The sequence below is a fragment of the Microtus oregoni genome, unplaced genomic scaffold, assembly GCF_018167655.1.
Source record: "Microtus oregoni isolate MIOR12 unplaced genomic scaffold, Mior012 000027F_ref0000203, whole genome shotgun sequence".
Classification (NCBI taxonomy): Eukaryota; Metazoa; Chordata; class Mammalia; order Rodentia; family Cricetidae; genus Microtus; species Microtus oregoni.
In genome coordinates this window covers 27827657-27899745 of record NW_024543086.1, presented here as the reverse complement: position 1 = coordinate 27899745, position 72089 = coordinate 27827657, and the positions used below count along the sequence as shown (strand labels likewise).

The following is a 72089-nucleotide window of genomic DNA, read 5'->3' as shown; positions in this document are numbered from 1 at the left end:
TGGCCCCCATTTTCTTTAGGAGGTTGGTGTCCTCTTGACTTTAGGGCAGTGGACATCAGAACAGCCTTGTATTTTCTGAATCAGTCAGAGTGAAGGCTCAGGAGGTGCTGATTGTTTTTAGGGCAGCCTCTTTGGCGGCAGCATCCGCCAATCGATTTTCTTTTGCCTCTGGGCTGTGGCCCTTTTGGTGGCCAGGACAGTCCATAATGCTCAGTTTTTGGGGCAGAAATAGGGCTTTGAGTAGTGCCAAGATTTTAGTCTTATTTTTAATTTAATTTTTTTTTCTGAGGTCAGGAGCCCTCGCCTTCAGTAAATTTCCCCATGTATATGGGCAGTGGCAAAGGCGTATAGACTGTCCATATAGACATTAAGTTTCTTACCTTCTGCCATCTGGAGCATCTGGAGTGTCTGGGTCAATGCGATGAGTTCTGCTCTTTGGGATGAGGTGCTTGCTGGGAGGGCCTCAGCCCAAATTACCTCAGTTTCCGTGGTTACTGTTGCCACCGCTCTCTGTTCCCCATTTTTCAGGAAGCTGCTACCATCGGTGTGCCAGGTGTAGTCAGCGTCCTGAAGAGGGTGATCCGTCAGGTCCGGTCTGGTCCCGTGCATTTCCGCAAGGATCTGGAGGCAATCATGCTGCTCTGCCTCCTCCAGCAAGGGGAGCAAGGTTGCGGGGTTGAGAGTGACCACAGGTCCAAATTGCACCCGGTCCGCATCCAGGAGCATGGCTTGGTAATGAGTCATGTGGGCATTGGAAAGTCAGCAGTCTGGAGGCTGTTTGACCAAGGCCTCCATTGCATGGGGTGCCAGGATGGTCAATGGTTGGCCTAGAGTCAATTTACCTGCGTCCTTAGTAAGGACTGCAATAACTGCTACCATCCGTAGACAGGGCGGCCATCCGGATGTGACCGGGTCGAGTTTCTTGGACAGATAGGCCACAGGACGCCTCCAGGGGCCCAGTCTCTGGGTCAGGACCCCCTTGGCATATCCCCGCTTTTCATCTATAAACAGTTCAAAGGACTTGGTAACGTCTAGAAGGCCCAATGCGGATGAGGTTAGTAAAGCCTTTTTGATATTGTCCTCAAAAGCCTTTTGCTATTTCTTTTCCCATCTGAACATTGCCCCCTGCTTGGTTAGGGGGTACAGGGGTGCAGCTATCTCTGCAAACCCTGGGATCCAGAGGCGGCAGAACCCCGCTGTTCCCAGAAACTCCAGCAGCTGGCAGGGGTTCTGGGGGGCAGGAATGTTAGTGATGGTCTGTTTGCGCGCCTCGGTCAGCCATCTCTGTCCATCTCTCAATTGATAACCTAGGTAAATGACTTGTTTCTGACATATCTGAGACTTTTTGGCTGATGCCCGATATCCTAATTGTCCCAATGTCTGTAGGAGGGCTTTTGTGCCCTCCTGACATTCTTTTTCCAAGGCGGCAGCCAGAAGGAGGTCATCAACATATTGGAGCAATATCAGGGCGGGGTACTGAACCCGAAAGTCTGCCAAATCCTAGTGTAAGGCCTCATCAAAGAGGGTCAGGCTATTCTTAAATCCCTGGGGGAGCCTGGTCCAGGTCAATTGACCTGAAAGTCCAAGATCTGGGTCCTTCCATTCAAAGGCAAAAAGGGACTGGCTCTCAGGATGTAACCGCAAGCAGAAGAAAGCATCCTTTAAATCCAATATGGTGTACCAAACGTGGGATGGTGGCAGAGTACTCAAATAGATTGTAAGGGTTGGGGACCGTGGGGTGTATGTCCTCCACCCTTTTGTTAACCTCTCTCAGATCCTGCATTGGCCAATAGTCCCCAGTCCCCGGTTTTTTTTTTTTTTATTGGCAGGAGGGGGGTGTTTCATGGCAATCGGCAGGGAGTGAGAATGCCCTGATCCAGCAGCCTCGTTCCTTGCAGTAGGCACATTGGTCAATATCCATTTTGGCCCCCTTCCGTTCTCCCAGCCTACCTCCCTGTTTATCTTGTCCTTGAACTACAGTGGCCAGCAGCCTGCTTAATTCTTTATTCTTTTTATGTCTTTTTCCTCCTGATTCTTTTTTATTCTCTGCCATAATCTCTCTTTCTTTTCCTCCGGAGTTTTCCTTTTGTTAAAATTTTTTTCTGCTTCCTTCAGTAAATCCTGTAAGGTATATCCCTGCAGACCCTCCAATCTCTGCAACTTGCTTCGGATATCTGGGCTGGACTGCCAAATGAAAGACATCGAAATGCTAGTGGCCTGTCCAGGCTCCTCAAGGTCATAAGGGGTATACATTCTATATGCTTTCTTAGGCCTTTTAAAAATGCTGAGGGTGTCTCCTCATTCCCTTGTATCACTTGCTTTACCTGAGCCAAATTAGTGGGGTGGTGTGCTGCCCCTTGGAGACCCGCTATGAGTAACTCGCGGTAAAGACATAGGTGTCCCCTACCTGCGTCCATGGTAAAGTCCCAATTAGGGCGGGTCAAGGGAAAAGCCGCATCAATCTCGTTCGGCAGCTGGGTCGGGCGTCCATTGTGGCCAGGGACATTCTTCCATGCCTCCAAAAAAAAAAAAAAAGACTCTTTGTTTTTCCTCCAAGGTCAACAGAGCCTGCAAGAGCTACTGGCAGTTGTCCCAGGTTGGCTGGTGTGTAACTAGGATAGATTCTATCAAGTTAGTTGCTTCCAGTTGTAAAGATCAGAAGCTGAGAATGGCCAGTGCTGTTGCTGGCCATTCGGACCCTCTCGGAGGGGAAGGGCGTGGGAGGTGGAATCAGGCGGAGGCCCGTGTCTGCCCCTCAGTCGGCCAGCCATAGGTGAGGGGGTTGGGGATTTTATGTCGAACATCTGCTCCTTCACCTAGGATATGATATCAAGGTTAAAAGTGCCATCCTGCGGCTATGAATGTGGGCCATTCAGACGAACAGACAGTCACCCATTTTTTTCTTTCGCACTTCAACCGATTGATTGTTTGCTCGGTCCCGGACATCAGGCCAGTGATCTAAAGTGAGACTTAAAGGTGTTGTTAACAATTGTCCCATGGTACCAGATTTAGACTCGAGTACAAACAGATATACCAAAAACAAAGGACATAAAAACAAGGAAACAAAAAAACCAAAACCAAACTCAAAATCAGAAGCTGCGCAGCATTACGGATTCAGATGGAGGCCTCCTGGGAACTAGAGGAGTGACCTGGTCACTCTTAGCCCCTACGGATACTGGAGTGTCCTCCAGTTACGGATTGAGCCCCAAAGGCTCCAGACACCCTTAGAACGTCTTCTAGGGCTGCGGGGGGAAGTCTGAACTCGTCAGCTCCTTCCCTGGCCTGCCAAATACTGATAGACCTGATCGAATCTTACTGAATGACAGAACGACAAAAGACTCAGACAGACACAAACACAGACACAGACAGGGCACTGGCCAGCTTACCTCCCGGTGGTGGGTCGGTGGTCCCTGGGTGGGGGTCTCCAAATCCGGGACAAGCCCCCAAATGAAAGACCCTCCAAGAGTGTCTTTCCTCTGGGGAGACCCTTCCCAAGGAACAGCAAGACCACTTGTACGGATGCAAACAGCAAGAGGTTTATTCAGATACACAGGTACCTGGGGCGACAAAGTCTCTCAGAGGACTTGTGCGCCTCCAGGTCGGGGTAATGGGTTTATATATGTTTTGGGGAGCAAAAAGTGTGGTACAGAAGCGAGAAGCGTAGTTACAGGGTTTTTATTGGTTAGTTTGAATGTGGCCGAGTTCAGGTCGGGACAAGGTCCCTAGTCCCCGAGAATTCAGATATGGGCTGCCTTGGCTCTTATCTAGGGCAGACAGAGTGTCTTCTCCCCGCCTGGGGCAGACGACACCCAGCTACATTCTCGGTATTCCTCGCTCCTCCCCCGGCCCAGCCACAGGTGTCTCTATCTCGTTTTGGCAGCTTCTAAACTGCCCTTTGTTCAAACCCTGAATATTCAGTACAAGCCTTGTAAAATGGCGTTACTGGTGCTAAGTTGTTTAACAAGCTGGGCGGGGGGTCTTTCATCTGGTGCTAAGCTGCTTAGCAAGCTGGACCGGGGGGGGGGGGGGGGGGGGGGTCTTTCAATAGAATAGCTTAGGTTGAGTTGTGCATATGTGTGCGCGTGTTTCTGTGTATATGGGTGTGTGTGTGTGTGTCTGTGTGTGCCAGACCCCTTATCAGGTCATAACTCTTTCAGCTCAGGCTGGCAAGAGAGCTCAGTTGGTAAAGGTGTCTGCTGCTAAGATGGGCAACCTGAGTTTGATTCCTGGGACTCACACAAGGCAAAAACTGAGTTCTGCAAGTTGTCTGCTGACTTCCATTTGGTACCGAACTACTCATATGCATGCACACTAAATCAGTCAACCAATCAGTGTAAAAATCATTTAAAATCTAATTCTCTCTCTGTGAGTTTGAGGCCAGCCTGGTCTACAAGAGCTAGTTCCAGGACAGGAAACAAAAACTATGGAGAAACCCTGTCTCAAAAAATCAAAAAAAAAAAAAATATCTAATTCTCTCAGTTCAACTGCTAATCTATCTTTTACTTGGGGCTAGAATCCAACGTGCCAAGAGACATCTGGGCCAGTTTGGTTATGCATGCCTTTGTACCCTTAGCCTCCTGGCTGCAGCACCTTGTATTCTCTCTCCTCTCCATTCTCCTTCCCCAACTCCTCACATGACCCAGCTCAGTCTGGTCATGTCCACTCTGGACTCTCCCGGGTGTCCCTGCCTCCCTTTTATCTATAATAAACTTTCTCCTCTACCAAACATAGGAACAGTCATGTCCTTTCCTTTTTTTTTTATTTATTTTTCATTCATCTGGTGCACACAACCAAGGGAGTAGCGTAAAGGAGCTCCCTTCTGAGGGCCTCGGCCACTCCCAGCCAAGCTGCCTCCCTGAGTATCCTAAGGTATGTAGGAATCATTAGTCTCTGCTGCCTTTTGCCAAGCATCCATCTCTCCTCACCTGCTCACTAGGTGTCCCCTCTCCCTGCTGTGCTCCTCAGGGCCCCACATGCAGGCACCTCTACTTGCTGAGACACTAGCATCTCTCCAGCTGTCTGCTCCTCCCTTGCCTTCTATTGCGTGTCACTCTGGAGCTCCCTGCTCTGTCTACCTTTCCTATGAAGACCACACCTGTGGGCCAGGAAGCCCCTCTCACCCTATCAGGTCCCCACCATGTGGGAAGGGACACTTTAGGACATTCCTTTCTGACAAGTCTCTCCATCTTCTTAGGGACAGCCAGGATTAAAATTCTGGTTTCCACAGCACTTACTCGCTCTGCTCCCTCAGGCTCCTTCTTTCCTGAACTTCCTCAGCTCTCCCTGGGAGCTGCCTACTAAATTCCACAGGTCTGTGACCCCTTCCTTTCTCTCTTCCGCTTGGAGCATTTGCTCTAATCTCACAAAGTAGGCATGGGGAGCTGCAGTGTGTCATGCAGTCTACCATTTTGTCCAATCAGCCCCACCCTTAAGATGTCCACTGCAATGAGTCTGACTCAGGCTCTCTGCACAGCATCACCACTGGACCCTTACCTAGACTCTTCTTGGATATCCTGCTATTGCCCGGGTCAAGGAGATTTTGTGATTATTGTTCCACAGGATCAGTCCCTTCACCCTCTAGTAGGTCACAGATGGGGTAGATGTTAGGGTGGACTAACCCAAGGCCCACAGTGTGGGTCTAGGTGGTAGCTGAACTGGTCAGTCTGGGCCACTGGAACCACCCTTCTCAGGTAAGGAGCAGAGTTGGCTCTCCTAGGCCCAGGCCATCTGGGCCAATTCTCCCATGTCGTGGTGAGGGGTGGGGCTATCTCTTTGGAGTGCGGGGATGGAGTCAGATCTCCCATGGGGGGGGGGGGGGGCAGAGACAGCTCTCTTGTTATGGTGTCCATTGAGGGATAGGGTCAGCTATCCCCGGGGCCAGTGATAGGGAGGGCCAGCTCAGCATGACCCTTGGAGTTTCAACACACATGGTTCCTATGAGGCCCTGACATCATCACAGACCCCAGCTAAATCAGAAACATGGGTCCAGATATGCCCTTGACAGCAGCTTGGGCCCAGATGGCACCTTAGCCCTGGTGGCAGCACAAGCCACCCAGATCAGTACGGCCCCAGCAGCAGCCTGGGCCTCGGTGACACTGTGGTCCCATGTGGCAACACAGATCACCCAGATCGGCATGGCCCTTGGTGGTGGTACAGACCTCAGATACCAACATGGTCATAGGCTGCCACTCTGGGCATCCATGTCGCCTTTGGTACCATGAACCACAGACATCAACACAGAGCCAGGCTGTGGTAGGACCACAGACCCAGACACAGTAGCCTGGGCTTCGATGTCACCGTGGCAACTTGTGTTAGTGCAAGACACTCATATCTGTATGACCCCAGCTTCAGCATGACCCTTAGATCCCTACGTGGCCTCAGGTGACAGCCCAGACCCTGGGTATTTTCAAGATTTTTGCTGGTATCAGGAGCCATGTATATCAACCCAGATTCTAGATGCAGTAGAGCCATGGATTCTGACATGGTCCTTGCCACAGCCTGGGCTCAGATGTCACAGGCCATCCAGATTAGCAGGGCCTTGGCAGCAGTGTGCCCTCAGACACCAACATGGACTCAAGTGTCTGACAAAAACCCCAGACATCCTCATAGCCTTCAGTGATTACTGAAGCCACGGATATCAACAGACCCTGGCTGTTACTGGGCCACGGACCTAGACATAGCCTATGACGGCAGCTCAGGCCTGGATGTCATCATGTTCCCCCAATGGCACCACCCAGACCCTGGGCATCCCCTTGGCCTTGGTGGTGACAAGGGTCATGGAAGTCAATATGGACCTTAGCTGCAATAGGACCATGGACCCAGACACGGCCCGGGCTTGGATGTCATCCTGGTCCTGGTCCACTCCTCATCATCCTCACGTCTTCAGAACTGTCCTTTACCACAACACATGAACCATTCTGCCTCTTTCCCTACCGTTCCCCCCACCTCATACACTTGCTTATCATGATGGCGGGCCTGTGGATGCTTCAGGCAGGCCAGACTGCAAGGGCCCACGCACCCATGTGGGTGTTTTTCACCTGCCTGAGCCACATGGCATTAGGAGGGCCTGTGGATGCTTCCAGAGTTTTTTTTGCTTTTCTTTCTTTTTATCTTTTTTCTCCTTTCTTTCTTTCTTTTTTTGTTTTTTGAGACAAGGTTTCTCTGTAGCTTTGGTGCCTGTCCCGGAACTAGCTCTTGTAGTCCAGGCTGGCCTCAAACTCACAGAGATCCACCTGCCTCTGCCTCCCGAGTGCTGGGATTAGAGTTTCTTAAAGCCATGTTGCCTTCCTGGAAAAGGCTGGCTCCAGCACAACCTGATGGCCGAAGGACACACTTCAGTTCCAAATTCTTGCAGAGTGAAAAAAAAATGTCACCGCACGAGTTAATGATCCCAAAGTCTCTTAATCTCTAAGATTTTACAACTTTCTACTCTTAAATCTTTTATCTCTATTTTTATGAATTTTGCTCTCAAGAAATATTTTAAGCTGGGCGGTGGTGGCACACACCCTTAATCCCAGCATTCGGGAGGCAGAGGCAGGTGGATCTCTGTGAGTTCGAGACCAGCCTGGTCTACAGAGCTAGTTCCAGGACAGGCTCCAAAAACCACAGAGAAACCCTGACTCAAAAAACCAAAAAAAAAAAAAAAGAAAGAAAGAAATATTTTAAGTCTTTATCTCAGGATTTGTAAATTCATTGGGTGTGCTTAAAGAACCTGTAACTAAATTTGGTTTTAAACTTATAACAAAGGCTTATAATGAAAACCTATCCATAGGAATTTTAACTTGCTACAACATCCTATATATGTGATTCAACTATGGTTAATAATATATAACTTGGATTCAGTTCTTTTTAAAAAGTAGATCGACTGGAAAACATGTTTTAAACACAGCCATGTGGCTTGCCTCCATCTTAGCTGATGACCTCATTAAGATGGAAGCAACCACATGACTGGCAGTCATTTTTACTAAGGTTAAGAGTACATGCCACATGACTCACCATCTTAAGATTACCACGTGGCATAAAGCAACATCTATAAAACTTCTCAGTCTTACTGAGCCCTTAATTTACCATTTTGTCTCTTTTTAGACTAAAGAAGCAATAAGTCTCCAAAATGTTTTGTATTGGCATGGATTTTTGTAGGATAAAAATTAAGGTTATAGTTGCTACAGCATACTATATATGTGATTCAACTCTGGTTTAGAAAGAAGCAACGTTTGTTTAATTTTAGATATACTTAATAGATAGGTGGTCCTCAAACTATTCAGAGATCTGCCAACCACGACATTTAAAATGTTTAGTATAAAAGCTTCCCATGATAGAGAGGAAGTGCCAGCTCCTGGCAGCAGCCCTAAGATCTCCTACAAAGAAGATGGCAGGGCACAGAACTCCACCAGGAGCCTGCTTTAAATGTGGCAAAGCAGGCCACTGAGTGAAAATCTGTCCTTCATCTCACCTGGTGTCAGGACCCTGTCCAAACTGTGGACAAGCAGGACACTGGAGAGTTGATTGTCCCACTTTGCCTAGACAAGGCAGGCCAATCCCTCAAGTTCCTCCCTCACAGGAAAGTCTCTTGGACTTTCAGGTCTAATAGCCAAAGACTCACACTGCCCTGGAACCTTTGCCTGCAATGATCATGGAGGAACCTAGGTGACTGTCCAGGTAGCTGGAAAGTCTCTGCCGTTTTTAATGGATTCAGAAGCTGCTTTGTCTGTACTTCCTGTTTACTCAGGTAAAATTTATTCTTCTCAGATCTCTGATGGTGTTGATGACTAGGCTGGTGACAGCTTTGCCAGTTTAATAGCAGCAATTTAACAGTTTAACTGAGCTGCCTGCTCAGTTCTCTTCATATGTAAAAATAAGGCTTTATGCCTCACTTTCCTAGGTCTCCAGCTGAGACAGTTTACTTTGCTACCAGTCTCTGAAAAGAGATAAAGTCACCAGGCAAGGTGGTGGTGGTATACGCCTTTAATCCCAGCACTTGTGTGTTGTGGAATAATCTATCTGTACACTGTCAATATGTATTACTCTCATTGATTAAAAAAAGCTGACAGGCCAGGAGCCAGGCTGGAAGTTAGGTGGGAAAGCCAAACTGAGAGTGATGAGAAGAAGGAGGGCAGAGACAGAGAGGGTCACCAGCCAGACACAGGAGTCAGATACACAAAATTGGGGTAGCACATAAATTACTAGAAATGGGCTAAGTTGTATGAGTTAGTTAATAATAAGCCTGAGCTATTGACCAAGCATTTTTAAAAAATATTTATTTATTTATTTATTATGTATACAATATTCTGTCTGTGTGTATGCCTGTAGGCCAGAAGAGGGCACCAGACCTCATTACAGATGATTGTGAGCCACCATGTGGTTGCTGGGAATTGAACTCAGGACCTTTGGAAGAGCAGGCAATGCTCTTAACCTCTGAGCCATCTCTCCAGCCCCTTGACCAAGCATTTATTATTAATTATACTAATATTGTTAATAATTAATTAAGCCTCTGTGTGTTTATTTGGAAGCTGCTGATGTTTATTTGGAAACTCTGCCAACACTTGGGAGGCAGAAGAGGGAAGATTCTGTGAGTTTGAGGCCAGCCTGTTGTATAGAGAGAGGTCCAGGACAGCCAGAGCTACACAGAGAAATTCTGTCTTGAAAAAACAAACAAAAAAAAAGGAACTTTTTACTATTCCTTTATTTAAGGAAACCTGTTTATAATTACTGCTGTCAGTAATCAACTACCTGTGTCTCATGGTAAATGACTGGGAAAATTTTAAAGTTTATGTAAGTGTTCTAGCTATAGTATGAACAATAAAAACCCAGAGACAGATATTGGGGTTCAACCTGAAGATCAGAAAAAGCAAAGCAGCCAAGCCACCTCTACCTCAAACTAAAATGCCAATCCTGTCTCCACAAGTCCTCAGAACAAGACTGAGGCTGAAACCTGTTTTCTCCCATCACATATCCCTCTCTAGTGCTGGGATTAAAGGCACGCGCCACCACCGCCCGGCTTCTAGTGCTGGGATTAAAGGCATGCCCTACTAGCACCAGGCTTCTATGGCTAACTAGTGTAGCTACAGGGATTAAAGGTGTGTGCCAACATTGCCTGGTCTGTAAGGCTGACCAGTGTGACTATTTTACTCTCTGATCTTCAGGCAAGCTTTATTTATTAAAATACAAATGAAATATCACTACATTTCTCCTTTTTGTCTAAAAATAAAAAAGGCTATAACTAATATAAGAGAAACTATATGCAATATAGTACAATGACTATATACGATATATAAGGCAATAAATACATCAACAATGTCTAGTCCATTTGCATTTGACAAATTCAGAGAAAATACTCCATATCTATCCTATCTTGGTGAGTCCAAAGTCTTGTACCTAATTTATTTTCTATTATAACTTGCTTTCTGTATCAGGTAAACAAGAAAAACTATAACAATCTAGTCTTCAGCTCCCTCAGAGACCCAAGAAGAAAATAATGTTAACTGATTAAGCAGGAAGTGCAAGCAAGTGACTTCCAAAAAAATGTGAGGAACAGCAGGCTGCCTGGACAGTCACGCAAAGTTCCTCTACAAAGTCGGGGCATCCATCTCTGGCCTACAGGCCTAGCATATCTGACAGACTTTTCTGTGAAGCAGAATATTCTGATGGACTGTTCCTCCATGTCTTGACAATGTTTGGCAATCACTTCCTTTTTTTGTCCTGCTTGTCTAATTAGGACAGCATACTGTCAGCAGTAGAGGCAAAGGAATTTTCTTGCCTGATGGCTTACTTTTGCCACCAAGAAAGTAAACTCTATGTGGAGTTTCTTCAATGCCCATTATCATCTCTGAAGTGGATTGGTGCTGCCAGGAGCAGACATGTCTCATTGTCATAAAAAAGAAAAAAAAAAGAACCTGTTATAAAAGCTACAGAGAAATCTTGTCTCAAAAAACCAAAAAACCAAAAAAAAAACCCCTTATATTCCATATACTGTAGAGCTCTGAAGTGTTTGAAGATCTACCTAAAATATCTTTGTTTGACTTTGAAAACATACCTAATATAACTACAAGTTCAATTGTAATAGGTGACTAATTACTAACCTGCATTTTCTTATTATCCTAAACAGTTGGTAATAATAACTTTCAAGGGCTAAAAATTTGCTCATTGTTTAAATGAGCTGTATAGGAACAATACCTTGAACAAGATTAGAAATATATGTATAGTATGTTTTAACAAAATTAAACTCATATTTATCTCAATATACAAAATTTGTATACAATATACAAAAGTCCAATCCAATGTAAAACATTTAAAACTAGCAGTTTCTTTTTAAAAGTAGACACAATAATCTACCTTTTTATTTTATCATGTCTACATCCTCCCTTATTTCTTTCCAGAGTAGATTCAATATTCTACCCTTTTATCCTATCATATTTATATCCCTTTTTTTCTTTTCAAAACAAGAACTCTGAATCTAATTTTCTTTGTTCAACTTTCCCCCTGACTGTAACTAATAACAACTTGTAACCAATCTCCATAAACAATGACAATATCCATAACCTATCAAATGACCAAAAGCAACCCACTCCACCTCTTGGGAATGTGGGTGTTGTATTCTTAAATTTTACTTCTTGCTGTCTGGGGGCAACAGTATCTTTAGGGGATCTTGAAAAGAAAAACTTGGGTTGTCAAGTCCTGAAAGAGGTAGCTGTATCATTTGTTGTCCAGTTTCTGTGTAATGGGAAAGTGCAGGGCTTGTCTCAAGTCATTGCTAGAGTAGTCTGTTAGGCTGGATCATCTCAGCTAGCCACCTCAAAATTCTTCTGAGAAGTTTGTAGTCCAAAGCTGATCTTTAGGTAGTGTTTTTCAGTTTAATAGTGTTATTATGATCTTGGAGAAATCATTACTGTGGGGCCCTATCCTAAGGTCATTGTTAGTCATGCTCATGATTCACTGCAGAAAACTGATAGAGACTCAAACCTGAAATCATGTAGTACTTAAATTTTTGTTTTTCTACTGTTCCATATCAGGTGGCTCTTCTGACATGAGACAGAAATTTTGAATTTTCCTTTAACAAGCATGCTTGGGTTTAGAGAAAGAACCACACTCCAACTCCAAAGCCAGCTTTTTTTATTTAGACCAGGACTACAAAAAAACTATTTGTCTGTAGAGAACAGCAGAAACAAACATTGGGGAAGATTTATGAAATTTTATCAAGTTGGAAATGTGGTAAATAGGCCAATTTACTCTCGACACAGTTTTGTTCTGGATGATTTTTCCTTTTTCTTAAGATGTCTCATTTGTCCAGTGGTCTTCAGATTCCTTAGCTGGCTACATTTATTCTCCTGAAAAGACAGGAACAAAAAAACTTTCCCAACCCTAATTTTGATGAGTTCTTTGGCAAGTTATATCTGATCAAATGAAAAGTGTTTGTTAGTGTTATAGGTTAGTTTAGAGCAAACAGCCATGGTGCTTAATGAACTATCATCTCTTCCAATTAAGAGGTATCTCTTGCTCGAATAGAATTTTTATCAATTTTGATGGTATCCATAGCTTTTCTTCTCCTTGTGGAAACAAAAACAAAACCCCTTCCCCAATGTAACACATGTCCTGGTTTCTTTTCTGAGATCAACACATTTTGAAAATATATTGACTGATTAAATTCTATAGTCTTTTTCTACTATTCAATGTCTCTCTGCAGCTGTTGTTCTTTTTGTTGGACCCTGAAGTCCAATTACCAAGGAGGAGTTGCCCCAAGAGACCACTCTCACACTGCAGTTGATGTAAAAGCAAGAGGATTTAATCAATTCTGTTGCAGCAGGGTCCTTCAGCATTCGAGAGGCCAAAAGACCCTGAATGACTGTCACAAGCTATTTCTAAAGTAAAAAGCCATAGAAACAAGGTGGGGGGAACTCCGGGGTTCTTTAACTATTAGGATTGGCTTATTCAAAAGGCTATTAACAATAATTGATTTGAGCCAGGGATGGAGGGCTGTTGCCAGATCAGGCGAGGTAAGAGGAAACATCTGAGGGTTACTTTGGCCCCTTTCCCAGACTGAGTCAAAACATCTGTGGACATCTGTGGGTTATCTTGTCCTAATCCCAGGAGTGGAGCTATTATTTGGAGAACATCCAGGAGGACACAGGGAGATAGAGAGTCTCCAACTTTCCAGTACGTGCATGTGTAGTTGTTATGCCCCAGGGGAGGGGGGAAAGCACTAAGGCTGACAGGCCTCAGAAATGGCCTGAGTTGTCAGAAATGGCTTCAGAGTTATCCTAGAGTTTTACATTTTTCTCATTAGAAGTTAAAAAATTCAAAATTAATAAAGCATTACACAATTTATTTTGGGGGTTATTTATTATCCCTTTCTGTTTACTTAACATATCCCTTAGAGTTTGATTTGATCTTTCTATAACTGCCTGCCCTGTAGGATTGTGTGGTATACCTATAATATGCTTTATATTATAGTAAGCAAAAACTGTTTCATTTTCTTAGAGACACATGCTGGAGCATTGTCTGTCTTTATTTGTACAGGTGTACCCATGATGTTCATAGCTTCTAGTAAATGTGTGATTACCAAATCAGTCTTTTAAGAACTCAAAGCTGTAGGGCTCTGGTCTCCCTTATTCCTGGAGTGCATTCTCGGGGATAGTTTATGATCAACTAATTAAGCTTCCTGTGTGTTTCTGTGCTATCCCTGCCCCGCCTGGTGGTTAGCTGCAGGGCATTTACTCCATTGTTAATATGGTAATTTCCCACCTGCCTGGGCAGAGATCCTTGTGTTGCAGTTAGGTAGATAAGGACTCCCCCAATGCTGAATAAACTGGCATTCAGCTGATCTCCTTTTGAATGACCCTGGTCTCTCTGTGTGTTCTTTTCAATCTCCAGGCCCTCGCTCGACTCGCGTTCAGTACAGGGTACAGGGGCATGCGAACTGTGCCAAGGGTGTAACACAAAATCGGGTGTTACAAAAGCAGTTGCCTACTGAAAACCTGAACATGTATCAATGGTGTGGTATACATATTTTAGTTATCCAAATTCTACAAAATGGAACACATCTATCTGCCAGATTTCATTCTTTTGAGTACCCTTTGGGTTACTTCCTGAAGGTAGTGATATTTGGTTATATACAGAACAAGTAGGACATTTCCTTATACTTTCCTTGGCTTTCCGTCATGTGACAGAAGTCTTTTTTTGAAACCTTTGCTATTAACATGTTTTTTATAAAATTCGGAGTCCTCAAGCACATTTTCAATCAATAATTGATTGATTTCTGCATTACCTTGTGGTAGAGGATCTCACAGACCCCCATGGGATCAGATATGTATTATGTATATGGGGTAATGCTTATTCCAGATTGTATTTTATAACTGAATAAATAATGAAGTCAAATCTGTATCATCTGGTATAAATTCAGCAGTTTCAATATGCAAAACAATTCTCTGCATATTGCACAGTGGTACTATGTTGAGTCTTTAAAATTCTTTAGTATCATGAGAATAGCATACAATTCTGACATTTAGACAGAATTATAAGGACTTTGATCCACTATACTTAAAATTTCTCATTTGTAACCTGCCTTTTCTGATTTATTTGCATCAGTATAGAATGTAGCAGCTCCAGTTATTGGTGTTTCCCATACAATGTGAGCAATAATTCAGTTAGTTCTCTTTATAAGTTGAATTTTCTTGTTTTTTGGATAGTGCCTTCTGTAATTTCTCTTCAATCAAAGTCAATTCTCTCTCGGCTTCAGCTGATAATTCTCTGGGACTATTTAAGTCCTTGTCACCATCTAAGATTTTGTTTAAATCAATCAGGTCATCAGGACCTATCCCAATAGTGGGCCATATATGGGAAATATCTCCTAGAAAACATTGAAAGTCATTAAGAATCTGCAAATAAAAGCCGGGCGGTGGTGGCGCACTCCTTTAATCCCAGCACGTGGGAGGCAGAGGCAGGCAGATCTCTGTGAGTTCGAGACCAGCCTGGTCTACAAGAGCTAGTTCCAAAACAGGCTCCAAAACCACAGAGAAACCCTGTCTCGAAAAAGAAAAAAAAAAAAAAGAATCTGCAAATAATCTCTCCTAATTTGCACCTTTTTGGGCCTAATTATTTGTAAACCTATTTTATGACATAAATAATTAATAGAATTAATTCTTGGTATTTTTTCAGTAGCAATTTGTAATCCCCAACAAGTCAAAATTTTCTTTATGTCTTCAAACATTCTTTCTAAAGTAATACATTTGAATCAGATAGCAAAATGTCATCCATGTAATGGTAAATTATAGATTCAGGAAATTGCTTAAGTATCATTTCCAATGGCTGACTTACAAAATACTGGCACAGGGTAGAGCTATTTAACATTTCCTGTAGGAGAACCTTCCATTGATATCTTTTAGTAGGCTGAGTAGACACTGTGAAGGCAAAATTTTCTGTCTTTTTTTTTATAAAGGTATAGTGAAGAAATGGTCTTTGAAATCTATAACTATAAAGGCCATTCTTTAGGCAATAGAGAAGGCAAAGAAATACCAGACTGTAGAGTGCCCATTTGGTGTAGGTCCTTCTATATTTGTGCTGCTTTTATTGGTTGAATAAAGAAACTGCCTTGGCCTTTTGATAGGGCAGCAGCTTAGGTAGGCGGGGAGACAGAACTGAATGCTGGGAAGAAGAGTCAGAGATTGCCACCAGGTCAGACATGCTGAATCTTTCCCAGTAAACCATGACCTCATGGTGAAATACAGATTATTAGAAATGGGTTAAATCAAGATGTGAGAGTTAGTCAATAAGAGGCTAGAGCTAATGGTCAGGCAGTGATTTAAATGAATATAGTTTCTGTGTGGTTATTTTGGGGGTTAAGCTAGCCGGGAGGCAGGACACAGCCTACTGCTCCTTCTACAACCCCATTGAATGAATCACCTTATTAACAGCTCTTAGGTCTGTTACCATTCTCTATTTTCCAGATTTTTTTTAAACAACAAATCCAGGATGATTTCAAGGGCTGGTTGATGCTTTAATGTGCTGAGCATCTAGTTGGTCCTGTACCAGCTCTTCTAAAGACTGCAGTTTTTCTATTGTTAAAGGCCATTGCTTAACCCATAGAGGTTTGTCAGTCAATCATTTTAAATATAGGGCTGTTGGTGCCTTTGAAAGATCAGCAGTTTTTGTGCTCTAGGCCATTGCTTAACCCATAGAGGTTTGTCAGTCAATCATTTTAAATATAGGGCTGTTGGTGCCTTTGAAAGATCAGCAGTTTTTGTGCTCTGTTCTTGTGCAACCTGAATGATCAGTGACTGTACTTTATAATACCTTCTAATAGTTTTCTCAGAAACATACATTAGTTCATACTTTGTTTCTAAGATTGAGGAGAATGTTAATCTGAGTATTCCATTGCTGTAGCAAATCAAATTCCCACAAATTCATTGCTATATTAGCCACATATGGCTTTAATTTTTCTCTTTATCCTTCTGGCCCTATACATTTGACCCATTTTGCACTCTGCTTTACATGAGATAAAATTCCAATCCCTAAAAGATAAACATCTACCATCTGAAAAGGCCAATTTGGACATCAGGATTCTGTTGCAATTATTGTTATATTCACACCTATGTCTACAAGACCTTCAATGACAATATCATTTGTTCCTATTTTTAATTTTGGTCTTTGTCCATTTATAGAAGTTTGCCAAATACTTGTTTTATGGTTTCATCTGAACTTTTCTGTCTCCTATGGTTGTTCTATCATCCAGGGCAGTATGGTTTCTTACAATAGGCATTAAGTTCTTTAATTGCTCTGGGAAGGAGTTTCCTCTATAATGGTGGAACAACTGAACCGGATTTGGCATAAGGGCCTGATAGGCTCCTTATGGAGTTTCACAATGGTAAAGGATTACCATGACTATTCAACACTGACCTACATTCAATAGTCTAATGCCTGGCTTTGCCACACCTTCTGCATAATCCAGAAAGAAGCAATGTTCTGAATGTTCTTAGAAAAAAACATTGTTTCTAAGAATTCCCTGTCTACAATCCCTTTTGATGTGACCTTGTTTGCCACAATTATAACATTTGACATTTTGATTTTTCCTCAAACCTCTGGAAATCACCTCCCCTATCCATGTACCATCATGGTTATGAGTTTCAATATTAAATTGTATCTCAGATCCATTCCTCCAAAGACATTGCATTTAACGGTCAAATTATCCTTATGAATGCAGAATTGACATTTTCAAAAGCCAGAAATTCAATTATTATTTGTCTAGTTTCTAAATTTGGGATCATTGTATTTACTACTGAAGTCAATCGTTTTAAGAAATCATAATGGCTTCCTTTGGGCCCTGTATAACTTTAGTAAATGACTGAATTTTCTTTCCTATTTCTCCAATTCTGTCCCAAACATTCAAAGATGTTACGTGGCATAAATCCAGGATGTGGTCATCATATACAACCTGTATTATTTCTACAGTAGCACATTCTCCTTCTCCGAGAATTTGATCTTGGGTGACTTCCCTACCTCTAGCTGTACTCCATTGTACAATAATCGTAGCCTCTTCTCTGAATCAGATACTTCATTGTAATTGTGGACCAGGCCCTAAAACACCTTTGACCAAATCTATCTAGTTGTTAGGGATAATTCTATTATAAACAGACCATGAGTTTAACATTTGCTTCACAAAAGGTGAATGCATGCTATATGAGACTATTGCTTCCTTGCTCCTTAAATTTAACATCGGAATAGGAGTTCAGTTAGGTGTAACAGAGCCCACACCATTTGGAAATTCTTGTAAGGAAACTAGACATATTAAAATTAGTTGTCTGAAAACTTTAGGCTGTTCCTCTCTATTCTTATAATGCAATGCTGAAATTGGTTCTCCATTAAATTCTTCTGTCTGGATTTGAATATCTCTGTGATCTGTTTTATTAGGTTTTTCTGAGGCCTGTATTTTTTTTTTTTTTGAGATAGGATTTCTCTGTAGCTTTGGAGCCTGTCCTAGAACTAGTTCTTATAGACTAGGCTGCCCTTGAACTCACAGAGATCCCCCTGTCTCTGCCTCGCGAGTGTTAGGATTAAAGGCATATACCACCACCACCTAGTTCCTAAGGCCTGTATTTTAGCACTCAGATTAACCAACTATTTTAGTGATAAGACAAAAATAATAATGCTGATATTTATAATTGACATCACATAAATACCATCTAAATTAGATATCATCTCATGTAATCATCCCATTTTCAAACTGTCTAACATATACATATATACATACACACACATATATACATAGACATATGTACAGAGACTCAAATACCTCCATTGTAATGGTGTTTCTCATTTTTTAAATGCGTGTGGGGAAACCTCCCTTTTAACTAATTCCTCCTTTAAGAATTCCCAATTGTCTTACCAAATCTACTGATGATGTTGTTGATGAAGATGTGAGGCCTTATTGCTGCTGTATAGAACAGTAAAAGCCTGACAGGATTTCAAGATAGCTACCTAGTTTGGCAGCAAGCCCCCCCCCCCCCCCCAAAAGGGGCTCAGGGTGAGCCTACAACCCACAGTAGAAAGATAGATAGATAGATAGATAGATAGATAGATAGATAGATAGGGCTGTCTGAAAAAAGCACGTGTGTTGTGGGCTGCCTGAAGGCTACAATAGAAAAAACCCCAAACTCACTCAGAGGCTTGGGGAAAAAAGAAAAGAAAGTCTAGCTGGGTGAGGTCTGAGCACCATATGCAGCTCTGGCCTATGCTGGTAGGTTTTTCATGAAGTCATACCCCAAATGTTGGGAGCCAAATGTTGCACAAATAAAAACCCAGAGACAGATATTGGGGTTCGACTTGAAGATCAGAAAAACAAAGCAGACAGTCACTGGCTCTTACCTCTACTGCAGACTGAAATGGTGACATGAGTCCTTGGAATGAGACTGAGAGCTATTTCCTCTCATCTTATATTCCTCTCTAGTGCTGGGATTAAAGGCATGCACTGTCCACTTTCTATAGAGAACTAGTGTGGCTACTGGGATTAAAGGTGCGTGCCAACATTGCCTGGTCTGTAAGCCTGACCAGTGGGGCTGTTATACTAAGGCAAGCTTTATTTATTAAAATACAAATGAAGTATCACTACCCTAAGGTATCTAAATGCCAAGTTATAAAGGTCTAAGGATGTGAAAGCTTAAGTTATAAGGATTTAAGAACGTGTTTTAAGGTGTGTAAATGTAATTTATAAAAAAAAAATAAAGAAAAAATGTTTCAGATTACTCTTACTATGCTATTGTTACATGAAAACTTCAAAAGTTCAGGCTCTACCAATCAACAGAGTTCTGATAAGCTATTAATCTAGCTCTGGAAAGTACTGACTACTATTATCATAGCCACAAACTCAAGATTTTAAATTTCCTTTGGTTGTCTTCTAAGCATAGACTGAAAGAGCGCTTCTCGCTGTGCTAAAAACATCTCTGTCCAACCTACATCCTGCCCTCTGAAAAGAGGTTTCATGCTTTTAACCCCAAACCATTTTTGGTCCCCAAGCTTCTATGATTCAAAGGCATGAGTTTACTGCCTTTTCTACAGTGTGGATTTCAGTACAGATTACAAACAGTGGGAATACTAACACAGCTAAAACTGTCATCTCTTTTTACAAACTTAAAAATTTCTTGTAAGCTTCAGGGGATTGACTTGAATGCAGGTAGCTGGTCAAATAGACTCCCGATAAGTACTGCCCATCGAATCGCCTGTTTCACCAACCTGCCTATTCCTGAGGATGCACTCTTCCTCTCTCATGGTCTTGGGATTCTCCTCCCACAACTGCCAGGAAGATTCAAATGTACATATAAGAAAAAAAGTGCCACTAAACTTCTTATCTTCTATCCTTAATACATACCTGTTTCAGCAGATTTCCAATCAACTAAAGACTGAAATTTGCTCCAACTGCTACCTACACCCCAGAAGATCCTGCAGAGCCTGGACAGTGAGTGAGACAGCCTGGTCTTCCCAGACTTAGCAAGCATTCCAACCTTTTTTGGTCTCCAACAATAATACCCCAATGGCAGCAGGAAGAAGTCATAGAAGATTACATCATCCCTTATCAAGTATTATCAACAAAATGACTGGAATGTTAAGTTTCAAACCCAGGACTACTACAGACCAAAGTATTACACAGAAGTCAAACCACCAGAGATGCCTATCTTATGGAGACAGATCTTAGAAAGGCGATGAGGAATACTGTCAGCAAAGATGCACATTTGATGGACCTTATTTAGTAGGGTGAAAAGGTATATGCCTTTTGAATGTGTTAACTGTCCTCATTGCATTTTTTTTTTTTTGTGTGTGTGTGTGTGAAGAGCTCTTACCTTCACATTACAGCACTACAGTGTGTTAATTGTTTACTGGGCACAATTTTCCCTAAGCATTGGTATATTTGATGACTTTTCCCAGCAATGTGTGATTTTGGTTTGAAACTAATCACAGTCAATATCCTTACTCTTTCAACCTGGTCTTCGTATAAACTTAGAAGCCTGCCCCCTGCAGTTATCCTCGTTGGCAGATAGTTGGTCAATATTAGTATCCAGGCCAAAGAAACCTCTACTGAGACATTCGCAGATGTCCACAAACAAGAATTATGGCATGTCTGAAGTTGTTGAGCCATAGCTCTTGGAGAGATAGAGAACAAGAGTGTCCTGAATTCACCCTGTCAAGAAGAGAGGGAAGTGCTGTTCCAAGCTAACCTCACATTAACCTTAAAGCAAATTCTTAACTCTGTGTACTTATTTTTACCTTGGTCTATTGAAGCAAGAAATTTACTGCTTGTATACTGCTTGTATTTTACCCTGAGAGATAGCATAGGGTGTAATCCTTAGAGCCAAAAGGTTCCTTCCGGTCAGCTAACGGTTGGTGAAAGTGCTAACATGAAACAAATGTCACATGCTTCCCATTTTTTTACGTGTTGTCTAGTTACCCAAACACTCCATCTGATGGAAAAACATGGCATGCTGAGAAAAGGATGGTTCTTTTCTTGCTCCTGATTTTTACTATTATAACTTTTAGCTTACTTACCCAGTCGTTTAGGAAAAGCACTTAGTTCCATCTTAGATTTCAATAATGATTTAATCTCTCTCTCTCTCTCTCTCTCTCTCTCTCTCTCTCTCTCTCTTAACCCTCTTTCCCTTTAAATTCTTGATTTTACCACTCCCACTTTGAGCCATAAAGAAAGGCTAACAGCTACCACTTTTTGTGAAACTTTTATCTGTTTCTATGACCCTGAACAACTCTAGCCTTGCACCTGGCTAGAGCCAGAGAATTGCTGATGCTAACTGCACATAAGCTAGAAACCTTTGCAGTGAAGAACAATAAAGAAACTGATGTGGAAAAGCACCTAACAGATATTTTTCAGTTAGTTCCCTTGCCGGCGTGGCATCTTAGCTGGATCCTGAAGCAGTCTAAGGGACTAGTACCAGGACTCCAATATAGGACAAATAGCCCAGGTGCCTATTTAACATATCAAAGTGGACCTGGCCACCACTGTTGGCCTCCCAGAATTTCAGTGTTGGATGGCCTGCTTGTTTGTCCTGACTGCCTGGTTAGCTTAGCCCCAAAATAACCACACAGAAACTATTAATAAAATCACTGCTTGGCCCATTAGCTCTAGTTTCTTACTGGCTAATTCTTACATCTTAATTTAACCCATTTCTATTGATCTGTGTATCGCCATGTGGCAGGGGCTAACCAGGTAAAATTCCCAGCGTCTGTCTCTGGCGGATCCATGGCATCTCTCTGCCTCTGTTTTCTTCCTCCCAGAATTCAGTTCTGTCTTCTCCGCCTACCTAAGTTCTGCCCTATCAGGCCAAAGCAGTTTCTTTATTCATTAACCAATACAAGCAACACACAGAGGGGACTCCCATATCACCACAGTCCCTTCTTGTTACAGGGTATGGCTGGGATACCCCATCTTCTACCCTGAACTCTCCAGCCAGGAGTTGAGCTGCCCTTACCCCAAAGGCTCTTCCCTATTTAATCCATTTTGATTACCTGCCCCTTTTGTACCTCTGGCTGCTGTACCTCGTTCTCCTCTCTCTTCCCCTCTCCTCACATGGCTCAGGGACATGAGCACTCTGGACTCCCCCAGATGTCTGCCTCTATCTATGTTCTCACTTTTATCTATAATAAACTTTTTCCTCCACCATACCTAGGAACAGTTATGTCCTTTCCTTTTTTCCATTCAGGAAGCAGTGCAAATAAAAGACTCTAATGACCCCTTGTTTTCTTCTAGGGACTGAAACAAGCTTTAGGTTTAAATGGGACTGGGGTATAGGGTAAGAGGTGTGCATAACTCAGTAGTCCAGGTCTTCAGCTTCAGCTCTCAGCCTGCAAGGTAGTCTGAAGAAGCCCTTATTGCTTGAGAGGATAAGGTTGCTGGGAGTAAGGGATATTATTCCTGCTCCAGGGTGCTGTCTCCTCCTCATCAATATGTGCCTGGTCTACAGTGTGGACCATTCTGTGATGTTTTGTACTTCCCAGAATCCAAGATGACTAGGCTTAGAACAATGACTTACCTTTGTGCCTTCAAGAGAGATGGGTAGACTCGAAGTGAAGGAGTGAAGGCAGGCCTTTACCCTGCATTTAGTTTCCCGTATTGGGCCAAATTGAAGAGTCTATGCTTTTTAGCAAAACACCTTCAAAGTGCCAGTTTCAATTCTCCCCTTGTGTTTGAAAACATCTCAATATTGAGGAAAGTTGGGTGTTGGCTCATCACGTTTTGCAGACTATCTGACCTAATGATAAACTAGTACACAAGAAGGCACAGACAGTAATGACAGAAGCATGTAAGTAGAAAGTCAGCTGTTTAAGCCTGAAAGCAGAAGTAACACTCTAGAGCAGAATATAATAAGCCAAGGTCAGAAGGCATGCAATTAAAGAAATTCCATGGGAGCCATCTTTTCCTTCAGAGAGCACTGAGTTCTAGTGAGAGGGACTGGGTATCAGGTACACATAAGAACCTCTTCTTCTCTTGGCTTTAGTTACTTTTGGAAATCTAACACAAGTGACTTCATGTTCTGTTGCTGCCTTTGAGAAAGGGTCTCACTGTGTGGCCTAGGCTGTCCTCAAATTCATGATTCTTCAGTTTTGACCTCTCATATATTGAGGTCACAAGTGTGTATCACCACACCCAGCATGGCTTCACCTTGATTCTGACTACTACTTTCCCTCTGACTGAACACCCCTAGTTAACTATCTAGTAGCTAGGTCCAGACTGTCCCCTATCACCAAGATGGCTATTCTGGCCGGTCTTTTTCTGAACTCACTTTGTAGGATATGTGGGGAGGGGAGCAAAGTGGGAAAAGTAGCAGATGCCAAGGAATCATTCTTAATCAACCTTCTTTGGGAAGGGCAAAATTCAAGTAGCTAAATGATATGAAAGGAATGGCCCTTAGGCCTTGCTTCCCTGGGGTCCAATCCCAAGTTTCATTTTGTTTGTTCTGTAGGTGATATTTAGAATCTTTAGAATACTGTTCACATGCCGGGTGATGGTGGCACATGCCTTTAATCTCAGCACTCAGGAGCAGGCAGATCTCAGTGAGTTTGAGGCCAGCTTGGTCTACAAAGCGAGTTCCAAGATAGTCAGGACTGTTACACAGATAAACCCTGTCTCGAAAAACCAAAAATTAAAATAAACAAATAAAATAAAAAAAATACTATTCACAGGGTTTGGGAAATGGTTCAGCAGCTTAGTGCTTTTTCTGCTCTTGCAGAGAATCTGAGTTCAGTTCCCAGCACATACATGGTGGCTAACAGCCATCTGTGTCTCAAATTCCAGGAGATCTGTCACCCTTCTGGCCTTCCCAAATAACACACATACATGTGCATTTACACTAAGGCAAAACATTCGTACATATAAAATACAAAATTTTAAATTCTATTCAGATTATATCTGTTAGAAGGTATACTGTGAGAACAGACATTTAAAGAGCTAGTTGGAAAAATAGTCATTAGAGCCAAATTTTCATGAATTTAATTGTAAAAAATAAATCAAAACTACAGACGACAAAGACTTAAGATAACCATGGCAAGCTAGTCTTTCAGAAATTTTAGCAGCCGGAAAACAGTTATTTCCATTACATTCAGCACTTGAAGAAAATAATTATGATTGACAGCATTATGAACCAAGTAGTTCTCATTTTCTTCCCAGGCATACATTCACATTCTTGTTTCAGGTTAAAGGATGACATAATCTGTCAATAACATTTTAAATCTCCATTTAATTTTGTTTTCTAAGAATAAGCAAAAATGTGATCACTTTGCACATATCCAACTTATTCATAGTCCTTTAACTCAACTTTTGTATAATATTTAGGTTTAGACATACAACTCTACACATTTCTAGCCATAGCTACACAGGAGATACATTGTACTAGAATCATGGTAGAATATTTTATTATGAAGTGGTCTTTCAAAGGCTTTGACATGGACATACAGAGTTATGACCATACCTGGTCAAGGTATGGTCTGGATGTGACTCTGCAAGGTAGGCATGAAATCTTTACTGTTGTCATTGCTTGAGGAACTCAGTCTAGTTCTTGAAAGATCTCACTTCTGTACCCAGCAGCAGCCTGATCCTCCTCTTCTAGGGAATGGTCTGTACCCGAAGGTTTTCCTTTTCCTGGAATTCAAAGCAACTACAGGCTTAGAACAATGACTTTTCTCTATACCTTCACTCAATATATAGGAGACAGATATATAAAATGAAGGCGGAGATGCCATGGTTTTATCCAGTGTTTAGTCACCCCAAATGGTCCCCAATGAGAAGTCAATACTTCTCAGTAAAAATAGCTTCTAAGTTCTGTTTTAACTGTTCTAACTCTACAGACCATACGGTAAGAGAGTATAAACTTCCTCTACTCTTAGGTCTTCTGACTGGAGCCTATTAGTGCAAGATAACCTGTAGCTGAAGTCATAGCCTCAGTCACTAATGTGTGTGTGTGTGTGTGTGTGTGTGTGTGTGTGTGTGTGTGTATGGAAATAAATGTGGTGGTTTGAATGGGCATACCCTTCATAGGCTCATATATGTGAATGCTTAGTCGTTAAAAGTGGAACTGTTTGAGAATGGTTAGAAGGTGTGGCTTTGTTGGAGTAGGTGTGGTCTTGCTGGAGGAAGTCACTGGGGGTGGGTGGGCTTTGAGGATTCAAAAGCCCATTCCAGGGCTGGAGAGATGGCTCAGTGGTTAAGAGCACTGGCTGCTATACCAGAGGTTGTGAGTTCAATTCCCACATGGTGGCTCACAACCATCTATAATGAGATCTGGTGTCCTCTTCTGGCATGTGGGCATACATGGAGGCAGAATGTTGTACACATAATAAATAAATAAATCTTTTAAAACAAAACAAAAGCCCATGCCAGGCCCAGTTTTTTTTTTCTCTCTCCCTCCCCCTCCGCTCCTCCCTCTCTGCTTTCTGCTTGTGGGTCAGGATGTAAGGCTCTGTTACTACTATAGGGCCATACCTATTTTCTTCCTGTTATGATAATCATGGACTAACCCTCTTAAACTCTAAGCAAGACCCCAATTTAATAGTATTCTTTAATAAGAATTGTCTTGGTCATGGTGTCTCTTCAGAGCAATAGAGCAGTAACTAAGACAGTCATAATTTAGACTTTTCTTAGAACACTATAGGTACAAAACTCCTGATAAGTCATATATCTGGGGTAGAGAAATTGCAGTTAAGGCACAATAAGAGTCTTTTCTTGTTTGGAAGTATGACAAAGAGAAAAGTCTTAGACTGTTGGAAATAATATTATGAATAAAATGTCACAATTTTATAAAAAAGGTGATTTTGTGGCTGATGGTGGATGAGGAGTCACCTAGGATTTAGAAGAAATAAGGTAGGCATGTGGAAGGAGTAAGGGTTAGAGTAGGCTGGTCTTGAATTTCTGAGCCTCCCACTTCCACCACAAGTATGCTGGGATTACACACTTATTTTATGTAGTGCTAGTGATCAAACCATGGGCCTAGTACATGCTAGGCAAGCACTGTATTCAGTGAGCTGCACCCTAAACCTGAAATCATTTAAAGGAGTGGTGGATGTCATAATATTGAACTTTGACTGGTCTTGATTATTCAAGCTCAGAAGCTGCAAGAGTTTAAAAGAAAATTTATTTGGGTCTGCAAACAGGCTGACCAAGTGCTCAACAATGACCTGGGTTGTATGGCACTTTTAAAGAAAAGAAATAGAAGACAGAGGCGACTCCACAAGTTACAAGAAAAGGAAGGTGATGGGCACAATAAAGTTACCTTGAAACTTGGCTAGACTTGATGAATTGCTAGGATTCTAGATGCCAAATTTGTTCTCAGCAGTTATATCTCTAATAAAATGGCTTCATGAACAATACAACATTTCATACAGAGATAAAAAGTTGTCTTTGAACAGTTGCAGCTACATCCTTCAAACTTGTTAAGTTTGTGGCCTTTGCAAACTCTCTAGGCCTGCCAAACTGTACAACAATCCTCACAACTTAAAAACTCACATTCCCATACCCTGGCTCAACAATTTACATGATCAGGCTGTGGCTTAAGCTGTGCATAATTCCTGAACCGCGAGGATTCCTGGTTCTACTCTGAAATGCTCAGTAAATGTTGTCTTTCAATATAATTTCCTTCTGGTGTGGGAAGTTCTTCTATATGTGTTGCTTTTATCTGTTAATGAAGAAAGCTGCTTTGTCCTACAGCAGGGCAGAATAGGTGAGAATTCCAAGCAGATAGAGGAAGAAAAAAGGCAGAGTTGGAGAGACACCATGTAGCTGCCGAAGGATAAAGATGCAAGCTGCCAGCCAGAAACTTGCAGGTATACCATGAGTCTTGTGGTAAAATATGAAATAATAGAAATGGGTTCATTTAAGATGTAAGAGTTAGTAAGAAGGCTGAGCTAATTGGCCAAGCAGTGTTGTAATTAATACAGTTTCTGTGTGATTATTTTGGGTCTGGGAAGCCAGGGAATGAACATGCAGTCTCCATCTACAAATTGGTGCCAATGTGGGCAACTATATCAACATAAAACCTCAGAAAGCTTGGAAAGTAATTCTAGATACAAAAGAAAAGAGTTAAGCACAACTTCTTGGCATTTTTTTTTCAGATGGGCTCTGTTACTGGTGGCAAGCCACAGCTTCTTTAAGAGAGGGCTTCCTGACTCAGCACTGGCAGCAAATTAAGTATGGCTTCTTTAGGGAAGGGTTTACTGGTTTGTGCGTGTTGCATGAACAGCTCTGACTCTTTTAGGAGACCAAGCACTTAAATGGGGTCTGTGAACAGTGTGCTACAAATTGCTTAATGGTGACACAGACCCATTTTAAGAAGTGGTCCTAATCAGAAAAGGATGACAGATAAACAATAAAGACAGATTCAGATGAAAAAGATCTCTAAATGGGTCACAGTGTTGGATAAATGTACGTAGGCTTGGGAGAGAGAGAGAGAAGACAGTTATAAAAAGAAGTAAATGTTTTTTTTTAAGTAAAACAAAGTCTTTAAAGGACAGAGTACAGATACTCAGAGACTAAAGGAGTAAAGAAAAATAAGCCACTTAAAGATGGAATATACACAGAGAGTCTGGATTATGTATACTATTGTGTTTTCTTTGAATTTTCTGCCTGTGAATGAGCTAAGTACACAGAGACATTTCATTGTACAGGCTAATAAACTAAACAAATATATATATATATATATATGTATGTATATATATGTATATATATATATGTGTATCTTGACTTCAAACTTTGGGTCCAAGGATATGTTGCTTTGGAAAAGAGATTCTGCTTTTTTTCCACAGAAGATGAGAACCTATGGATTCCTTCCAGGCTAATGTGGTTTGATGGACCAAGACCCCCTAAAAGGTCTCTACAAACCCCCAAAATTACTTTGCCCAACAAAAAGCAGGAAGCAGTTTGAAAAGAACTATGTTCAAATTCCCAAATATTGTTTATAAATTTTTGTTTATATTTAAAAGGGGATATGTTATAGAGATATATACTTTGTATTGGTATGAATGGATCTTGGTCTATTGATACAATTTTGTTATATATATATTTCTGCTCTTGGTTAAGGTATTGTGTTTGTATAGCTAATTTAAAAATGTAATGTATAATTAAGAAAAAACAGGTTAATAAATAGTCATTTATATTAGTCAAGCTTCTAGTCATGTTAGTTTTCTAAATGTACAGAGATATAGTTCAGATGAATAGGTATTCTTCATACCTTTCAAAGACTTACAGAATATGGCATTTAAAATGTTTGAGAACTTAGGGCTTTTCATGACAATGAGACACATCTGCTCCTGGCAGCATCAATTACTTCAAGAGGAAGATGGGCATTGAAGAGGCTCTTTATGAAGTTGGTTAGTCATTTGGGCAAGAGACTGCTCTTTCCTGGACTGTTTGATGTTATGCTGTATGAACTGGACATGCAGGACCCATAGGAATTTTCCATATGCTGAAGTTCCATAAAGAAGGTGAGACAGTCTTTCAGAGTGCCTGCGTTAAAAAAGAGTCAGCCAAACATTCTGCAGGACTCAGAAGAAAGCTACTGACAAACTGCCAATATAGAACTGTCTTTGAAATTTCCTGCTTCATAGAAAAGTCTGCCAGATGCTATGGGCCTGTAGGCTGAAGGATGCCCCAACATTACATAAGAACTTGGGGTGACTGTCCAGGGAGTGAGATATTTCTGTCAATACTAGAGTTTTGGAAGCTGCTTACAATGCACTTCCTGTTAACTTACGTAATAGTATATCCTTCTGAGAGGTCTTTGATGGAGTTGAAGAAAGATAGTTATAATTATAAAAGAGATTATATATAAAACTTTAGACTCACAAAGATAGGAAGAGTATTTCCCTTAATTTGCCAAATGTAAATGGAATAAATATTAACTATATTCTCACTTGATAATTGTTTTGTTGCATATGATTGTGCTATGTTAAAATTAAAACATTTGGACAAAAAAGGGTAAATGGTGAGGGAAGTCTTTCGGTATATGTGTTTCTTTTATTGGTTAATGAATAAAGATACTTTGGCCCACAGAAGGGCAGAATAGAGTAAGGCGGGAATTCCAAGCAGATAGAGGAGGAAAGGTGGCGGACTGGGGAGAGACACCATGTAGCTGACACAAGTTATCAGGCAGAACCTTGCTGGTAGTCCACAATCCTCATGGTATCATATAAAATAACAGAAATGGGTTAAGATGTAAGAGTTAGTTAATAAGAAGGCTGAGCTAATTGGCCAAACAGTATTGTAATTAATAGTTTCTATGTGATTATTTTGGGTCTGGGCAGCTAGGAACAAAGGAGTAGCCTTTATATACATCTTTCTAGACTCAACTTTACTCCCAATAATTTAATTCTCCCTCTAAAAAGTGAAAGCCTGGCAACTAGAGCTCAATCCTGGAGTCCACACAGAAAAGAAACTGACTCCTGAGAGTTGGCTTCTAACCTTCAATGCCTAAAGGCCTGGCATGCATGCCCCCTATAGTAATAAATAAGAATTTTTTTTAAAATAGAAGATGATCCTCAGCTTTGTTCCAGGCTCTCCCTGTTACAGAAAGTCTTTTTTTTTTGTACTGTCAGACAAGCAGAATTCCAGTTGAAGAAAGGGAAGGAGAAAAATAAGCAATCAAACAAATAAAAAGAATAATGACCAGAGAAAAATATCCAATAATATGTTAAAGTGAAGTTTCTACACGTCAGTAGCCACCTGTAAGTGGAGACTGCTTGTTCGTTTCCCAGCTGCCCAGACCCAAACAATAGCACAGAAACTATATTAATTAAAACACTCTTAGATGCTACAGAGACCTCAGAACACTCAGCTTCTTCTGAGCAGGTGCTCTGGAACTTTGAGAGATCTGAACTGAGAGACTTTGGAGGTCTGATATAGTACTCCCATTACTGTTGAGGAAACACGTCTAGAAAGGCAAAGTAATTTATTCTACAGTGTATGTTAAATAAAAGCCAAGGGCTAAAAATATAGATCAGTGTTAGTCTATTTGCCTCAAACATACAAGGCTCTATAGGTTAAATTACCAATGCTGCTAAATACAATCAACCAACTGATCAATCAATCCTCCAACTACTAGGAAAGACCAAAGTCAAACCTCTTCCAATACCTATGATACCTGTTTTTTCAATAAGACATTAAGATTAGTCTCAGGATTTGGGTGTACTGATGGATGCCTTTAATCCCAGTACTTTGAAGGCAGAAGTAGGTGGATCTTTGAGTTCAAGGCCAGTCAGTTCTACAGTGAGAGCCTGTCTGGAGAAAAATTAATCAACCAGTCAAACAATCTATGGAGTAAATACTAAAAGTTTCAATCAAACATGTAGATCTCATGGAAGCAGAGAGAATAGTGGTCACTAGAGGTGGGGAAGAACAGGGAGAGCAGTATTAGGAGGTTTGAAAATAGACAGGAACAATGTGTTCCAGTGTTTTATAGTACAATAGGGTGACTGTGGCTTGTTATAATTTATTGCATTTTTTTATGAATGTTTAAGTGGTGTGGTCCTTCTGTCTATATGTTGCTTGTATTGGCTGATAAATAAAGAAACGGGCTTGGCTTGATAGGGCAGAACTTAGTTAGGTGGGGGGAAACTTAACTGAATCCTGGGAGAAAGAAGGCAGAGTCAGGGAGAAGCCATGTAGCCCCACCAGAGACAGATGCTGGAAGTCTACCCAGTAAGTCACAGCCACATGGTGATATACAGATTAATAGAAATGGATTAAATTAATATGTAAGAGCTAGCTGATAAGAAGTTAGATCTAATAAGCCAAGCAGTGACTTAATTAATAGTTTCTGTGTGTGGTATTTCAGGAGTCTGGGCAGCCAGGAAACAAATAAGTGGCCTCCTACAACATTTAAGGAGATGGAGATGCCAACTAACTACCCTGACCTTACTGATGAACACTACATAAATGTATCAAATCATCACACTGTACTCCTTAAAGATATGTAATTACATGTCAATAAAAATCATGAGGTGATACAAGAATTCATCAGAATTAAAATCTTGCCTCACCTCAGCAATGAGACCAGCTTTAGGGGCAGCCATGGCCACACTTTGCTGGAGGTGTGGTATTCTATAGGAATATATGAAATAAACTGCTAATTGCAGTGCCACCACCACAGATTGAGTGTAGAGTGAGGATGTCCAAAGACTTTCAGTGCTTTGTCTGCAGTTCATGTATTGATTTTTAAAAAGCATTTCCTAGTCATATGGCCATATCCTGTGGCCTCCTTGTCCCAGTAAACTAGTAGCAAGAAATAAGGTATTTCTCCCCGTTAGTCTCTATACACCCCCTTTATGGCTAAGGGTTTACTTTTCCTTGATATAGCATCCCACTGTCACTCTCCTCTGAGCTACTCTTGAAGTCTCCCTGGAAAGGCTATTTATTCCAGCCCTGGCCTTAAGGGCCCAGGAGAGACAGTCATAGGACTTTATGGTTTACCTTTCACAGGAAACTTCTTCCTCCTGGTAGCTGGTTTGGTTCCTATCCGCTGCAGTCTGTATCTGGAAAGGCCCCCAAAGGCCCCTGTGTTGAAGGCTTGGTCTTCTGCTGATGGCACTATTGGGAGATGGTGGAATCTTGATAAGGTAGGGCCTGGTAGAAAGAAGGGAAACCATTGAGGCATGCTCTTAAAGGGAATACTCGGGCTCTGGCCTCGTCTTTAATCACATACTCTTACCATGGTAACAGGTCAAAACAGCAACAGGACAATGGACTACAGATTAAAACATCCAAAATCAATATTTTTAAGTTGATCTAAGGTCATAGCAACCAACTGAAAGTATCCAGATGTCCCTTTAACAGGAAGCTTGTTTATGTGGGCAGACACCCTTGTGGCTCTATATCACAATCAGTTTCTTACCAAGAAAGCCATGATCTGATTAGATAAATGAGGTTCAAGTGTGGCCCAGAGGAGACAGCACAACAAAGCGCACAAAACAGAAACTTTATTATTCAGAAGTCTATGAGAGAAGTCAAGACTGATGGGAGTCCAGAGAGCAGGATGTTCAGGCAGGGTAGAGAGAACAGGAAGGATTTGAGGAACTAAAGCCCTTACTGGCATTCAGGTTACCTCAAGGTTTTTGCTAAGTGGATTTCAAGCTCTAAAGTTCACACTGAGGCCGTGACTACCGTGAGCATCTACACAGTACATGTAGGGTATAGGGCCAACTGAGGCCTATCTTGTCATCCCACGTGAAGGGAGGTCACAGAAGGAAGTCATGTAGCACAGACAACTAACTAGATAAACTATACTGAGACACTAGAAGTAGGTGAAAAACAGTAATTGCATCAAGGGTGACTGACTACATTCTGCTTCTGGTATGAGAAATTACAAATTACCTTTAAAATGGATGCCAGGACAACATAAGTTAGAATTTACTATAGGAAGCCTCTATCAGTCTAGTTCCCAAGTTCCATTTGGGAGATGGCAAGAAAAGACAAAGGGGAAGAAAGGTAGGCCAAAAAAAATAGCAGCAATGCCTTTATTTTGCAGAAGGAATGCAGGCACAGAAAGATGAAACAAGTTGTCCAAACCCCAGTTAAGTGTCTTAACTGGCTTCCAGTGTTATTTAGTACATTCCCAGGCTGGGTAACCCACCATCCCAGTCAGCTCCCCCACAGTTGTGTCATCTCACTCAGCAGGGCTGAACCAATGCTATAGAACAAGAAAAAAATAGGTTGAAACTCAGTCTATATAACCCTGTAACACATAACCCTCCAGTGTCTGTCTCCCAAATGCTAAGGTTACAATACTGAACCACCAGGCACCAAAAGAACAAGGTATTTTGTACAGAGCAAGTGGAGGCTACACTAGCCTCGCCATGGCTGTTGGGTTACCTAGTCTATATAAGCCAATTTAGTAAGTCTAATAAATCCCCTTTGCCACCCAAATACCATCAGTTCTGTTCTAGAGCACTGCTTCTTAACTTTCCAAATGCTCCGACCCTTTAAATACAGTTCATGTTGTGGTGACCTCCAACCATAGTTATTTTTGCTATTTTGATAACTAATTCTTTGCTACTGTTATGAATTATGTGAATGTCTGTTTAGGCAACCCCTTGTGAGAGTCACAACTCACAGATTGACAACTATTCTAGAGAACCCGGAATATACCAGACTTTAATTCAGCTTCTGTAACTGGGCTGTAACGTGGGACCCTATAGCACCAAAGATGATGTAAAACTTGTTCAATCCATCTATGCATGACAATATGGTAAAGACATTGTGAACCCAGGAACCAGGATGTTGGCGTTGAGTGCTGGAATAATTTCCTTATTTATAAAAAGGTGTGCGGCACAATATAATTTTTATAAATCATCAGAAGTCTTAAACTATATAGGATGCTGCATATGCTATTTCGCCCTACTGCCTCCTGTCCAGGCCTGATTCTCCAGGCTTCCTGGGGATTCTGAGGCACAAAGCAACTAGTTAAGTAGTGACCAAACATGCTCAGCGCTGGCTGGTTAGCAAGCTGGGCTGTTTACTGGCAGCAGAAGCACTTTCCTCTGAACTACAAGTACAAACAACATTTATGGGGTATTAGTTCTCCGTGCCGTGTGGCAGGAATTTCCTATCCTGAAGCTGGCATTATTCTGGCGCCACTGAGACAGCTGGGAATTCCACTCCAGGTCCTTCAAAGGACAAGAAACAGAAATGCTGTTTTAGCTACCGCCTCTAAAAAGTCAGATGAAAAATCTTCCTCTGAGTGTTCTTTGGCAGTCAGCTTTCCAGAGATTCTGTTGGTCAGTCATGGGCACATTGTTATCTGAAGTCTGGTACAGAGCCTCAGGAGATTCCAGCTTGTGCCCTTTGCTACAAAATGCCTAAAGCAGGCAAGGCAGGTCATGGCACCTGTAAGTAGTTTCCAAATCTGATATTTTTTCCTTAGTTCTTTGAGGCAGGGACTTGAAATGTACCATTGGTTTTCCTGGAACTTGATATGTAGACCAGGGTAGCTCAAACTCATAAAGATCCAATTGGCTCTGCCTCCTGAGTTTTGGAAATGAAGGCTACCATGTTGGACCCAAACCTGATTCTGTCACTCAGTCTTGCTATACAGACCAGGCTGCCCTTGAATTCAATCCTCCTGCATCAGCCTCCCAGATGGATTTGTTTATTATAACACACCTGGCTCACTCATGTTTCATGTAGACAAAACAAAACAAACAAACAGAAAAAACCTTGACAGAATAACAACTTTATTTATGAAGATGTAGAGGCACTCCAAACCCCAGGGAAACTGTTTCCTGTTCATACCTCAAACTTCCACTGTGGAGTAGAAAGAGTGTTACACTCTTAAACCATGCTGCAAGCATTTTTTTTCCCCATTTACTATGTAGTTTGTCTCTCTTGGGTTGTAACTCAGGAATCTCAGGTCTCTCTTTACACACCATTTCTTGGGCTATTTGTACCCCACTTCAGTGCTTCTTTGGGGAGAGATACGAACAAGACCCTTCTATTAGAACCTTTAAGTACTACATTCTCAGAGTACTGAAGGAAGAAGTTTGCAAAGGAAGGCATTTAGAGAAATTAGGAATGAACAAATTAAAGCCTCCAACGTAAGGGATTAATCCATGGTTGAAACAGCAAGTTGATTTTTTTTTATAAGCACCATGCATTTTCATGTACAAAAAAAAAATTTTTTTTTAAACAGCCTGTTACATAACTCTGGTGGTACTAAAACTTTCTATGTAGGACCAAGCTGGCTTGAACTAAGAGATCTACCTGCCTTTGGCTCCCAAGTGCTGGGATTGGAGGCATATCCCAGAATGCCTGATCTAACAAATTGTAGTGCTTAGCAAGACCACCCAAGATATTTCTCTCAAATGATTGCTAGCCAAACAAAGACGAAGAGCACACATCAATAGTCTTGTTTTAAACAACAGGAAGGAATTCCTATGTACTAGATCATGACAGGGATGCATCCCAGGATTACAGTTGATTGTCAAGAATGGAGAAAGTGGCTGCTTGTACATGAGAGCTTCTGACACAGCAGCAACTCCCTAGCCCCCAGAGTAACATACAGTGGCAACACGGGTCCACGATAAGGTATGTGTGAGAACACAGATTACAGAAGCACATACTGAATGTAAATTAGAAATACACCAAATTCCAAGACACACTACACTACATGTAAGACTGCTCCCATACAAGACACACTACATTACATGTAAGACTGCTCCCATACAAGACACACTACACTACATGTAAGACTGCTCCCATACAAAAGGTTCACAAATGGAACTGTACAATGTTACAATGTGCAGTGTTAAGATAAACGCTGTAAACAAAGCATTCAAATATGAAAAGATGACATGTAAAAACATATAATTACTGAGGATTTTTAGGTAAGGTTTTCAGAAAGCCCAGGAAGAGACTTTATATTACAAAATGGTCCATATCGCCCAAAAATGTCTTTTGATTGAAGAGTAAAATAGTATCTGTTGGAAGCTAAAAACTGAGATACAGTGCAGGCCATTGGGAGCGGTAAAGCTTGAATTTCTGCAATTTTCCTCCAAGTCAAATGATTGGAGTTCTCGTAGCACAGGAAGAGGTGGTAGCTCTCCACAGGAGCACACTTGGGGTTGACCTTGGGGACGTTCCATGCCAGGGCAATGCCTGGGGGCTTCAACACCCACTTCACTCTCAGCTCAGGCTTTTGGGGAGGAAGAGTGTCTTGGATTTTGTCTGCCATCTCAGAGAGTGGTGGTGACGGCTCTGGGAGAGGTGGCAGGTGTTCAAATGAATCAAAACCCTACAAATACATTTGCAAGAAAGTTTATGGAGATCATTTGGTGAATACAGACAAAAGTGGTAAAACTCAGGGGTACAAATCTACTTCTCATTCTTCAATCCTTCATCAAAGCAATGAAAGGTTATTTCAAAAAAAAATGAAGCTGTATTAATGTTTTGTGTGTATGTGCTGGTACATCTGTCCATGTATACACACATGTGGGGAGGTCAGAGGACAATCTCCCATGCTATATCCCATTAGGCTAGTCTGTCAGGACAGCAAACTCCTCCAGGAATCCACTTGTTTCTGCCTCCCCAGCTCTGGGATTGATTATATGTGAGTGCCACCTAGCGTGGCTTATTTAGTTTTTCAGCACCAAACTCAGGTCTTGATGTTTGCAGTATACTTTAATGACTGAGTCATCTCCTGGCCTCTAGATCCAATCATTCAAAACAGAAGGTTCTTTTGGAGCTGAGATGTGTTCTGAATGATCCTAGAAACTGGACCCAGCACTTTGCACATACTAGGTAAATGCTTTACCTCTGAGCCACATTCCAAGCTGAGAGTAGAATAATTTCTACACTGTAAAATATTACTAATCCATAATAAAGGAGGTATCAGGCCTTCAGGATCATATCATTTTAACATTGTGTTTCCAAACATAGTAATTTCTCCTAACAACCTCATCAACAATGGACATTACTCCTAAAATAAATAAAAAACTATGTTATCATTTCTATAGCTTTTGAAAATTGCTAACTGAACTCTTATTATTATTGTAGGGGGTTCAAAAGAGCACTTTATGAGAAGCCATCAAGGTGTTCCTAAGCTGAAATGTGGCTCAGATGCTTCCAGAGTAAAACAGATAAACCCACTCTGCTGGATGAACATCCTTTACACAGCATTTCAGATTAGTACCTCATCTCCATTTTCTGCCACTGGGATTATTTCGTTTGATCTTAAAACAGCTTTCGAAGATGACTTCAGGGTGAATGCTGGGCTTTCTGTGAACAAGACAGTATAATTTAGAGCTGGGAGTGTTTCTCAGTGAAAAAGCACTTGTCTACCATAAATGAGAAGGCCCCACACTACAAGAAAATAAAAGTAAGTAAGTAAAATTTACCTGGAACAAATTCCACGGTGTTTAAGCAGTTTTACACCTTGGGTAGTAAATACACTTACAAGTATGATATTCGTATAAATATACAGTTGAGAAAATACATAAAATTTTCATTAAGGTGACAAAAATTTCCTCTAAAAGTAAATCCTTTATTATGCACCAGAAATTTGGTATTTTGGAGAGGGATTCAGGAGATAAGAGGTAGACTTTCCTGTTAGATCAGGACATATAAAACACTAAGCTACTTATAAACACACATGGATATTTAACATACACAAGCTGAGGAATTTCAGTACTCTCTCCTGAGGTATACATTCACATGGAAGAAATAAAACAAAAGATTAAAGAGGAGAGGAGAGGAAGGAAAGACATGGTAAGAGAAGAAAAAAAGAGGTGAGGAGGGTAGAGAAGCTATGGTGGGAGGGAGGGAAAGGTGTACAAAGGTTTGGCAAATGGCTTTAAACAGCTAAGTAGAGAACACATGGAGGAGATGAAAATGCGTGGATAACACTGGAAAGTACAAAGACTAGATTAGTAATGACCAGTCAATACCTCCTGCAATGATTTGTCTATATTTTTAATATATAAATATCTTACAATTTTGTCCATTTTTCAGGTCTGTCTTACATTTTTATAGTCCCCCCCCCCTTTTTGCGTGCATGTGTCTGTCTGTTTTGAGACAAAGTCTAACTATACAGCTCTTGCTGCCTCTGTCTCCTAAGAGCCAGCAGTTCCAGGGCTACAGAGAAACCCTGTCTTGAAAAGATTATATTTAGATTAGATGTATCTCAGTGACTTGACTAGCATGCATGGCCAAGGGATCAATATCCAGCACTGCAGAAGGATCTGCTTTCTCTAGAAGCGCGCATCTACTGGATCAGGCAAACACAGAGTTATTGTGTCATACACTGGTTGCATATATAGACATTTTGTTTCTTGCTTGTTATGGCATATAAATAAGTAATCTACATATTTATCAGCTGGTAGACTTCTAAATAAAGCTGTTATGAGAAATTATGTTTTTACAGTGTATAGTTGAATGTGGTTAGCTACAGTCCCAGGATTTGGAAAACTGAGGTAAAATTGCAAGTTAAGGGGCAGATTAGATACTTAATGAGAGCCTGTCAAATAAAGTATGTTTGAATGTGGGTTTTCTTTTCTCTTGGAGAAATAAATGGAAGAGAAAAACTTAGAAATTGCCAAGTTAAGTTGTTTAGCCATTTTAAATACCTATTAACAAAGAATCCTAAATTGATACATAACCTCACCAACATCACACCTTCTGTTCATTTTGCTTATTCTGTTGGACATACAATAAATCTCATTATGGCTTTACTTTCCCTACTAAGAATACTACATAGGCCATCTCTTTTGATCACTCTTATTTATATCAAAGTAAGTCTTCCTGCTTTGGAGTCAGTTTTATTTGTTGTGGAGTCTCTTGGATGAGTATTGAAGATGGCATTTTATTGCCACAACTAGTTTATTATTCTTCAAGTATTCCTGAAATATTACCATATCCGTCCTTATTGTACCACAATCTGGTTAACACTTTTTAATATGGAATCACTTTTCTTTCAGTTGTTATCTGATTCCTTCAATGAACTTCCTTCAGGGCTAGAGAGATGATTCTGTGGCTAGCATGTTTGCTATGCAAGCATGAAAACCTCAATCTGGATCTATAACACCTACATAAAAACTGGGCACAAGCACCTGTGCCCAGACTGGCCTTAACTCCCAATCCTCCCTCCTGTCTCCAACTGTCAAGTGCTGGAATCACTGGTGCTCACCATTACTGTTTAACTTTTGAAATATATATTTACTATATTAAGAATTCCAGGTCAATACTTTTTTCCTTGAAAGTTCTGCAGTTCATCAGTTACCTGTATGACAGGGCAAAGGTTTCTCCTTCATCTTGTCTCATTTGAAGCCATCTTTGGTTTAGCCTGAAACTGATTCTCCGCCCCCTTCTCTACTCCCCCACAAAGAGTCCTGTGGGAAAGTGTCTAACCTTGCTCTAGAAACTCAGGGTTGAAAAGCCCCAGCTAACTGGATATTTTTGGCTTCTGCTAAACTGCTTGTTTGCTTTTCCCCTGCAACTGCCAACCACGATGTAATTTTTCTATGCCCTTTGCTTAGGCTATTCTGTGAGAATTGTTTTTACCTAGGCAGTACAGGTCAGCTTAATACAAATGCTCAGTTTGATGGTCAGCTAAGTGGCCTTTGGTTCTCTACTCCACAATACTTTCCTTAGACATGGTGCCACTTTAGCACATCAGGTCACCAAAACAATCTTTCCGTATCTTGCTCTTTGCTGCACCAGTCCTGGCCTTTGTGCTGCCCCAGCTCCCTTTCACTCTGATCTTACATGCCTTTCATAGTTTTCTTGAGGTCTTTTTTTTGCTCATATAGGTTATGTCTTGAAAATTTGAAAATCTATGTTTGGGTTTGTTTTTCTTTGCATAGTCCAAAGAATCATAAATCGTGCCAAAGCCATCAGTCTTTTTGCCACCAAAGTGAGTTCTGATTCCAAATAAGTACAAAGATAATAACACCTGATGTGGTTTTATACATTTTAGTTTTCTTTCCTGAATTTTTATGTTCAGTTCTGTTGTTCAGTCCTGTTGCTTGCGCTGAAGAAGATAGTAGGTTATAAACTTCCTGATCTAGATAGTCTCACTTATGATGGCAGTGATTCTTTCTCCAGCCTTTCTTTAATGATGTGATTCAACTATCTTTTGGCTTAAATGGTTCCAGCTGAGAATTCTGTGAAACCTTTGTTTTTTCTACTTTTCTTGCATCATTTTTTTTAAAGTATGGGAACTTCATTCATTTGCATACTATCCTTTGTACAGAGACCATGTTAATCAATTTTGCATTGGTTCAATACTAACAAATGTAATTTTTTTCACTTGTTATCAAGAAAATGATTGTGCTGATAAAGTATTCTTAGTTTTGATTCTCTTTGAAGATGATTGAATTTCTTGGCTGTGTGGATTATACTTCTCGGTATTCAGAATGAGACTGTATGACTAACTTCCAATACTAGAAAATTATATATCTTTTGGTTCAAATGGAAGAAACAGTATTCTTCATTTTCATATCATGTACGAATAACATTCCTCTATTCCTGATTCTAGATACTTCCTCTCAGGCACTATTGTTACGATTAAGAAAAATGTGTGCTACAGGGAGATGGAGAGACTCAGAGTAGTCCCAGAAATCCAAATGTCCTTCAAAATGTGAGTAGATAAAGAGATCAAGAGACATCCATACCTAGTCTATTATTTAACCACAGAAAGGAATACATTATTGATACAAAAAAATATAAATAACCTGCTAAAGAACCATATTGAAAGAATCCAATTTCAGCTGGGCGGTGGTGGCGCACACCTTTAATCCCAGCACTCGGGAGGCAGAGGCAGGCGGATCTCTGTGAGTTCGAGGCCAGCCTGGTCTACAAGAGCTAGTTCCAGGACAGGAACCAAAGCAAAAGAGAAACCCTGTCTCGAAAAATCAAAAAAAAAAAAAAAAAAAAAAAAAAAAAAAAAAAAAGAAGAAAGAATCCAATTTCAGAAGAATGATTATTGCATAATCACACTGAAATTACCTAATCAAAGAAAAGAAAGCAAATTAATGGTTGCCAGGGCTTGGGGACTAAGATAGTCATATGTGTGCCTTTAAAAGAGTAGTACAGGGCTGAAGAGATGGCTCAGTGGTTAAGAGCATTGCCTGCTCTTCCAAAGGTCCTGAGTTCAATTCCCGGCAACCACATGGTGGCTTACAACCATCTGTAATGAGGTCTGGTGCCCTCTTCTGGCCTGTAGACATACACACAGACAGAATATTGTATGCATAAAAAATAAATATTAAAAAAAAAAAGAGTAGTACAAGGCAGCCTTGCAATGACAGAACAATCTGTAAATTCTGGTACAGTCACACAAACCCATATACGTTTTCCCAGAAAGGAAGATGTAAATGTAACCTTTACCTATGCTGTTGCTAGACAGGCCATCTCTTGTCAAGTCAATAACAAAATCAGGTTTCTTCTCTTCAGCCTGAAAAGTTTTGTTAAAAAAAATTGTTTAATAGCAGATTTTTTTTTTAAATATAAAAACATATATTTATTTTTCAATGCTGAGGATTGAACCTTGGTCTGGTACACATTCATGCTCAAAAGTGTATCACAAATGAGCTAGTCCAAATCCCATCTAATAGGTAGAAGCTGGCAACTCAACAGTCTCTAAATAAGTTATGGTTTAAATTAGCTCTACTAGATGAGGCATTGATAAGATACTGCAGTGTCTGAAAATATGGTTAAAAGTCTCAACAAGCCAGGCAGTGCTGGTTTAAAACTTTAATTCTAGCACTCGGAAAACAGAGGCACAGAGATCTCTGTGAGTTCAAGGCCAGCCTGGTCTACAGAGTGAGTTCCAGGACAGTTAGAATAGTTACACAGAAAGACCCTGTCTCAAAAAAACCAAAGAATTTCAATGAATTGAGGGTGTGCATCATTCTGAAAAATGTAGCTGCTTTTTTTTTTTTCAGTGTGCAATTTGGACTAGAACCTGGACATACAAACTACTCCTATATTTGTTTGTGTCACCCCCCTCCCAGGAAACTTTGCGTGCACCTAGTCAAAGAGTGGATGACAAAACTCCTTCCTCACAACATGCTCAAATATCCAGAGACAACACCTGTTACCTACCCCAACTTCAATTATGGTATTAGATGAGTTGCTCAATTTCTTTGATCTGTTTTTTCCAAATTCTGGAAGAAATGGAAAAAAACAAAACAAAACAAAACATGAATATATCCAATTAAGTTTATTAAACATTTAAACATGTTCTTTACAATACAAGACACTGAAACACAAATGATAGGGACTCTAATATACTATAAAATAAAAATAACTAAATTAATATATCCCTAAAACTGATAAGCTAGCTAAAATTTTGATTTGGAATTAAGACACACTTTCTTTCAGCAGCTTACAGCTATACCAGTAGTTCCTGTTTTTCAAAGTCTGAAACTATGTTAGCATCTACAATTGTGATATTTTGTTATCACAGTATATTTAAGAGTGCCTGAGGAGCATCTTCCTGGAATGTAGAGTTCTGCACTTCTTTGGAACTCTTTAATTACCAATTGTTGAGATAAATAATTTCATATGCAGGGTGGGAGGGAATGAAAAGCCTTCAGATATTAAAATATAAACATTTCAACACAGCAAAACATGATACAAACAAAGGTAATTCTGGGTAAGAAATTATGTGCAAGCAATATAGCCATTTTTAAGTTAGAAAAAAGTTTTCTACAAAACCAGGTGTGGTGGTACATGCTTGTAATTCCAGCATCTGGAAAGCGAAGACAGAAAGATTAGAAATTCAAGGTCTTCCTTACCTGCACAGAGTGTTCATATCCTGTAAATGAGATTTCACATAAACAAAAGAGCAGATACGTTTTAAGCTGAGCTCTACGAAAACAATCTATCTCATCTAAAAAGATTTTTTTAAATAAAGCATTAGACTCAAACTCTAAAACTGAAAGTAACTTTAAAAATTTTAAAAAGATAATCAAGAAGAAACTTTAAATCTAAAATAAGCTATTTACTAATAGATAGAGACAAATTACCACTACCGTTAAAGAAAGACCAGGGCAAACAAAATGGATATACATGATTTAGGTTGTAAATCATTAGAGCAATACAGAAAAGAAGCAAAAGTCTTAAGCTGATAGATTCAAAGATTAAAAGAAATGTCAATTTTATTAATGAATCATCATCGATTAATTAGGTATCAACAGTTTATAATCCTAGTTATAAACTAGAAGATTAAGCAGACAATTTTACATCTTATTTCAAGATGATGGGGCTGGAGAGATGACTCAGGGCTTAAGTACTTGCTGCTGTTCCAGACAATCAAGAGTTCAGCTCCCAGCACCCACATCAGGTGGTTCACAACTGCTTCAACTCCAGCTCCAGGGGGATCAAGTGTCCTCTCTACCTCTCAGAGCATCCACACATGAGGTATATACTCACACAAACACATATATACATAAATGAAAATAAAAAACCTTTTAGATACCTGTTGAAACTGATGTAATTGGAGTTGCCAAATTGGGTTTTTCCACAGAAATTAACATAACATCATCAGTGTTACTAAAATGATAAAAAAACAAAGAAAGCAGAAAAACTGCAGTTAACAACCAGAATTCCTCTAACTTATTATTTATTAATGTCATTTATCAGAGGACAACTTGTGAGAATCAGTTCTCTGGGGATCTGGGACACAAACTGAGGCTGGAAAACAAGCACTTTTACTGCTGAGCTGAGGTCAGTCCTCATAACACGCTGTAACTGAACAACTGTGGGAAAAGAGGAGATAAAATCAAACACTGAACAAAGCCCATGTCCTATCAGTTCATTTATATGATTCACAAGCTCAAGGAGGGCAGGGCAAGATGGGTCAGCAGGTCAAGCTTGATAGCCTAAATTCAATTTCTTCAACCCAAATGGTGGGAAGAGAGAACTCCTATGTGCTGTATGCTGACCTCCCCAAGTGACACAGTACACACAAACACCCACAAAAAACATTCTTTTTTAAGTACAGGGAGGGGCTGAAGAGATGGTTGAGCATTAAGAGTACTGCCTACTGTTCCAGAGGGTCTGAGCTCAATTCCCAGCACCCACATGGCAGCTGGCACCTGTCTGTAACTCTGGCTCCATGGCTTCTGACATCCTCACAGACACATAAATATAGGCAAAATACCAATGGATATAAAATAAAAATAAATTATATAAAAAAGCACAGGGAAATCCAGAAATAGATAAGTAAAACTTAGTAGGGACATAGTCACAATATTTACAATGTAATATACAACTATACCAAACACATAGGCATATGAAATACACAAATATCACATGTAGTCTGTTCATAAAATACATATAAATGGAAAAAAAACCTATTAAGACCCATAAGAACACTGATTCTTAAAAGATACATGACCCTGAGGCTGGACATGATCCCAGTGAGGCCAGACTGGAAGAAACACAAATTATTTACATAGCTGCCACTATTTTACCACTAATTCTAAGCCCAAAGGCTATGTTTTGCTCCCATTTCAACCCTCATCAGAAGCCTTTTAATAGGGATTTTGTTAAAAAAAAATACAAACTGTATTAATTCAAATGAAAGATTAATTTTCCATAATTCAAAACTATACCATCTTATGAGATGTCTTACATTTTTAGTATCTGTATTCAGGATTCGCTTTTATTTAAATTTTATTTACCAGGGCCAGACGTGGTGGCTAATGCCTTCTTTTATCTCAGCACTCAGGAGGCAGAGGCAGGCAGATCTGAGTTTGAGGCCAGCCTAGTCTACACATAGAAACCCTGTCTCAATCCCCGCTCCCCCCAAAAGGGGGGGCTAAAGTTTACCTTTTGAAAATTATTATTTTTATTATTATTATTTAGCAAGGATCTATGTAGTTTGGATTAGTCTTACTATGTAGCTAAGCATGAACTTGAAACCCTGAGAATACAGGCAAACCCCACTTTGATCCCTGCAGTTATTCCAACCAACATTTTTTTTTTAATAGAAAAATTTTTTCTCCATAAATCACCCTGACATTTTTCTTACAAACCAGAGGCTTCCACAGGTACATGTTAGCTCGCACAGTGACCTATATGCCTCTCCTTACAACCACTGTCCTAATCACTGCAGCACTGGCAGGTTCTGAATATAGGAAGTGAGTCTACCAACCTTGTTTCTGAATTGTAATATCATTATTCACTATTCAGTTCTTTTCTTTTCACAAGTTTTAATCAGTTTGCTACTTTCTACAAAGTATATGCCATAATCTTCTTAAGATTACATTAAACCTATATAACAATCAATATATAACAACATCTTAACAATGATCAGCTTTCTAAGTCATGAATGTAATACCACTTATTTAGGTCTCCCATAATTTGGAATTACTTTGCGGTCTAATTAATGTTTATGAATATTTTGGTTTACCCCTTATGCGCACTGATGGTACTTAAATAGTATTGTTTCAAATGGTAATAGGTTTTTTTTCAGACATACATGGTGGTACTTACCTTTAATCCTGGCACTCAGGAAGCAAGGCAGCCTGGTCTATATAACAAGTTCCAGCTCAACCAGGGCTATACAGTGAGCCTTGTCTAAAAGTTTTCCCATGTGCATTATATATAAAACCAAAAATATATTTACCCATGCTTGTCTAATACTGGAAGTCTGTATTAGGAGGTATGGCCTTGTTGGAGGAAGTGTGTTACTATGGAGGCTGGCTTTGAGGTCTCATATAGCCTCAGGCCATGCCCAATTTTTCAGACAACTTCCTGTCAAGATGTAGGACTCTCAGGTAGTTTTCCAGCACCATGTCTGCATACATGCCATCATGTCGCACCATGATGATAATGGACTAAACCTCTGAAAATGTAAGCCTGCCCAATTAAATGTTTTTCCTTTATAAGAGTTGCCATGGTCATGGTGTCTTCTTCATAGCAATAGAAACAACACAAACACACACCTACACACACACACACACACACACACACACACACAAAGATGTAATAAAACAGCGACATGTAACCTTTATGAAGCAGTACTATTAATTGCTACCAATAACAGAATTCTGTGCATGGGCCATAGCTGAACAGGGTATCCTGATGGGTTTTCATGGTAGTTTGACTGTGTTGAATGTTTTCTATCTATATTTTACCACAGAGAAAAAAAAATGTGTATAAAATTAATAATTTCTTCAGGAAATATTATACGGCAGATAAGAACATCAATTCTAGAGATTAAATGTCTGGATCTCAATCTTAACTTGCCATTGACTAGTATATTTGGTTTACTTGTCTGTAAAATAGGTACAAATTTTAGAGATTAAATACGAGTTAGAGATGTAGCTAAGTGGTAGAGTACTTGGCTAGCATACTCTAAGTCCTTGGCTCTAATACCAGCAAGATGGAAGGAAGGGAAAGGATGAACAATTGAGTTTAAAGCAGTGGCTTTTTATGCTTTATATTTTTTTAAAGTTTTTTTTTAAAGTGTGTGTTTTGCCTTGCATGTATGTATATTTACTATATGTGCCTGATGCCTGTGAATGCCAGAAAGGGGTGCTTAGTCCCTATAATTAGAGTTACAGAGGCTGGTAAGATGTCATGTGTGTTGTGGAATATTTGTTTAACTATGCAAAGATGTATTGCATTTGTTTATGTTGAGAAATATTTGTTTAACTATGTAAAGATTGCTGCACTTGTTTAATTATGTAAAAATGTGTTGTTGTTTTACCTTGCCTGCCTAAGGCACCTGATGGGTCTAATAAAAAGCAGTTAATAGTGAGGAAGCAGATAGAGGCAGAACTTCCAGGCAGAGAGTAAGGAAAAGAGAAAAGGAAAGGACAAAGGGTCAGACAGACAGACCTGGAAGAAGCAGGAAAGTAGGACATACAGAATCAAAGAGAGGTCAAAAGTCCTGAGGTAAAACCTAGATGAATAGAAGCAGGTTCAATTCAGTTAAAAGAGCAGTGGGAGGAGCCTAAGCTAAGGCTGAGCATTCATAAAGTCACTGGCCCAAAGAAAAATCTTAACTGCACATGTGCACGTTGAAAACTGAATCCAGGTTTCTCTGAATGAATAGCAAATGCTATTATCTGCTGAGCCACCTCTCTAGCCCTAAGCTTTATTATTATTGTGTGAGTGTATGTGTATGCTTGTGAATACCATGGTGTGCATATAGGTCAGAGGGCCAACTCTGTAAAAGGGATGTTTCCTTCCACCTTTATGTGGGCTCCAAAAATCAAACTCAGATCATCAGGCTTTAGGACAAGCATGTTTTTACCATTTTGTTTTGTTTCAGAGAGAAGATCTTTGTAGCCCTGGCTGGGAGTAAAAGGCAAGTGCTACCACGCCTGGCCCTCCAATCCTGTCAGTTTCCACAGAAATGTCTACACATGCACTGCAAGATTTATTTCTTTGAGCAACAATAGGATGAGTAGTGTGGCCTGTTCCGGGTTGCTTTAGATCTTTACGCTTAATTTTCATCCTGGACATTTCTTATAAACCAAACTTCTTGGGTTCTCCCCATCCCCGGCCCCCCCCCCCCTTTTTTTTCCCCAGACAGGGTTTTTCTGTGTATCCCTGGCTTTCCTGGAACTCACTCTGTAGACCAGCCTGGCCTCAAACTCAGAGATCTGCCTGCCTCTGCTAGGATTAAAGGTGTGTGCCACCACTACCCAACCCAAATTTCTTAAAGGTATACACACTTTGACCTATATATAAGCCTTCTCTGTGAGTGTCTTCAACTCAGTTTATTATTGCATTTCCCAGTTTCTTCACATTCTAAACATAAAATGCTTAAGCTAAATCTAACCATAAGAGGCATGGAAAAAACTAATTTCTCCAATTCTGGGTCATCAGAAACAAAAACAATTAGAAACCTTCAGGCTTCTTCTAGTGGCAGTATAATACTATGGAGCACACACTCATTTCCTTTTGCGTATCTTTAAAAGATCATCTCTGAAATATTTTAAGAAATAAATTGTATTTATACAAAATAAATATAAATTGATATTTAGACTAGCTTACAGTGGGGCCCTAATTCAAATAATTTTTTAAAACGCTGTATTTAAAAACAATTCAACTAAGAAAATTAACAAAAATATTTTTGATGATATAAAATGTTGCTAAGCTAATGAAAAGATGATGGACCAAGGCACTAAGGAAAAGAGGATGCAGGAATAAGGCTCTGATGCCCATCACTGCTGTCCCCACAAGGCATTTGTCTTTGCCATGCAGAAATGCTAAGAAACAAGCAGAAGGTGCTTAGAAATCACAATAGACTGACATGGAGACCAAAATCACAATAAACATTTTAAAGGGGGCTATAGGACACACCTGAAAACTTACGTGAAACTCTGAGGTGTGTCACAACTACTTAGAACTCGAGCTCCAAGGAGATCTGACATTCTCTGCTCAACTGCATTTTTTGGGCAAATAATTCCACACAGACAAAACAAACATACACATAAAATTAAAAATAAAAATGAATGAAAATGTAGAGCTAAATAGTATGGGTTACTGGGGCAACTGCTAGAGTCAAAACTGTATGTTAAGTCCCAAATACCCAGTCCAGCCAGGATAACATAGAACCTGTCTCAAAGATATGAAAACAAAAAGACTTTATCAGTATGTCCCACTACACCCCTTGGAACAACACTGATCTAAGTCAAGCATGCTTCTTTGCTTCTAAAACCCTCAGGCTACAGACCAGTGCTTTATGAAAGAATTAGACAACTAAGTTCACCCCAGTTGGCTGGTATCACGATAATACTTTCAGAATGGAGAGTACCAACAGTGATCGCTAATCAGCCCAAAGGAAGTGGGAAGCAGTGAAATAAAACCCATCACCTGACAGTTCAAAACTGGATTGCTCTTCAACAACAGAAGCTCAGGGAACCAACTGGATTCCTTCACACTGTTGATGTGAATATGAATTTTTAAGCTACCTTATGCTTAATATAACTAGAAACATATTTAGATAAATAACTTTATGCATTTTTATAGAAATGCCTACCTTTCAGAAACAAACTGGACACAAGCTGAAGATAAATTAACCCTTCTAGTTGCTTTTTCTGAAGAGTTACAAGGATCAGGGTTCACAGAAGGTGTTCTTTTACTTAGGCTTTTAACTGACCCTTGGGTCACGCTCCCATTCATGGTCTCTGAATCTGTAATCTGTTAAACGCACGAGGAAAAAGCAGATGAGTAGAAGGTAAAATTTCACACGGAAGAGTCTTGTAAATATAAGTTAAAATATTAAGCCAGGGGTACACACCTTTAAGCTTAGCACTTGGGAGGCAGAGGCAGGCAGATCTTTGTGAGTTCAAGCCCAACCTGGTCTACAGAGCAAGTTACAGTACAGTCAAGGCTACAGAGAAACCCTGTCTTGAAAAAGCAAAAAAGGCTGTACTTCAATGGCAGATAACCATAAAGGTGATTTCTCTGCCAAAATGCGTCAAGGAAATTAACAATGACATTACAAATCTAGACTTTGAAAACAGGGCAAACAAATACTGAGATACTTAGACAACATCTTATTACTAGTAGTCTAAATTTAATATTTTAGAGTGATTTTAACTTCCAGTTGTTAATTTATTTAAATCTTGGAGTAAAAGGATTGACTCCATGCCTCAGTTGAGAATGAACAAGGCCTTTTGTTAAGGGGTGGCATGAAAAATAAGGTAGATCCCCTAAGGCAGAACTCTCAGGTCTATTATACTAAGTAAACCAATTTACATGTGAACACCACACACCACTGGGAAGCAAAGTTGAACAGCATCCTTTCACTTCCAGGACATGGTAACATGGATTCACTTCCTCCCTCTCCTCCGTGTAAATAACTGAATGGTAATCACAAAGCAACTGAAAATTTAATAAAGAGAGAGAGACTGGCTATAGACCTCATGACCACAGTGAGTATACTGTATACACCATGCTAGGTTATAAGGACACCAGACATCTCTACAGCCCTCATTTCAAAAACGTAGTAGTGATTGGTCACGGTGACTCAATCCCAACACCAGAAGAATCAAAGGTTCCATTTCATAAACCACAGTAGCAGCTGGATGAACACTGGGGGCAGACGAAGTCTAAGTGGCTGCAGCAACAATAGCAAGCAGAGCCTAACTATGGACCGATACCCAGAGCTCCATTCCAAAAAAGCAGCCAGTCAAATCTTCTTCAAAGGCAAAATTGCCCTCTTCCCACACGTAAGTCAGCAGCAGGGCACAGACTAGCAACAGCACTCACTCAGCTCTACACCAGACACAGCAGGCCCAATCCACTCGGAGACCAACAGCAGTCTGCAGTACCAGCAAGGACCAACAGGTAACCACGGGGAGCCCAAAGAACAAAGCCAAGCAAAAGAGCACACAAAAGCCATTAAAGTGAACTGTTATGGAAACTACAGCTCTGAGACGGCAAGGATGTATATACTAAGCCTAAACAGAGTAACAAAGGGAGTCATGTGACAAACCCCACAACCTTTGGTCCTTTCAAAGAACAGCAAAAGTAGTAGGTGCACGTATCCTTATACCCCAGAGCTCTATTTCTGACCACAAACCTAATTTTAGAGTTGTATTCTGGACATGCTGAGAATTTCCCAGATCATCAAATACCGGCTTCTTTTCGTTACAGTCCCTCCTTCAGTATCACTTCTGTATTTTTCACATTTAACTTTAAAAAACAAGAAACCAACATTGTTATCTAAGCTTTCTGTCCTCATTTGGAAGTATATGCACATCTTATGATCCAATAAGTCACGCAGATTAAAACCTCTGTGTATTTATACGAACCTTACAGACTGTATTATTGGGTAATGTGTTTGGTTCCAAACAATTTTCTTGAGATGATAATACTTTTTTAATACGTCTTTGAAGCCTTCTGATTTTCACCTAGAAGAAAACTTAGGTATCACACCACAGTTCTAAACAGTACAAAAGAAAAATGCAAACTATTTGACAAGTAGTCTTGTGAAATGTAGGTACCTACTCTAATAATGAAAGGTCTTCTTTTCCTTCATTTCTTTTTCATCATGATTCCAGGCCCCAATAACTCCCAGCAGAGAATGCTTCTATTCTTTCATTCCCTTAGCTTGCACCTTTACTTTTTAAATTTACTTATTTATTTATAAATATGGTCTGATATATTTCAGGCTGGCTTTGAACTCCCTATGTAGTTAAGGTTGTCCTTGAATTCCCAGTTTTTCCTGCCTCTATCTCTGGGTAATGGAATTGTACATTAGCATACCATTTTTATGCATGCTACATAAAGATGGAATCAAACACAGGACTTAACTGCTAGCTCGGCCAGCACTCCAATTTAGCTCCATCACCAGCCCCAGCAATAAACTCTTACACAGTCAACATTTGCTATCCATGGAGGAATGATTCCAGGTCTTATAGATATGAAAACCTGCACCTGTTAAAAACCATACACATCCTCTTGTTCACTTTAAAATCTTTAGATTACTTATAAGGTCTAATACAGTGGGAATCCTATTACATAGTTACTACAATGTACTGTTCAGGGAATAATGATTAGGCAAAAAGATGGTACAGATTCATTTGAAACACTTTTTTCCTGAATATTTTCGGTCTGTCTGTGATGACACACGCCTTTAATTTCAGCATTCAGGAGGCAGTGGCAGCAGGCAGGCCTCTGGGATTGAGGCTATCCAAATCTATACAGTGAATTCCAGAACAGGTGGATAGTTGAGGCTATGTAAATTAATGATGAAACAACAAAAGAAAAATCAGTCTGCAGTTAGTTAAGTATAGACACAAAACCCAAAATGTGGAAAACTGATAAATGAGGGGGTTAGCTACTTAAGATATTTAAGGATGGAAAAGACTTGTTTGGATGGTTCATGTTTCCAATTCCAAAATTAAGAGGACTTTCAAGGAGGAGGATATAGAATTCAAAGCCAACCTGGACTACATATAACCACATCCAACCTCAAAAAGAAAAAAACAGTAAACTTAATTTGTTTGCAATAAAACTGATGCTGAGAAAGAAAGAAAGAAAGAAAGAAAGAAAGAAAAAGAGGCGGAAGAAGAAAATGGTATGGGAAGTCCTTCTGTCTATATGTTACTTTTACTGGTTAATGAATACAGAAACTGCTTTGGCCTGTGATAGGGTAGAATAGAGCTAGGCAGGGAAAACTAAAATGAATGCTGGGAGAAAGAAGGCAGAGTCAGAGAAATGCCATGGAGCCGCCAGAGGGGAAGAGGCAAGATGCCAGCTAGAACATTGCCGGAAGGCCATGAGCCTCATGGTAAAATATAAAATAATGGAAATGGGTTAATTCTAGATTTAAGAGCTAGCCAGAAATACGCTTAAGCTATGGGTCAAGCAGTATAGCAAATAATATGATTTCTGAGTGATTATTTCCGTTCTGGGCAGCCGGGAATGAATAAGCAGCCTCCTACTACAGAAAAAGAAAGACAGTAACCCTAGAAAACTAAAAGAACAAGAACAAAACAAAAAACAAAATAAGCAGAGAGCTTGAAAGATCTTAAAACAGATTATGTAAACTCTAATAAAGCACATATTAGAATAGAAAGAAAATGCCTACATACTATGGATAACCATAAACAGACACAGAATGCCAGCTAGGACTAAGACTTATTTCTCAAGTCTAAAGTTAAACTAGTAGGTCTCCTTTTATTGCAGTGGTTCTCAAGCTAGGGGTTATAACTCAGATAGCCTACATATCAGATATTTACATTGCAATTCATAACAGTAGCAAATTACAGTTACAAGATAGCAACAAAAGTAATTTTATGATTGGAGGTCACCACACCATGAGGAACTGGATTAAAGGGTCAAAGCACTGGGAAGGTTAAGAATCACTGTATTATTACCTCCCTTTCCGAACATAAAGGACATGACATGACCACATTCCACACATAATAAAAAGAAGAAAATGAAATCAGAAACTTACAAAGAGCTCACCAGCTATTGCTTCATGCTTATGCTTGCACTGGGTCTTCCCAATGCGTTCATTAAGTTCATTCAGTTTTTTATCAAATAGGTTACAATTTATCATGTAGATTTCCTGTCGAATCCAATGTTTAACCTAGAATTTAAATAAAAGCATGTTTTAAATTTCAAAACAATTTTATTTCTTAATTTTTATTTTTATGTGTATTGTTTTGCCTGCATGTATGGATGTGCACCATGCAGAGGCCAGAAGGGGGCATCAGAACTCCTGGAAATGGAGTTACATATAGTTATGAGCTGGCATGTGGGTTCTGGGACCAAACCAGGGTCCATTAGACGAACAGTCATTGTTCTTAACCTCTGAGCCATCTCTTCAGTCCACTCCTACTTTGAGGCAAGATTTTTCACTAGTCATCTCAGCTTGGCTGAAGCAGACAAGTCTATCATCAACTTCAAAAAGATCTGCATGCTTTGTATCCCGGGTACTGGGATAAAGGTGTGGACTACCACACCCAGCTTATTTTCTATAGCTTAAAAATTACTTTACTCTTTCTTCATTTTTTGTTGTCATTGTTTTTGAGACAGGGTTTCTCTGTGTTAACCTGGCTGTCCTGTAACTCACTCTGTAGACCAGGCTGCCCTCCAACTCACAGGGATCCGCAGGGATCCGCCTGCCCCTGTTTCCCAAGAGCTGGAATTAAAGGCGTTGGCCACCACCACCCAGCCTTCTTGATGTTTTATAATGACAAAACTGCTACATACTACACCAGTAAGTTTTATAAAAACCTGAATAGTAAATTTTCCACAGCACATCTAATGATTAAGTACACAAATAGACATGTTAGAAATGAAGTTCATCCTCAAACAATGACATCTATACATATAGTTCCAACTGACTGCTGTATCCATAATGTACATTAACTACAGTACATAACAATTGAATAACATAATAACCATAATGAACTGCAATCAGACCCATCAAAACAGAACCTGAACACAGCTACTCCACTAGAACTTTCCTTTTTGGTTTGTCTCTTTGAAACAGAGTTTCTATATAGTCCTGCATGGTTGCCCTGGAACTCACTCTAGAAACCAGGCTGGCCTCGACCTCAGATTCACCTACTACATCTGCCTCCTGAGTGCTGGGATTAAAGGCATGCACCAACACACCTAGCCTGGAAGATTATATTTCAATTCCTAGTTAATCAGACAGATGGACCACAAAGAAACACATAATTGGGCAAAAATAAAAGCACTAAGGATATTTAACAGCATTAAAAAGCAGTATACCTAGGTTAGTCTGGAAGAGGAGATATGTAATTTTAAAGTATCAAGATTCCAAAATGGACAACAAGGTTGCTTGAGCCTATAAAATTCTGAATAACTGTGATGTAGTCAATAAACAGCTATTACTACTGGTCAAAAACCCATGACCAATACAAATGTTGGACAGTCAAGTAAAGCTCAAGGTCATCCCATGTTTGACTTACACATTTGGCAGCCTATTAATTAAAAACTCTCTTTCTACAAGACTTTTACAGATATGCACTTCTATAGATTACTTGGTCTAGAATCATTCCAGAAAACAGAAATATCTTGGTAATATAGACAATTTAATGTCTTAATGTTTCTGTTTGAATTATGACCTGGCTAGTTTATGTCAACTTGACACAAGCTAGTTAGAATCATCTGAGGAGGGAACCTCAACTGAGAAAATGCCTCCACAAGATGGAGTTATAGACAAGCAAACCTGCTGGGGATTTTCTTAATTGGTGATCCATGAGCAGCCCATTATGGGCTGGGCCACTCCTGGGCCAGTGGTGGGTTCTTATAAGAAAGCAGGCTGCTGGTTAGTACTGATGGCATACACCTTTAATCCCAGCACTCAGGAGGCAGAGGAAGTGGATTTCTGCGAGTTGGAAGCCAGCTTGGTCTACAGAGTGAGTTCCAGGACAGTCAGAAATATGCAGAGAAACTGTCTGGAAAAAACAGAAGGCTAAGCAAGCCATGTGAAGCAAGCAAGTACAGAGCGTCACTCCATGGTCTCCATCAGCTCCTGCCTTGACTACTTTCCTGGATGATGAACTATGAATCAAAGTATAAGCAAAATAAACCCTTTCTTTCCAAGCTGCTTTTGGTCCTGGTGTTTCATCACAATAACCTTAACTAAGACATATTGTAAAGGTAGGTGTGTGTGTGTGTGTGTGTGTGTGTGTGTGTGTGTGTGTGTGTTGGTTGAGGTTATGTTCGAGGGAGGGAAGAGGCATCACTGAACTGGAGTTATAGATTATGAGCCACCAGAAATGGGTACTGGGAATTGAACTCAACTTTGCAAGTGCTCTTAACTTCTGCTGTCTCTCTTGCCCTTGCAACATTTTTTACAAATCAGAAGTTTAAGTTCCTAAAGCAAATATTTAAAACCCAACATTACCTGTTCTAGTAGTGCTGTATGCCTTTCCAGAGCTACACAACCATTTTCTTTAATTTGATCTGAAGCTTTCATGAGCTTAACATTTTCTTTGTTTTCTGAAAACATCTTCTTTTGATTATGGCCTTGGGGAGATAGAAACATTACAAGGTAAAACTATTCCTTCTTAAGAAGGAAATAAAAACTCTAATTAGAAAAACTAAAATATGGCAACAGTACTACTTAAAAATTTTTTAATTAGTAATTTTTTTTAGCTAGGTATGATGGCTAATGCCTTTAATCCCAGAATTCAGGAGGTAACGGCAGATAAGATCTTTCTTTGTAGGTTCATAGTCAGACTCTATCTTAAAATACATATATTTAAAGTAAAGGTAACTACATAAAAACATTTTCATAAAATATTCTTTAAAAAAGAAATTTTGGATAGTACTCTGGTCTCAGATATAAACCCTTTCCAATCTTGTTTCACAGGGATAACCACTGGGAAGGAGGCATACAGTTCAAATTACAGCATTTGGGAAGTGGCAAGAGAATCAAGAATTCAAAGCCTTTCAAAAACCTTTCAAACACATAAGCAAAACACAAAACAAAACCCTAAATAAACTGTATAATAAGCCGCTCTATATAGTCACTAAAAGAACCCATACTTTGATGAAGTTATTCAGCAATTTAAATTATATTTAAGATGATTATGGAGTCTAAACATAAACAAAAGATTTATTTTAAAAAAATTTATTTATTTATTATGTATACAATATTCTGTCTGCGTGTATGCCTGAAGGCCAGAAGAGGGCACCAGACCTCATTACAGATGGTTGTGAGCCACCATGTGGTTGCTGGGAATTGAACTGAGGACCTTTGGAAGAGCAGGCAATACTCTTAACCACTGAACCATCTCTCCAGCCCCATAAACAAAAGATTCTACGTAGTGGGTTCATGTGTACGTGTACACGTGCGTGTGCGTGTGTGAATGCCATGACAGAGTGTGGAAGTCAGAGGACTTGTGTGTGAAGACATTTCTCTCCTTCCACATTTATGTGGGTCCCAGGCAACCAGGCTTTTAAGAGAGCACCTTTATCTGCTGATACATCTTGCTGGCCCTAATCAGCATTTTAGTCAACCAACATAAAAATCCTAATTCAAATGGTATTTGTTATTTAATTATTTTGTCTCCAGCACTTCTTTTTAATTAGTTGTTTTCTCTCCAGGTAGCACTCTGCAGTTAGGCATATACATAGACACACGTATATGAATTAACTGCATCAAGCATCTGTTATTTGGCATATGATCTAAAAATCAATTTTATGGAAATAGACTCACCAATAACTTAATGTACCTGTTCTCTAGGGGGACTTACAAAGCTCCACCTCCCAAGGAGCTATTGGCAGTTAATGTTCAGAGAAGGAGAGGGAGACGTTTAATTTATTGGTGCATCCACTAGCAAGATACACGTTACTTTAAGAAACACTCATTAAATTAATTGGGTGACAACAAGCAAACACAGAAGAGGGATTACTTGGTTTCAACCCTTTCCCACTTGCTGGGCTGGGAATCATCAAGAGGATAAGAGATGGTAATGGGGTAGAGAGCAAATATGTCTGTCCAAAGAACTTCATGCATGTATGAAAATGTCAAAATGAGATCCATTATGTATAATTAATGTTAATAAAAATCTACAAAAAAATTTAAAATAACAAGAGATATAGCTAAAATGAGCCATCTTCCATAAATTTCCTTTTCTGAAGTTTCATGGGAAAGTTTTTTTGGGTAACATTTCATTTTCCTTTTGATATGTTAGATATCATTAAATTAAATCAAGTTTGACCTAAGGCTCCCTGCATACTTCTTTGTAGTTTGGCTTCAACTTACTTTATTTTTTTTTTCAACTTTATTTCTGTATGTGGTAAATTACAATTTTAACTTGATGTGTAAAACAGACTGCAGTTTACTGTTTTTGGCATGTATGTTTATGTATCATCAATGTTATGTATGTATGTGCCTGATACCCTGGGATCTGATCTTCTAGAACTGGAGTTATTGGTTGTGAGCCAATATATGGATGCTGGGAATCAAATCGAGGTTCTCCAGAAAAGCAAACAGTGCTCTCAACCACTAAGCAATTTCTCTAGCCTCTGTAACATACTTTTATGGAAACAAACTTTCTTTTTTTTTTTTTTGGTTTTTCGAGACAGGGTTTCTCTGTGGTTTTGGAGCCTGTCCTGGAACTAGCTCTTGTAGACCAGGCTGGTCTCGAACTCACTGCCTACCTCTGCCTCCCGAGTGCTGGGATTAAAGGCATGAGCCACCACCGCCCGGCATGGAAACAAACTTTCAAAACACAAAGATGTCTAAATGATCAAGTAAAACAAACACACACTAACTAACCAATCAGGTTGCCTCTTTTCTGTATCTAACTTCCTTTTCTTTAGCTATACTTTTAAGCTCCCCATGTGATAGGAGGTTTATTGTTGTTTAGATACAGGGTCTCATGTAGCCTAGAGTGGTCTCAAATTTGCTTTGTACACGAAGATGACCTTGAACTTCTGATCTTTCTGTCTCTACCTGTTTAGTGCTCTGGATTACAGGCATGCATGAACCACAATGTAGTTTTATGTGCTAGGGACTGAACCCATAGCTTCATGCATACTAGGCAGGCACTCTACCAATTGAGCTACACATACTTCCAGCCTCAGAAAAGAGCTCGTATGAACAATATTTGGTCCTGCCTGTTGACCAGTTCTAACACTGCAAATAAAGCCAAGTGATCAATCATAACTTTCCCCTTTAACAATGTATCTTTCCATCTCAGAATCAAGAACAATTTACGAACAAAACAGTTTGAAAACATGGGCATCATTTACTTTTTGTCCTATCCATATGTACTCCACTTTGTTTGAGACTTTAAAAGACCCCTTAGGAAAAGTGACTATTTGAATTTCTCCAAAAGACAGAGGAATACACTTACTTTACTACCATCAAGGCCAAGTAACGACTGCCACTTGAGTATGCCCTTCACACTTTAAACGGCCAGAGTGACAGGTCCTACTGCATTCTTCAGTTTTCAAGATGGCAACAGCACAATTACCAGAGCAGACAGAATTCACCTAGTTAGGTGCTTAGATTCAGCACACGAGTGTGAACTTAAATATCTAATTTTGATCGTTAGCCTATAAAGTAAAACTTGATTCTAAACTGAAAGCTATCTTGTTGATTTGATTCCCTTGCCATCCAAAGTATTCTAGGTTAGTGCACTTAAATTTAACTGAGAGCCATCAACTTTTTAGTATAAAATCATTGTAATTCTATTTATGTTCAGAAAATGATCTTCATACATTAAACTCCAGTTTAAAATGAGTTTCAGAAGTGTTCTGCAACTCTGTTGCCGCTTGTGTGGAATATTTGCTGTAGGAATCAGTAGATGTCTTGGTTTTGTGTAAAAACACACAACCTGTTCATCAGTGGTTCTTGATCTTATTTCTGAAACAATTTCTTCTACTGCATTAATTAAATTCTAGAAGAATGGTATACTTTTCTGTGAAAATACTGAATTATCCTGAGGGGCAAATGAGGAATCAGCATTTTTAGAATGTGGACACTTGCTAGCTTTAAGTTCAGGACGTAGTCTCTGATTACCATTTTCAACAGTTCCAACTGTTGATTTTGAAGCTTCAAGATTCTTTGACATGTTCAGGATCTCCAACTGCTTCCGGCAACTTGCAGGCATTGTTTTTTTGGCCTTTAAAACTTTCTGTCTTTTTCTTTCTGGACTTTCCATATTTTGTATCCTAAAATTTAAGATATTTAACATTATACTTTGCCTCAAAGAAACAGATTTAAATGCATTTTCCAAGTTAAACAGTTATCCTATTAAAATAACACTCAGAATATCTCTCCATATTAATTACTTTTTTTTTTTGTTGTTTGTTTTTTTTGTTTTTCGAGACAGGGTTTCTCTGTGGCTTTGGAGCCTGTCCTGGAACTAGCTCTTGTAGACCAGGCTGGTCTCGAACTCACAGAGATCCGCCTGCCTCTGCCTCCCAAGTGCTGGGATTAAAGGCGTGCGCCACCACCGCCCGGCCATATTAATTACTTTTATGTGGAAGTTATATTCTAAACAGAAATAATTACAGTCAAGATTTTAAACAGGTCATACTATAATGAAGACAGTGATATCAACAGGACAGGCTCAAAATCAGAAAGAGCCTCACATACGACCATTTGACTTGTCTCAAAAGTATTATCTGGACAAAGGAGAATAAGACTGGTATTATTAATATAATGATATTTCAGGTATTTTAGATAGGTACATGGAGAAAAACATACTTTAATCTTTACCTCACACCTTATCTTAAAAACAATTCTAAAATAATAGGTAATAGAAACAATAGCAAAGTAACACTTTGTAAACGTGAATGGTGAGGGTTTTTGGAAGAAAACCAGACATCTCTTTAAAGTGGGCAAGTCTTGTTTCTGTAGAAAACTCTAAGGCATAAATAAATATAATGTGTCCATATATTCACTAAAAATCAAGTATATGGAGAAAGTTGATAAAGAGAAAAGCAGGAAAACAGTGGACATGTCTACTTCTTTCCCCAGTAGGAAAGAAGCCTCAGGCACAGAACAAGTAGACATGGTGACACCAGACTGGCAGTATTAGCTACAGGAGAAACCTACAGGATAGACTGGCTGAGAGAGTCAGAATCCTCCTGTCTCTCTTCTCCAATCTGGGATTACAAGCATGCACCACCACTCCCATCATTTTAACAAGGGTCTAGGAGTTGAACTCAGATCCTGGGAAAAAGATAGCAACTGAGCCATTCCTCCTGCCTTGTACTGTTTTCTGATACTATTATACATGAGCTCTTAACATCTTTTTTTGGACTTTTCATTTAAAGTCCTATGTTCCATGATGAATGGGGTTATATCCTGATGTAGGTGGGTCTTCTATCTATCTGTTGCTTTTATTGGTTAATTAATAAAGAAAACTGCTTGGCCTGATAGGGCAGAACTTAGATAGGCAGAATAGACAGAACAGAATTCTGGGAGAAAGAAAGCTGAGTCAAGCAGCCGCCATGCCTCTCCTCTCTGAGACAGAGGCAGGTTAAAATCCTTCCCGCTAAGCCACCACCTCGTGGTGCTACACTCATTAATAGAAATGGGTTAATCAAGATGTGAGAGATAGCCAGTAAGAGGCTAGAGCTAATGGGTCATGCAGTGTTTAAAAGAATAGAGTTTCCGTGTAATTATTTTGGGTAAAGCTAGCCAGTGGCCGGGAGCTGAGCGGTGGGAAGCGGCCCACAGCTCCTACTACAATACCCTGATAAACCCAAGTTGAAATGCACTTAACACCCCAAATAAATTCACTTTTAAAGCTGCCATTTTGTTGTTGTTTTGTTTCATTTTTTGACTTTTTCAAACAGGGACTAATCTAGTCAAATTGGCCTTGAACTCGCTATGGAGCTGATTCTTGAACTTCCTGCCTCTATCTCCTCAATTCTGAGACTCCAGATATTTATTAGACATTCAGTTTCAGGAGATGCCAGGAATCAAACCCAGGGTTTCCAATGTGTTACCATGCTAGATGAAAGCTGAAAGACATAAGTCCAACAGACCCAGTGTAAATTTTAAAAAGATTTGAGTTCAATCAAATGAACTACAGACCGAAAGACATTTTCATATGCTAATCTTGTATCTTAACTTTGATGATCTTGATTTGATCTTCAATCATTTTTATGTATTTCTTACAATTTTGTATTTACTTATTTTGGAAAGACTAATTTTTTTTCATTCTTTCTAATCTCTATACTTTTAGTTTACTTTCATATCTAACTCTCCACCCAAGATCCATTGGTACAATGATGAACGAGAGGCATCTCACTGTGTTCCTGATGTAGAAAAACTTTTAGCTCCTCATCATAAGGTATCATGTTATCACAGATGTTTAACAGATTAAGATATAAGTATTTCTTTTAACTCATTAAATGGTGTTGCAGACTGATGATAAAATGCAGCTTGTAGAGTGCTTGCCTATTCTGTACACAGCCTCAACTTTAACCCCCAGCACTGCATAAAATCCAAGCATGGTGACACAGGCCTCTAATTCCAACATTTAGAAACAAAGGAAGGAAGAATAATCAGAACTTTGTTATCCTTAGTTACATAACCAGTTTGAAATCAACAAGGGCTCCATTACCCCAGGTGGGCTGGAGAGATGGCTCAGAGGTCCTGAGTTCAATTCCTAGCAACCACATGGTAGCTCATATCCATCTATACTGGGATCCAATGCCCTCTTCTGGCACGAAGACTTAAATGCAAACAGAGAACTCATTTTTAAAAAAAAGAAAAGAAAAGCAACAAAAACAGCTAAGTGGTGGTTTGAACAAGATAGCCCCCATATGCTCATCTTTTTGAATACTTGGTCCCCAGTTGGTGGAAATGTTATATATCCCTGAGGAGACATGTTACTGGAGATGAGCTTTGGGGTTTCAAAAGTCCAAGATATTCCCAGGTAGCCCTCTCTGTCTCTTCTAGTGCAATACCTGCCTGCAGGCTCCCATGCTTCCCCACCACGATGGTCATAAACTCTAAACCTCTGAAACCGTAAGCCCCAAATAAACATTTATTTTGTAAAGTGCCATGGTTATTGTTTCTTACCATAGCAACTGAGAAGTAACTAAGAAAAGTTGGTATCAGGAGTGGGGTATTCATGATATAGACCTGATCATGCTGCTCTTTGGAGGACTTTCGACCAAGAATGCAGACGAATGCTATAAGTGGGGCTTAACAGACTATCCTAGTAGAATCTTGGAAGACAGTAGTGCTGAGACCAATGTGGGCTACTAGAGGTTCAGATAATGAGGTTTCAGAGCAATATTAGCAACTGAACCAGAGATCATACCTGTGATACTTTGGCAAAAAATGTGGCTGCTTTTTGTCCATGTCCTAAGAATCTGGCTTGGCTGGCTGGGTGGTGGTGGTCCACATCTTTAATCCCAGCACTCAGGAGGCAGAGGCTGGCAGATCTCTGTGAGTTCGAGGCCAGCCTGGTATACCAGAGCTAGTTGCAGTGCAGGCTGCAGGCTCTGAAGCTACAGAGAAACCCTGTCCCGCAAAAAAAACAAAAAACAAAAAACAAACGAATCTGTCTGAGCCAAAACTGAAAAGCTCCTTGGCAGAGGCTATTCCATGACAGCTTAACACTAACTGTTGAATGGCTATTAGTAATCAATCGTACACAGGTTCACAATGAAAAAGTACAAAGATAGCAATATATTATGAATAATAATAAAAAAAGAGTACCAGGAAATTCAATTTTGGAGCCAAGGCTTGATTCAAAGATACAAGGTCTGCTGTGAAATGTAATGAAGGGAATACGCTCTCTACAGGGTAAGACCCTATCCATAAAATCTTGCAACTTGTAAAAGGAAAAGGCCTTTAGCTTTTTTTCTGCTCCTAAAAAACAACAACAAACCAAAGTTCATGTAAAGTAATTTAAGGGCACCATGATTCATCTCAAGGAGGCAACTTAACCTGGCAGTGTTGACCATGCGGTTCTGACTTTAGAGTAATGAAGGAAACAGGAGATAAGGGGTGCAGAGGTTTGAAAGAAAGAAAATGGCCCCAATAGGCCACAGGAAATGACACTTTTTTTTTTGAGTTAGTGTCTCATGTAGCCCAGGGTTTGCCTACAACTGTTTAGTGGAACTCAGAACCATCCTGCCTCCGCCTCCTTATATACTAGAATTATAATCTTACCCCATTACACAGCATTTATGTTCAATTTGTGCAAGATACTACCAATAAAAGCTTTCTTTTTGTGTGTGTGTGTGTGGTTTTTTTCGAGACAGGGTTTCTCTGTGGTTTTGGAGCCTGTCCTGGAACTAGCTCTTGTAGACCAAGCTGGTCTCGAACTCACAGAGATCCGCCTGCCTCTGCCTCCCGAGTGCTGGGATTAAAGGCGTGTGCCACCACCGCCCGGCCAATAAAAGCTTTCTAATATATCATCATGTAGTACTGTATAAGTTTCTTCCCACACAGAAACACTCCATTCTGCAGGAAAGCTCCATTAAGTAGTAAACAACTGTTTTAAGAAGTAAACAAAATAGCTTCAGAAATTCCCAGAAACTATCCAGATCTCTGGGATCCTCCCTGCCAGGATAATAAAAGCAGGGAGTCCCTCCAGAACAAGCCAAACGGAGCTGCAAAGAAGATAAGACCAGACCAGCTTCCTGGAATAAACAAAAACCAGGTGAGCTGCCTAGAAGAGGTGTACACCAACTGTGGCACCTGGAAAAGCCACTCTTAAACATGTTGAGCTGCCTGCAGGGTATATAGTGAGTTCCAGGTTTCCATGCTGGTGTAGACTTTGGTGATGCAGCTGTCTTTGAATCATTTCTATTATATGCAACCCATTACCCATATTCCTGTAACTAACCCCATTAAATCTCATTGGTTCACCAAACTGGACTTTGGTGGTATTCATAGTTTTATCTGTCATGAGTTCCCTATCTGGGTTGACTGAACATATATATTGTCTCTGCAGGAAAGGTTTCTGTTGGAACCTCTGGCTCACTTATACATGGTCTGAGAAGCCCCATCTCTCTCTCTTCAAATACTACCCTCTCAGAAAATCTCCAACCAAGGCACCAAAAAGCCAAGTACCACATTCTTGGAGGCTGCAGTAGCTCCTCCCATGAAGTTGCCAGCCCAAGTCTCCACCCAGTGTCCAGGTTTTGGCCATACTTGGAAAAACCTATTTTGTCTTACATTATGTGGTAAATGTACACCCATATGGCCCAAAAAGATGTTCTTAACTGTGTTATTCATGAACTTCTAACTGTGAAGTGAAATACCAAGTCTAGATTTGTGTTCCTATTTTAATTTTTATATTAAAATTTAAATAGCTCACGTGTATGTGCCTGATTATATGTATGTACATCATGTATATGTAATACCAATGGAAGCCAGTAAAGAACATTTGATCCCTTGAACTGAAGTTGATCCCTTGGGACAACAGGTAAAATGTATCATGTGGATGCTGGAAACCAAACCCAAATTTGCAAGAACACAGAGTTCTCTTAACCACCAAGCCATCTTTCCAGTCCCTAAAAGTACACTGATTTATCTGTTTATTTGATGTGTGTGTGCCATGCCGTGAGTCCAGTACTGTGAGTACATCTTGTGGTACCCTCCTACTATGTGGATTCTAGGAATTAAACTCCATCTGCTGAGTTATCTTCTTCAAATGTATTTTTAAATTCTTACTATTATTAGTTTTGCTATTAAAACAGTAAGTCTTTACTATTCAGTTTTACCTTTGAAAAGTAAAAACTTTAAGATGTTGAAGTTCAGAACTAATATTTAAAGCAGAGTCTTAAAGCTATAGGCTATTACAGCACCAATCAGGTAAATACTATTGAAGAAACAGGATTGCTTTAGTAGGTAAAAAATTGTCAACAAGATAGCAAAAGCTCTTCTTAGAGACCAAGTTATGGCAGGTGGTAACCAGCTTTGTGAGCACTGTACTGCTCCTTACAACAAAGTCTGGTCCAAGGACATCATACGGCATCATGACCATGTGAGCACCAGCAGACCTTTGCCTTTACTTTTATATTCATCAATGCAAGAGTATGAAAGGAATACAAAATGTTCATATAAAATAAGTTACTTTCCAGCACTCCTTAATGTCTGATGACAGTCATTTTAAACTAATTTTAAGATTTTGTTTGGGGCCTAAGTATGGTGGTTCAGGCCTTCATTTAGTCCCAGCACTCAGGAGACAGAAGTAGGTAAATCTCTGCGAGTTAGAAACCAGTCTGGTCTCCATACCAAGTTCCACGTTAGCCAGGACTCCAAAGAGAGAGCCTGTCTTTTAAGGAATTTTTTTTTCTAATGAGGTCACCAAACATGCCCTAGTGTGTGTGGGGGGGGTGGGGCGCAGAGGTCAGAGGACAACTTGTGGGAGTTGATCCTTTCCTTCAATCATGTAGATCCAAGGGATGTAAGTGAGGATTCAAGGCTGGGCAACAAGTACCCATGGTGCTATCTTGCCAGCCTTATGTTTTTTACCTTTGTATGAGTGTATATGTTTGTTCAAATTTTGGAGGTTAACTGAGCATCTTCCTGTGTCACTCTCCATAAATATTAAGGCAAAGTTTCTCAATGAATTTGGAGCTCACCAATTTGGCTAGTCTTATTTGTCAGCTTGCTCCCAGAAGCCCATCTGAGCTTCCCAAGTGCTGGGATTATAGGAACATCCCCACACTGGACCTGACATTTACTGGAGCTCTGACTTCAGTTCTTCATGCTTCTAAGTGCTTTACCCACTGAGCCACCTTTTCATCCTCTAAAGCTGTATGCATAAATGTATGTATGTATTGGCTTTTCAAGGCAGGGTTTCTCTATCTAGTCCTACCTGGTCTGGCATTCACTCTGTAGATTAGATAAGCCTGGAACTCAAAGATCTGCCTGCCTCTGTCTCTAGTGCTGGGATTAAAGGCATGTACCATTACCACGACCCAGCTATTTTATTTATTTACAACCCTGGCTGGCTAGGAACTCACCATGTAAATCAGGATGGCTTTCAATTCAGAGATCTGACTGCCCAGGTACTATGTTTAAAGATGAATATCACTACATCTGGCCAGTGAATCTGTCATTTATTTATTCAGATTTTGAGACAGGGTTTCTCTCTGTATAGCTCTGGCCATCCTGGAACTCAGTCTGTAGACCAGGATGGCCCCACTCTCACAGAAAACCACTTGCCTCTGCCTGGGATTTGCCACCACCTCTTGGCAAATCTTCAATTCTAAGCAAATTGCCATTCACATTTCTTGAGCTACAATTTCAGCCATATCTATTTAATTTCTCATACAATTGACCCTTCATATACCGGTAAGTGTCACATCCACATCTTTCACAGTAAAGAATTTGGGGTATGAATAAGACCACTGCTGATAACAGAATACTTCTGAGTATCATAGAGAGGCTCATTAGTTTTGTTCCTGTATCTTGTATTTTTATGAGATAAGACTTCATGTATGCAAGACTACCATAGAACTTGTGGCAGCTCTGGTACAACCACCTAAGTCCTGGTATTAAGAGGCATGAGTCACCACTCATGGGACAATCACATTATTTGGAGGATTTTTTTTTGTTTGCTTTTGAAACGTCTTACTATGTATCCCTGGCTGGCCTGGAACTTGGTAAGTAGACCAGGCCTGCTTGGAACTCAGAGATATATCCGCCTCTGCCTCCCAAGTGCTAGAATGAAAAGTATGCAACGCCACACAGGGTCCACAATTAAAACCAATTTTTTTTCCTACCTTTGGTTGACTGGAGAAAAAAAGAAATGGAGTACTACAACAATCCTTAACAATTTACCATGGCTATCTAAAGCTTTTTCACAGCAGCACTGAGCAGATCAGTGCCTCAGTTAGAGGTATACTAATGGAAATTACACTTAGTAGAAGAATGAGGGCTCTACCCAGCTGGTGGCTAGGTTTAGAGCCATAAGCCACACTCACACTTGTAACTGCTCAGATTCAAAACTTAAAACTGTATCTGAGCCGGGCGGTGGTGGCTCAGGCCTTTAATCCCAGCACTTGGGAGGCAGAGGCAGGCGGATCTCTATGAGTTCGAGGCCAGCCTGGACTACAAAGGGAGTTCCAGGACAAGCTCCAAAGCTACAGAGAAACCCTGTCTCGAAAAAACAAAAAACAAAACAAAAAAAAACTGTATCTGATTATCTTCTCTCTTTTTTATACACTGGGCATTGAATCCATGGTTTCATTTATGCTAGCACTAAGCTACGTCCTCGGCTCTTTTTCTAGTCTGAGAAAAGGCCTCACTATGATGCCCAAGCTGTCCTTGAACCAACTCTGTATTTCCCAGGCAGGCCTTTAAATTGTTATCCTACTAGCTGACCTGCAACACAGCCCTAAATGCTGTAAAACTCAATGTTTTCTCTTTACACTGTGTTTAAATGCAGAATGATTTACCTATAAAGATAAAAAAGAATTATCCAAATCTATTGTTATGTATGTTATAGTATGGGTCCGGGCTTAACTCTCAGAGAATAACATAACTCAGTAGGTAAAAAACTTGCCATGAAAGCCTGATCCAGGGAATCCGCCTATGGATATAATTCCCACACAAATACAATAATAATTTTATTATTATGAATATAACAGAGAACTATGGTATAAACACAAACAGATCAAGGGACTATTACGTTTCATAACAAAATTCAAAATATTAAGTAAGAAAATATAGTGGAATTCAAGGCTGACATTAAGTACACGGTCACGCAAAGCCAAAAAAATTCAAGAGTTAGCTAGATTGCACTAGCTGCTACAATTTTTTTAAATGCACTGCTTACATATTTCTGCTGTGGTAGAAGTTAATCTTAGGGTGCAGGTGATCTGTATCTATACTGTTATGGAGACTAATTTGATTAAGGTTAGATTCAACCTTTCTAAAAAAGTTGAGGGATAAGCAAGATAATTTAAAAGGCAACATTCACAAGACTTAAATTCAGTTATTTAATGAATCCTTCATTTCATCCCTTTTCATATTTTATTTATTCATTTATTAAGACAGGCTCTCACTGGCTGGCCTTGAAACTCACAAGTCATCCTGCCTCTGCTTCCCAAGTACTAGGATCTAAATCAAGTCCCACAGCAGACAGAGGTCAGTTTTCTTAAGAATTTTAAACAGAGAGAGGCCATTGTTTCCTGTGCTGAGGCACATTCTTTAACTTGTTTGCCAAACTGGAAAAAGATGGAGAATAAGCGATTGCTAATTTTTTTCTTTTTCAGGCACCACAAAAATAAATAAATAAATAAATCGACCTCTACCTGACTGGAGTTCAGGTGCCGGTGAACGTTGCAGCTGACGTTAACTGGGCTAAACTGGTTACTGGAGACCAACCCTGGATTCCTAAGCCAAGTGTCCTTGACCTTAAGGTTAGGAGGACAGCCGGGGGCTCCACCAAGACCAGACAGCCCTGCCTGAGGTGAACAAAGGCCTCACGCCGCGACCCACTCGGGGACGGGGTCTTTCCTCAGGTACCCCACACACCCGGAAGAGCGAGCCCCCGGCGCCAGGCTCAGCGGCGGCACCTGCGTCGCCATCTGTGCACCTGCCGAGCGGTTGCAGACGTTGGCAGCGGCTGCCCCCACAGCTCACCTGCGGGACGCGAGGCACGCAGGCTCCCGGCAGAGGCCGTCCCGCCGGGCCGCGGCGACACTTCCCCACTCGCCGGCGCTCCCGGCTCCTCCGCCCGGGGCCGAACCGTTCGCTCCGGGTCGCGTCCGGCCCGGGATTCACGCGCCGCCATGAAGCCGGCCACTCCTCCAACCGCCGCCCGCCCGCCCGCCCGCGGCCAGCCCGGAGCCACCGCTGCCCGCGACCACCTACCTAGCGCGGCGCCGCTTGCGGCCGCCCTCACAAAACAGCGGACCAGCTCCGCAGACGAAATGACCAGAGGACCGGTTGCAGCCAAACTAAATCTCCCTCCCTCCGCCCCCGGGCCGCCACAAACCAATGGAAGCGCGAAGGGCGAGAGCGCAGCCAATCGGGGCGACGATGGGCGGGGAACACAGCGGCAAAGGAAAAAGTAAAAAAGCAGGCGAACGGGCGAGCCGGGCTAGCCGGGAGGGCGGATTGGCAAGTCTTGGATGGTGTTTAGGAAACTATTACTAATAAGACTTTGTTCCCAAAAACAAACCCCGGAGAAAAAGGGTTATAAATTCCAATTGTGAAAAATCTGCTGGGTTAGAACCCGGAATGGCGTTCGGCCAGTGACCTTTACTGGAGTCCTGTGGAGCCTCTGAAGAGAAGGGGCTGAGAAACCATGAAAAAATAGTATTTCTCATCACTATCACCAGATGTGCTCTGGACACAGAAGGTCTCTTGGACAATAGGGGCAGTTTGCAAAATGTCCTTGAGCGGCTAAGCTGCGTTGCTGAGGTAGAGAAGGACCATCGCGCCGCCATTCCTCCTCCACAGGCTGCCCACAGTCTGGCAGTATGGAAAAGTCTGTTGTTTACACTCTACACATGGTGACCCACTCCCCTAATCCCAGCAAGCCTGAGGCAGGGGCTGGTGGATCTGTGCGAGGATAAAGGCAAACCTGAATGAACTCCAGGCCCACCAATCTCTAAATAAATAAATAAATATCGCATTACAGTAGTATGTCTCCTTATTACTGAATTTTCAGATGTTAAACCCTATAACGTTTGCCGCGTCGAGTGGTCCTGTGGCACGAAGAGATGACTCAGAGGTTTAGAGCACGTGCCCTCATGCAGAGAATTCAGATCCAGCACCCCACAACAGGCTCACAACTGCCTATAATTCCAATTACAAGGGATTCAACACCCTCTGGCTTCTGAGGTCGTTTGCCTGCATGTGATGCACATAAATTCATGGAGGGACACTCACATATTTAAATACATATATATTTAAAAAAAAATATGGCCCTGCTATAAAGAACTTAGAGACCATTGTGTGTGCTGCAACAAGCCAGGTTTGGCCACTCATCCTCAATGAGCCAAATGCTTATAGAAAAACAGAAAAATATTTATTCAATATGGCCACATTGGGAGGAGGGACAGACAGATTCTGAAACTTCCCCAAGCCAGTCTTCAGGGTATAATGAGGATGTGGCTGTTAGCTCAGCTTGATCTGTGAGATAAGCAAGAAATTGACTGTCTTGGGAAAGCCAGAGGGGGCTTGGAGAGATGACTCAGCAGTTAAAAGCTCTTCCAGAGATCCTGAGTTCAATTCCCAGCAACCACATGGTGGCTCACAACCATCTGTAATGAGATCTGGTGCCCTCTTCTGACCTGCAGGCATACATGCAGACAGAACAGTATATGCATAATAAACAAACAAACAAATCTTAAGAAAGAAAGAGAGAGAAAGGAAGGAAGGGGGGCTGGAGAGATGGCTCAGTGGTTAAGAGCATTGCCTGCTCCTCCAAAGGTCCTGAGTTCAATTCCCAGCAACCACATGGTGGCTCACAACCATCTGTAATGAGATCTGGTGGCCTCTTCAGGCATACATATAGACAGAATATTGTATACATAATAAATAAATTTAAAAAAAAATGAAAGGAAGGAAGGGAAGGAGGGAGGGAGGGAGGGAGAGAGGGAGGGAAGAAGGAAAGCCAGAGGATGATCTTCTGTCAGGATGAGAGAGGAAACCCCAAGTTGGGAGTCTGCCCAGGGCATGCTGGGTCCTTGTACTTTTCATATTGTCTCCCCTAGATGTGTATTGCTAAGCAGGCCCTTTTCTTCTCACTGCCTTTCCCCTGAGAAAGACCTTAGGAAGCATGTCCCAGACCATCTTGGAAATTCTCCACTTTTATTACCTAGTCATGGCCTGTCACCCAATCTGCCTGCCTATCAGGGAGTCTGCCTAACTGTTAGTCTCCCCATAGAGTTAAATAGAAACATTCTGGCCATGGTAGTCTCAGCTCCAACGACTGGTGGAAGAGCATTTGACAATTGTGTTTCTTCAGGAGACAAGCTCCTTTTCTGGATGCCCCCAGAGCTTCAGTTGTTTCTATCCCTGCACATTCCTGAGGTTCTAATTTCTTGGGTTCCATAATTTCATGTGGTGAGAGAGTCAAAGACTGTAGCTTCAGAGTCTCTGTAGACAGGCTGGCCACAGTCCTAGTGCCCAAATATCTGTCATGCTAGGCAGAGTCACATTTGGTGAAGCTTGGTGCTTAACACTGTCCTCTTGGGGAAGGGACATGCCCTTGTGGCCCTTGTGGCCTGTTGCCATATTGTTGTATAAGAGTTACTTCAGATATTGAAAGAAGGTAAACAAATCAAATAGTTTTAGGAAGTCCCTGAAACTGACCAGATTTACTAGGCCCCGCCCTACCAGAATAAACAATAAAAGCTGAGAGTCCCTCAGAGACTCACTGAACATAACTGCAAAGACTCAAAACACAGAGCTGCAGCTCAGCTATTACAAATATAAGTATTACCACCACCCTCTTACAGCCATGCCTACTTCTATTATCCCCTACAGACTACCTATTTTGGTTATCTCATACATAACTGATGCTCAGTAAAGTTCTATTGGCCTTCCAAAGGACCTTAGTTACTTCTGAACACCCATGTACAGCTCTACAGACTGTAATTAATTCAGCATTAAGTGATACAACAGAAATAAAGTGTGGTGGTTTAAGAATGCCCTCCTATAGTTGAATGATTTAGTCACCAGGGAGTGAACATTTTGATAGGTTTAGAAGGAGTAAGAGGTATGGCCTTACTGAAGGAAGTGTGTCACTGGAGGTGGGCTTTGATATTCCAAAAGCCCATGGCAGACCCAGGTCTGTTGTCTGCCTATAGATCAGGATATAAAACTCTCAGCTACTGCTCCATGCCTGTCTTCTTCCCATGATGATCATGGACTCACCCTCAGAAACTGTAAGCAAGCCCCCAATTAAATGCTTCCTTTTGTCCTTTTTTTTTTTTTTTTTGGTTTTTTTCGAGACAAAGTTTCTCTGCAGCTTTGGAGCCTGTCCTGGAACTAGCTCTTGTAGACCAGGCTGGTCTCGAACTCACAGAGATCCGCCTGCCTCTGCCTCCTGAGTGCTGGGATTAAAGGCATGAGCCACCACTGCCCAGCTAAATGCTTCCTTTTGTAAGAGTTGCCTTGGTCATGTCTTTTTCACAACAGCTGAACAGTGACTAACACATTGTATGATTATTATTATTATATTAAATTATAATTTCATGTTCCAGCAGTAACTTATGTTACCAGCTTACAAAGGCTTGTATGAATAATACATTAAATGATAGGATAGAAATAAAGTATGACTTATGGTTAATTTTATGCTAACAAGATTATAGTGTCCAGATACTATTATGGAAGTATTATATAGACTTACAACCTATGGTCATCATCTCTTCTGACATCAAAAGGTGGTCCTCAATAATGTGAGTGACACTCAACCAATCAATTCAAGGCTTTCAGGACAGAAACAGTTTCCCCAGAGAAGTGCGATATGGGATTCTCCTCTGTCTTATTGCCATTGGTTATAAAAGAAGGTGGCCAATGGCTAAGTAAAGCCAGCTAGGAAATCTGAACAGAGATATGGAGAGAGAGTAGGTAGAGTCAGAGATGCCATGTAGCTGCTGAAGGAGAAAGACGCCAGCCAGAAACTTACTCGTAGGCTACAGCCTCATGGTGACTCACAGATTAATAGAAATAGGTTGATTTAAGATGTACGAGTTAGCTAGAAAGATG

General features: G+C 40.5%; 1 protein-coding gene across 2 annotated transcripts; it reads right to left on the bottom strand.

The window, feature by feature from the left end:
• Positions 1-34961: 34961 nt before the first annotated feature.
• Atf7ip2 (activating transcription factor 7 interacting protein 2) lies at positions 34962-68277 on the bottom strand. 2 transcript variants are annotated; one of them, XM_041676371.1, is made up of 11 exons: positions 68241-68277; positions 58455-58606; positions 54825-54946; positions 52395-52529; positions 50245-50343; positions 48465-48625; positions 42942-43015; positions 41564-41625; positions 40847-40913; positions 36654-36739; positions 34962-35756 (listed from the first exon to the last, which is right to left on the bottom strand). In XM_041676371.1, the coding sequence occupies exons 2-11, from the start codon at positions 58594-58596 to the stop codon at positions 35346-35348; spliced, it is 1359 nt and encodes a 452-aa protein (XP_041532305.1). In that variant the 5' UTR covers positions 58597-58606; positions 68241-68277; the 3' UTR covers positions 34962-35345. The 2 variants fall into 2 exon arrangements, with proteins under 2 accessions (XP_041532305.1, XP_041532306.1); XM_041676372.1 differs by lacking the exons at positions 54825-54946; positions 68241-68277 and having other exon boundaries at positions 58455-58583.
• Positions 68278-72089: the final 3812 nt, after the last annotated feature.

Excerpts from the sequence above, each read along its gene's own strand:
- Atf7ip2 (XM_041676371.1), bottom strand. The coding sequence starts at position 58,596 with ATGGAAAGTCCAGAAAGAAAAAGACAGAAAGTTTTAAAGGCCAAAAAA. Across the intron at positions 50,344-52,394 it reads CAATAGCTGGTGAGCTCTTT|GTGAAAATCAGAAGGCTTCA; the intron begins GTAAGTTTCTGA and ends GTTTTCTTCTAG. Across the intron at positions 41,626-42,941 it reads AATTACATCAGTTTCAACAG|AATTTGGAAAAAACAGATCA; the intron begins GTATCTAAAAGG and ends CATTTCTTCCAG.